The following is a 66,725-nucleotide window of genomic DNA, read 5'->3' as shown; positions in this document are numbered from 1 at the left end:
TCCCATAATTGTGAAAGCAATGTTTTCCCTGACCTAAAAAAAAGATTGGATAAGCAATCCACTCAAAGGATTGGTCCACCTCAAGCCATGAAACATGTCTGAGCATAAACTGGCAGGAGAAACATAAGAAACTTCCTTACTGAAACTGAACAAGAGTTAAAAAGGATTCCTTCCAGCTTGATTACCAAACGAAAAGCACACATGTAAAAAACACTGTAAGATAAAATCATGTAGCCTGACAAATTTGGTATTTTCAAATAAACTAAAATTTTTCATTACAAGAACCTCTGCAGCAGGCTTAAACAGTCTCTGCTGCCAACAACCTATTTTAAGCAAGAATAACTATTTTTTTCATCTTACACATGGAGGAAGCACTAACACTTACCTATGCGCAATCTGATGTACAAAATGCGTACTCAGTTTAAATACCATGTCTTTATGTGTGGGAACAATTTAGGTGGTGAGGTTTTGTTCCCTATGAATTTGTTCTCAGCCAAATTGAAGCTTGTGTCAATACATAAAACATGCATGTCAAAGATTTATTTGGACTCTGGCATGTCACACTGGAGGTAGACTCACTATGAACGTAAAATACCTAAAGGTAGAAGGGTATCTGCTTTTGACACTGGATTTATTTCCCTTAGTATTAAAAACAGCCTAAGACCCTTGGACATCACAGCAATACACAGAAGTTGTTTTCCAGAGATCACAGGACAAACAACAATATTATTTTCTCTCCTTTGATCACTGACCTAAAACTAATGTATTTTGGGGAAAAAAAAAAATAAAGCATATTGAGTAATTTAGTGATCAATTAAATATATTTTCAATAATCTTTTAGATTATTTGAGCAGTTAGCTTCTCCAAACTACTAGTTAGAAAGATTAATGTTGTAGACCACTTGAAAGCTGGCACTCTAATTCTTCTTACAGTATAAACACTCATTTCCTATCCTGTTAATATGTGATTGATGCTGAGCTACTCTAAATAAATCCTCTACCATATTATTCAATTAATATTTTCTACAGTTTAGAAATGGATGATTTAAACCGTGATGCTTCTTTTTCATGAATGCTTGCAATTCATGAAGCTATGGAAATATTTGTTTATTATTCCTTGAGACATAGTATCAACCTCTTTATATTTCTGAATGGCTGAATGCCACTAATGCAAGCATTACACTCCATGCAGGTGATTCAGTCATCACTCTGTATTTAATCATTAATGCATTAGAGCAGCAGGCTGTGCCCAGCACGTTCAGGTGAATGCATGTTGCTCAGAGAGGCTGCTGAATTACTGCAGCACTGCAAGCAGAGTGAGAACTGATGGGCACAGAAGTTGGAAGACACTTCTGGGATGTCCAGGGTAAGCTGCAGCAGATTGCCCATCCCCACTCTCCTCCAAGGGTGGAGACTCCACAACTGCACTGAGCAACCTGCTCCAATGTTAAATCATCCTCACACTGAAAAAAGTTTTTCTTACATTCAGATGGTGTTTTCTGTGTTTCAGTTTGTGCTGAGACAGTGAACAGGCACATCAGAAGTGAATGTACAAGGCACAGGCAAGGTGAAGACAGGCAGTACTTTAAAAAGAATATTCAAATACATACACGAAAAGTTGGTGTGTAAAAGAAAATTACGATCCCCTTCTCCACTAAAAGCCTCCCCTCAGATTTTAGAACATTTCTAGAAAACAAATTATGTTGACTTGATTGTCTTAAACACTTGTATGTAAGGACTCGTGCATTATAGCTGTTACATGTTAAGAACAGCAGCAGCTTGTTGCAACTGCTACGACAAAGTGACATCTTCATGAATAGGACCCCCAACAAAAAGCCAATGAAATTTCATTTTTAGGAACGTGGAAAAAATTCTCATTCACAACCACAGATATGGGATAAGATGATATTAAAACAATAGCATCTTAGTCAATAGTCACTGTATTTTTTCCTTGCAGATACACCATTTTTCTTCCTCACAAATATTCCTAGATTTGGGGGATATTTACATCTTCTTAGTACCAGAATGAACACTCCCTCTGTCTGTGTTAATATCTCAGGAAATCCAGATGTGTGGTGGGTATTTGCCAAGATCCTGGTTAACTTTCTTTTAATTTGAAAAATCTTTCATATGAACAAATTGAGTGATTTTACCATTACTTACTTCCAGTCTAGACCTGGTGCTTAATACAGACAAGCTAGAAATGTCATGACCCACTGGAAAAGGTATCTTTTATTTTTAAGGCAGATAACTTCTTTTGAAACTGATTTGCTTTTGGGAAAGCAAAGACAAAGTAATAATTTTGTTTTATAGAATGTTTCAGTGGACAGGTCTTAAACTATTTGTACTGTAGCTTGAGAAACAGTAAGTAGCTGCATATCCTGAAGAAGTACAAGATTAATAAAATAAGCACCAACCATTTCCATTCTGCAGAAATGGAGGAGTACTGATGGTATTTTTATGTTAGATGCTTACATATTACTTTACCTATAAAAACAAAGTGAGCATTATTTAACCTGTGACTGACAGGTAAAAGACCAAGTACTACTGCTTTTAAGCTGACTAAACCAGAGGAGGGTCCAGAAGTACTTGAGCAGCTCTGATGCCCTCAAAGCACCACCTTAACAGTAAAATTGTTAACACATGAGTCTGAGACTAGTATAAGCAGCATGATGCAACAACCCCAAAGAGCAGGTAAGAATTTCTCCAGGAACACAAGAACACTTCAGCACAGAAGGGAAAAGCCAGTTGTTGCAAAACTTTGTCTTCTTATTTCCCATTCTTCAAATATGTATTTTCTTTATTCTATACTTAATTTGGATCTCTCATTGTATTCCACAACAATTTGCTTGTTTAGCAAGAAGCTGTGAAACAACAGCTTTTGAATAAGAGAGCAATGTACATATATACATATAGAGTTTGTATTTGTAATTCCAGAAAAAATAAGTATTAGCAAGTTGTCTCTCTAAAATATTCAAAAAGGTTACAGAGCACAGATCAAGATCTACTCATGTATGTGATTATCCTTGTCTTTCACAACATGAATAAAATACACTAAAGAGATCATAAAGTAAGTAAGTAAGTAAATAGCATGAAGCAATGTTGATCATGACAGTATTCTCCATATCCCAAGGATGCAGGGTTCTGGCCCTCAGAACATAAGCATGGCTTGTGCTAACATCTATGTATTAGCAACTGCCAACTCAAGAGGCCAGCACAACTTTCAAGCTTGTCTATGGGTACCTCTACAGACCTAGATTAAAGATCCACTACCTTCACATGACCGACAAGTCAGGGTACATTCATAATAGAGAATTCAAATCAGATTCCTATGTTGAGGCCTCTACTGACTGGAAGAAGACACAGCTCCTGGCACAAAACTCCAGCTTCCTCCTCAACAGGTCAGTATTAATCAACATGCTGTTCCCTTGCAGTATTTATTGTTTGGGAGCTTGTGTAGCAGCAAAAAATCAAGAACAGGGAGTAAGAAGAAAGGAGAAATTGACCAAAGCACTTATTTTAAGCATGCAACACACTGTGTTTTGAACTTCCTATCCAGGCATTACCTAAGGCTCATGTTTTGACTTTTTCCTCAAGAGCATATTATTATAATTTTTTGCTAAATAACTCCACAGTGACGCACACTTCTGTTACATCTCAAGGTCACGTCCGGTTTAGACGGCGCAGCTGCAGCGGCTCACAGGAGCACTAACAGGTAGCAAAGGTCCCGTCACGCTTCCGAGGCTCCCCGCGAGGACACGGCACGCACCCGTGGGCACGGGCAGGGCAGCACGCCGCACCGAGCTCTCCCACACAGCGGGGCTCAACGCCAGCTGCGAGAATTATAAACATGACGTGTTTTTTTGGATCACGGAAGAACGTTAAGTCGTTTCAAAGAAAGAAAAGTTATTAAATCAAAGTAACGATGCGCCCCGGTACAGCCGGGGTTAGGGAGCCCACAGCGGAGCGCACCTGGCGGCCGCGCACGGCTGTGCTCGGTGCGAAGCCGTGCGGGGTGACCTGTCCCTGTCCTCCGGGGCCGGCCTCCGTACGGCACCGCCGCCCGCCCTCAGCCAACCACAGCCCCCTCCCCGCGGCGCCCCCGCCCCATCCCGAGGGGTCACCCCAGGGTCTGAGGCCGCGGCAGTTCGGCGCTGCCGCCGCCGCCGCCCTCACCCCGCGGCCCGGAGCGCGGCCCCGCGGCCCGCCCGCCCCCGCCCCTCACCGGCCAGCTGAGTCACGAAGGCCTCGGCCACCAGCGACATGTCGCGGAGGGAGGGCGGGCGGACCGAGGGCACGCACAGGAACTGGGCGCCGCGCCCCCGGCGGGCCAGCGACTGCATCCGGGGCCGGGGCGGGGCCCCGCGGCTGCACCGGGGCTGCCGGGCGCGGGCGCGGAGCGGTGCTGTGCGGGGCCGGGAATCTCCGAGCACCCCGGCCTGGGAGCGACAGTCCCCTCCGTTATCCCAGCCTGAGGGCAAACCCCCGGGAACTCCCAGCGCGGCACTGCCTGCTCGGCCTCTGCGCCCTTAGCTTGGGCACAGGGACACAAGGAAACAGAACGACGAAATGCCTCCCGAAGCGTCTGGGGCAATAGGTTAGAACTAAAGGGTACAGCTGCCTTTTTCTTCATCCCTAGTTGGGAGTCTTAATTCCAGAAGACAAACTCTGCTTTTTGGAATGTACACCTTGCCTTTAAGCAACCATTAATTTCTTGGTCTTATTTCTATCACATAAAGACTATTTAGGTGTTGGAAAATGCTATAAAATTACATACCCAGTATGTTGATTGCAGAGAAGATAAAGGATATGTGAATTACTTGTTCCATTATCCTGCAGTGCCTCTTATTCCTCATTTCTTTAGCCACACTTTAGTAAGAATATCTCATTTTATCAAGTATGACTGACTTTACCGTGAAGGACAGATAGCACAACATTTCAGTCCTGTAAAATCTTAAATATTTTACGTACAGAAGACGTGGGATGTATAAATGTATTAATGTTTGTAAAGTATGTGAAACTCCTCTGGTGACACTTACTACTGAATCATTCTTCATGTGAATACATTGAATATATTTTTCCCATAATAGTGGAAGCATGCTATTAGAGCAGTAGCAAAAGCAGAAGAGCCAGTGAATGCATTGGAACAATGGACTGAGGACTTAAAACAGTGATGTGGAAGAGAACTGAACTGATTATTTTTAAATGCTGATGAAAGCTCCATTTCTAATTACAGCTGTAAGTTGAATAGCATTGAAATTACAGAAACTCTGAGCAGTCTTGAGAAGCTGAGTGGCTTTGTATTAAGAGATTGCAAGAGTCTAAATTAAGCTGGTTTGTGCTCTTTGGGTCCTTTCATCACCAGCAGTACTTAGAAGGCTAAAAACACAAGCCATGGGGCAAAAGGCTGAGCTTAAACTAGGGATAAACTAGGTCAAATCCATATATTAGCACCCAATTAAAAAAGAATGTTTCTCTGTAGAGCTCAGTTTGATACAAAGAAGTCATCTGCAGAAATGGAGGTGGATGATGCAAACTAAATTAGGGAACAAAAATCAGGAAGTAATCTAGCAAGTATGAACAAATAAATATCAACAGAAATCTGCTGCCAGATCCAAACAGTTAGCCAAAACAGGAGGAAAACTGAGTGATGCTCAGACCATGCCTCCAACAAGTGGCAGAACACAGACGCTCAGGCTTCTGTCTCTGGGACAGGAGATTGGGGCAGTACTTTTGTCTCTGCATTCCCTGTCCTCCTCCCTGCTCCCACTAAAAGGACTGTTTCAGCAGAGTACCTTGTAGGAAATCCTCCAGGGAGATCTCCAGTGACAATAGATAGGAGCAATGAAACTGACTGCATCCCCACCTTCAATTTATTCAATACACCTCTCTCCTCCCTCAGCTTTTCGAGGAAATGCATCATTCTTGTAAGCCTGGCTTCCTGCAGGGTCTGCATGTGAATTGTTTCTTCAGATGGCCTCACCATTAACAAATTTCTTTCTGGTAATTCTTGCTCCATGCCATGGAAAGCTCCCTAGCTTCCATAGATTGTAAAGGCTTCACAGCAGATCTCAGGGTGCTGGTCCCTCTGATTTGAATGTAGAGAAGGATGCGCTTTCGGATAGGATTTCAAGGGAAACTGAAAGCAGAATTGCACTGTCCCCTGGGCTTTGCATTTCAGAAGGTCAGCCCTTGATGAGGGGTGCTTACACGGGCACACCAAAAAGGTGGAGCTCAGTTTTCTCATAGCCCATCTCTCCACATGGGCTGCCCTTACCATGTAAGGTGTTAATTCCTAGGGTTAAACTGTCCACGGGTGAAGCAGGGCTAGGACACATATACAAGCATTCCACTTTAAATAGAATGGAACTTGAATAGGATTAATATTCTGCCTAGGAAAAAGCAACTGTTCTTATTAGTTCCCATAATGTTATTTAGACAACTTTTAACATCTCTGGTTCTCTGTTAATATTTTACAAAACCTATGGCTAACAACAGTGCATACCTTTACCTGCATTACGAGTCCTTTGCAGATACAATTGTTAGGAATATTTTGCAAAAGGAATTGTGAGATGGCAATGAAAGACTTTTGGTCTTGTGCATTTTTTCAAGCTCTTTGCTTTGTAATGCTATTGCTGGCCATTCAAATTATAGTCTAGCTAGCCATATATATGACAGTAGATAAGATTAAACAAATCACCAGAAAATTAAGGCATTTAACTTAGTTTCTCCAAAACTGAGAACACTGCTAGGTGTCACACACAGTTCTCGAGTTTATGAAGCACATTATGGGCTAAGTCCAGTTTAAGGTGGATACAAGAGTATTGTATCACCCCAACACTGATAGCAAATATTCCTCTTCAGAGCACTGTTGAGGTGATAGAGGACACTGCAGAGTTGATCTGTGTTGCAGTATAACCTTTCTTCATCACAAGACAACAAGCTGGGGCCACATGCTGCTCGACAGACCTCATCAGAGCGCTTTCTCAGCACACAACTGGGGACATCTGCCCAAAACACTGCTCTGCATTTCTGTGGAGCAGGTCTCTAACAATTCAGGCCTTTCCAAGACACAGGAGGAGTGCTGACAGTCACAGATTCAATTAGCAACGGTTCTGTCAAGGAGAACTGTGCAGAAATTTTGTTTATGGGTGAAATGTCTGAAGGCTGCTTGTGTGGTACGGCTGGAGTTTTGAGGAAAGGCCAAGCAGTAAAGAGACATGGGGGGAAAAGCCAGCACTGAAATGCCTTCTCCTTGCCTGGCCCACAGCCAGGCTACCCCTCTGGTGTAACTTAGGGCATCCTGGGGGCTGCTCAGCATTATGCTGCCTGTCAGTGTCTTTAAAGAGCTATTATGGCTGCTGGAAATCTCTACAATAAAGGAAGACTTGAGTAAGTCCTTCCCTGCCAACACATCCAGTGCCAGGCAGCAGCAGGAGGGTGTTTCTAGCATGACTTCATGCCAGAGGTTCTCTGTACACTAAACAGTCTGGCAAAGTACACAGACCAACAGAAACAGATTAATCTGGACTAGTATGATCAAATGGATCTCATAAAGCATTTAGTGTACTTTTAAGGCAAGCGTTTGCCTATCAGCCGTTTCATGCAATCCACTGTTCAGTATGAGGAATGGTGCCAAAACTACTCAAGCATGAGCCAAGTTGCAAATTTTTCAGTTACACGCACGGTCCTCTGAGTTTACTAAGGAGATACCATTTTATATGGAACCTGAATTCAAAATTGAGGCCAAACTCACCTCTGTAGCTCCAATGCACTTCCTTGGGAAGTTGGCATGAATGTTTTGTGGTAGTGTCCATGATGGAGTAAGAAATAATGTTGGGTTTATGACAGTTCAGGTGTACCTTACAATAGATTTTCATTCTAATAAAATGAATTGCATGCCACTGACAGTATTCCCTTATTTTCATAATCAGGTAGGCTCAAAAGGCTCTAATTGTTGTGTAAACAAGATAAGATATGATTTCTAGGAACATCCATCTATAAAAATGCAATAGTCAGAGTATTAACATTAACCACTTTGCATGTAAGGAAGATCTGCATACTTAATTGACGAACAAAATAATGCTGATGCATTTCCAGCAACCTACATGAAGATAGAAAGTGTTTATTAGAGTTTTAAGAGATACAAGAATAGCATTTCTGAAAGAAAATAGGGAATCACAAACTGTATGAAAGCCATTAGATTAATCATTTTCATCTCCTTTTCTCAGCTCCTTTTCTGCCTTCTTTTATTCAGCAGGGTCAGATTTTCAGGGATGCCAGGTCTACTTTAGCACAGCTGTCATCCCTGCAGCTGCACTGAGTGGACATCAAAGCAGCTGTGCAGAAACCCAAACGTCACTATTTTATTCACTGGAGGTGTTACCAGCCCCCAGGCTCTTGCATATCCCTGTCATTCCCAGCAGCTGCTGAGGAAGCTTGCTCTGTGCTCTGAAATACCCAATATCTCGAAGTCAGACCTTGATCTTCCCAGCTTTACCTGAGCTTTCCCAGAAGAGCTCTGCAGGTGGGCAGGGAACAGCCTCTACAGCACATCCCAGTGCTCTCAGCCCAGGACAGCAGGCACCTCCATGGGGACAGGGACATCAGCTCACAAGTCAGAGTCCAAGTAAGGAGGAGCCATGGGTAGGCAAAGAGGACAATGACCTGGACTGAGCTTCAAATAGATCCACCGGGCCATTGGAGGGGAGGGTGTCCCAGGTGGGGCCCAGGACCATGACAGTGTCTCAGCTGCCCATGGAGCTTGTTTCTCCATGCAAGTGGTGGATTTAGAGCAGTAAGTTTCACATAGCTTATGCTTTATGGGATCAGGATGCTTTAAAACAAAATCTCAGGTCAGGGGGACCTGCAAGCAGGAGCTTCCAGAAGGGAGACAACAGCTTTGTCCTGGTTTCCCTGCCTGTGCTACTGCATAGGTCCACGCTGCCTTCCTCTACCCTTCCTGCCAAACTCTGCCTTTGGTTTCCTTGAACTCAACCTGTGTTAACAGGCTGGTTCCATACTTCTCTATCTTTTTTTAATCCCTAGTTGACCAGACACCAACAAGTCTTTTTTTTAAAGCATGGATCAGGACTGCATTGTCAAAACAGCATGAATGTCAAAGCAGCAATTATGACTCCAGCTTGCAGTAGCAATGCCTGTAAAGGTTCATCCTGATATTTGTGTAAATCATACTGTAGCAAAATCTAGATCCATCTTGTTAATGAAAATAATAATTGTTCACAGTTTGACTGTAGGCACTGGTTAGGCAAGTCTTCTCAAACTCTACAGATGTTATCTGGAAAATTAGGGAGCTGCAATTGAACTCAGTTTCTGGACAAGCATGAGGAGGAGGTTTATTAATTCATCAAAGTTCCTTGTGAGAGGGTCTAAATCCTTTTCTGGAGGCCAGTATAGAAGGAATTAACTTTTTTCTTCTTCTGTAGAAATGATCAAAACTGCCTAGCCTGCATGGAGGGAAGAGGCAGCTGTAATGAATTATTTATCTGCAACGCCCTGTAAGAGGGATGCGCCGTGATTAATTGTAGAGCTGGGCAGGAAATGGTTGCCTTGTCCCAAAAGATTTTTTGAGATTAAGGATGTGTTGCTGTTCCACACCAGGATAAAACCAAAATCCCTTTACAAGATCTTGGAAAGGGAGAGGGAGCAAGACCCACCTACAAAACCCCCTCGTCAGTCATATGCATAGAAGTCTTAGAACACCTGAGAATAAAGTTTGGTAGAGAGTTAATCAGATCCAAACCATCCCATTCAACCTCCACATCCCTGGGAAGTGCTTTAGGGAGACCAAAATGGAGGAGCAGGGACATGAGCCTTGTTGATCTTGCATGAATGCCATCACTGCTGAGCCAGGATGGGGCTTAGGTCTTGGCTTTTCATGCTGTTCATTTCACTTCAGCAAAAGAGTTGTGACCAGTTCTACCTGATTACTCAGTCCTTATAGAAGCAACCCATTGTTTATACTGACTTTTCCATTTTTAGAGCTAAATGCTGCAGAGCTGAATGATCTTTTATAAAATTTTTACCTCTGAATGGGAAACCTCCTCTTTTAAAAAGCTTACATGGAAGTGACTTTATTTTCTGAATCATTTCCCCCACGTGCCTCATAGATAAGAAGTTTTCTCTAGTGGGTTTTTTTTCCAACACCCCCAGTTTAGGCACTTAGCCTGACCATATCGAAGTGCCATGCTATATTTTTAAGGGAGGCTGAGAACTGATTTGATGGATACAACATACCAGAATCTTCAGAAGTTGAATCTATTCCATCTAAAATCATTGTCTTGTTCCATAAAAGGAACAAGGAAAGCTTTGCCATATCTTCATTACAGCCGTAGAAGTTCATACTTGACATAGTTTCTCCCCAGGGTACGACTGTGGTAAAGAAAAAAATTATGCTGACTGAAATAACTTGAATGTATATACATTAAAAACATATGGTCTTCTTGCTTGTAGGTATGAGTTGGTGAAGCTGGATACCTCTTGAGATTTGTGAGGGGATGTGGCAGATCAGATTGATCCTTTTCCTGGCACCAGGAGAAGGATGTGAGAAAAGCACCAGGTGTTTTCTTTGGTCTTTGTAGAGACAGAACAAGCAGAAATAAAAAGTAGTGCAGCCATGATTTCAGAACATTTTGCAAATAAGATACACTTTTAATCTTTTTGAACACTGGGACATGGAAAAGGAATGCCTGGTTGAGAAATACTTTGAGCCACATGAGCCATATTCAGTTTCCATAAGTGTGCAGAGAGCACAAGCTAGCTAAATTTCAGTTTAATCCAGCTAAATTCCAGCCTAGTCCAGCTAACAGCCATGTGTATGCAGGATGTTCCAAATCCATTACTTCCTCTCAATTCCCCGGAGGCTGGCAAAAGTTGCAAGAGTAATGTTGCTAGGATCTGAAACCTTCTTAGTCAGATGTTTAGAACTAAATGTGTTCAGTTAAATTATTGCTGGTACAGGAGACTTACACTGATGAGTCAGATGGCCAGTCTGTCTGAACTATCAGCAGAGTTGGATTCAAAGAGGACCAATGCAGAACAAGCCCTGAGACTGACAAATCCGGCAAATGTGTGCAATTAGTTACACTGCCTGTACGTCATGTGGCCACTGGTGAGGCTCAGGCTGCAGCTGATAAAGACTTTAGGACACAAATTGCAGGCTGGCAGGGACTGCAGATCTCGGTGTCCCTGTCTGGATGTGACTGATGCCAACATCTAGATATGCCATCGTACCATCGTTTTTTATTAAATACAATGGACTTCAAATTTAGGAAATTTTTCTTCAGAAAAACAGGCCAAAGCTGTGCTCTTCCAATTCTTGAAAGTATGGCCATCTGCCTCTGGAGTGGGTGAGCTCTATTGCAGGCCTTAGATCGTGGGTGATGGACACAACAACATCACAGATGACACTGACAACCTGCAGACAGGATGTAATGTTTTTATTCTTGTTTGGATTTATTTTTTTCTTTCACATTTATAATTACACCAGACTTGTCATAGCCATTTTCTTGTATAACTCTTGCTGCAACAATTCACGCATTTAAAGTCCCAAATCAGATTATCAAATCTATCTATTTGATTTGGTACTACATTTGAAAGGCAACCAGAAGCACCAGGTGGTCCATTTCTTAAGTGAGACGTGACATTAAGAGTGTTCATCCAGTCCTGTCCCATTTTTTTTAACTTTCTGCCTAGTCACATTGAAATGAAAGTCACAGTGCTCACAGTGCTCACAGTGCTGGTTACAATTACAAAATTTTACAAAATCTTGGACCTATTAGAAGATGTCACCCTGTTACATGCACGGTTTGAGGTCTAGTCTCTCTAGCATGAGAAAATGGGTTTGATAGCTCATTGGTGTCGTGTACCTACTACACTTTTACTTGGCTGGATTTCTAAAGGGAAAGATAGATTATTTTATTGATAGGCTTTTAACACTGTTTGATAATTATCATTGGATTTGATACACTTGGATGTTGAAGAAAATGTCACTCCACATAAATTGTGTAATTTATAAATCTATAAATGTCTACATATTAAAAATAATTATACCAATATCTATGCTTAAGATATGGATCTAATACTAGAGATTGCCAGGATTAGAAACTGTTTCCATTATCTGAACAGTAACTGTGCAAAATCAGATCTGAGTAGTCATTAAAAAATTTACTGATATTTTTATCTATTTTCAAATACCACTCTAAACTTTATAGTGTTTAATCTAGCTTACTTGTTAAAGGAACATAAAAAGAGGCATTAGGAATGTAGATTTAGTGTAGCACAGCCATTAAGATGAAGAGTAATGGCAGGAAAGCCTTAGCTCTCAGATTCTCCTGCTATACTAATGTCACCAAAATCATATTACTGGGTTTCAGGTGGTTTTCATTGGCTGCATGGGCAGAAGGAATGGTTCCTTTTGCCCCACAGAAGCAGGTCTCCTGATCCACTGAATTCACACCTGTGTGTAATTTTATGCACACCCACAGCAGCATGAATTGATGCATTGCAAAGGTCTTTGTTCTCTGTGTAAGGGCTCAAGCACCCAGGTTAGGTATGTCCCCCATGCTGGTCAGTGTAGGGGTATCACTCTAAGGTCAGGGCCACGGGCCAGACTGAATGAGTTAGACCTGTTAAACACTTTCATAAGACATAATATGCCATCCTGGTTAAAAATGCCACATTTTTCAAAATAAAATGAAAATTTTTTTTAAGTTACTATTTGCAACACTATGCTTGCTGATGAAGCATAGTAAAAGAGATCTGTTTTCCAGGTGGTAGGAAGTCTGCTAGGCTAGTAGAAAAGAAACTGACTGGATTTGTTCCTGTGTTTGTTTGTTTACTTAAACTGCTGGTTTTCAATCTGCTAATCACCAGTGGCTGTTGTCTTTTGAGGAAAAAAACCCACAAGAGTACCAAAATTGTTTATGAAAAGCTCTTTTGTGGACCAGTGGTCTAAAGTTTTTCAATATAAAGGAAGCCTTGTACAGTTTACAAAAAGGTGTCGGGACTGTATCTCCATCTGAGATTTTAACATTCTGTGCAAGAGTAAATTGGCTTTAACAGCCAAGGAAGATTTACATATTGTACAGCTGAGGGTTACTTTGTTCGCTTGGCTGATGATCAAGAACAGCAAAAGGCTTCCAGATAAAGCTAAACTACAGTAAGACACTGGCTCTGTGAAGTGTCTTTTCCCTATATAATTTCCAGAATTATCTGAGGCACATTTTAGAGATGTGGTTAAGTAGTCGTGGAATAACAGATATTGTTATGATAGGGAGGAGAATGATTTGTCATTTGGTTCACCTTTCTTTATCAAGGTGACTTTCCTTGGTCAAAGACTCCTTAGTTCACTGATACTAGGAAAAATCATGAAAAAACCATGGTTGAGATTGAGTGAATCACATAAACATACAGCTGTATATAGCCATATATTGCAAATAGAATAAAATGTGTGTCCCCTAAACTTCAGTCACCTCTTATTGATAAACTGGTAACAGCCATGTCTCATTTGGGGTTTCTCTCCATACCCACTTCTCTTCAGTCACCAGGGATTTGCAAGCATTCTTGGGGGTTCCTTGGAACTTAGGCTGACAGAGCAGTGCAGGACAAATCATAAGTATGATTCTTAGCTGTTAAAGACAAGTTCTTGGAACTCCAAAGAGGTGTTTGCATTTTGTAATTCCGACTACAAAGATTTTTCTTAGAAGAAGTAGTAGTCTGTTCTCCTCTGCTTGTAGTCTGTACCATTATTTGCATAAGCCACAGTTCCAGGTTGTACCATAAATAAAGGAGAGGGACACTTTTAAAAGGAGATTAAAATATAGGAACTGGGTTGCGTATTTTTGTTTTCTATCTTACTGTTGGCTACTTGCACGGTCAAAATAAATTTGGATATGCAGCTCATACCATAAAACAGAGTCGTTGGTTTGACCCTCAGCAAAGTGTTCCCTTTGCTGTAATTCCAAGCAGTAACATACTAAATCTGTTCCGCTTGGGAAGCCAGATACCCAAGCAAGCCTGGGTTCTTACCTAAGCTTGATTTTCAAAGAGGTGCAATTTTCTGTTATCAGTTACCTATCCAAAGAATATGAAATCTCTACCTTCACATATGCCACGTAGGAACAGTAATTTAACAACTTTTTTTCCTCTTGGAAGCCTTCCAAATCAATATTTTTGTTCTGTTTCAGGCAAAATGGAAACACATAAAAAATTACTTTGTTCATATCCCTTTGTAGCCTGTGGCCCTTTGAGCAACAGTCAGTAGGCAAAAATTAATATATGACTGAAAGAGAATGATCTTTCTGAGGTTTCTGATGGTGGCTGAGGAAAAATAAGGCCAGGAAATAGTAGTTTTATAATTTGCAATAAATTATATGGTGGTGGGTATCTACTGAGTCCAGTCTGGAATATTTTCTCCGATTGCAGTGAAAACTGCACCTTATGCTCTTACCTCTAGCTGCCAAATCTAAAACCTGTTTCCAACTGCTAGGCATCAAATTGAGCATGTGTGAGACACAACTCTTGGGATTAATGTTAAATGAGTGAATCTTAGACCTTATCTATCATTTATTTGTCTCATGTGTGCACCCATGGATATCACAGGCATTTTTATTTAATTATTCAAGAATTGGCACGTGACTTGCATTAGGTCCTTCCTCTGGATATCTTGCTGACAGAATAGTGCAAAGGAGCAATATCTAATCCTCATACAGCTAAAACTGTGTGTGAAGAGAAAGATCCTATTAAACTGGCCCTGTCACGTGAGCGGAAATTACACTTAATACTAAGTTCTGGTTCTTAAGACAGAATATAGTTATGTCCATACCACTAAATTGATTCAGACTGCCATAAAAGAGTCGTAAGGTTTCATCTTAATTTCAGAGTAAATCTCCGTGTATTCAGTCTGTGTCATTTTGATGGATACAGAATTATGCACTGCTACAAGGCCAGCACATATATTTATTTATTCAGGACAATATATGTCATGAAAACATTCATTGTAAAAGACTTAGTGTTCTCTAATGGTCTGATCCAGCATCACTGAAATCAATGAGAATCTTTCTTTCCATGTTGGTAGTGCAGGAGCATGCCAGCAGTATAGAAAGCATTCCTCTGACCTAAAGTGCCTGGCACAAATGTCAAAATTACTAGGAAAATAAAAGGCTGACAAACAAGCAATCCCATAGACATGTGACGAATTTGGAGGCAACTGAAAATACAGCTATTTTCTAAAGTTTGTATGTGAAACATATGTTCTGAGAAAGATGGGTTATTCTGGCTATATGTCTATGCTCACTTGTAGTATTAAGAAAAAAAAAAAACAAAGAGTAGGAGCAGAGGAGTTCACAAAATGCACCTTTAAGACAGCTGCAGAAAAGAGATGGTTAGTTTACTTGCCTTTAAAATTCAACTTGCTAAACAAAGTTGATTTATTCAAATTTTCATTAATTTTACCACATTTTGCTTTATTTTGCTTTAAATAGCACCCTCAAAAAAAAAAAAAAAGAAAAAGGTGGCAGAAGTACTATTTCTTGTTTTTAATGAATGATCAGCCTGCAGTATAAATGCTTATTTGGTGTCATTACTTTAATGAAGATCTGCAAACCACATATTTTGGTTGCAACTCGTTTCACATGAGTACTTCAACCCTGGGAATTTTTAGGGCTATCCCATGAAGTGAACCAGCCCAAGGGACATGAACCATAACACTATATACAGAACAAAAATGTGCCTGTGTGCATGCACAACCATGAGCCTCTAGCATTATTGTCCTTTGCCAGTATAGTCAGGATATGACATGTGACCAAACACTTCTGTCTTGGGAAGTCCCTTCCTTTGGATGTTCACTGGGGGGAACACCCATGTCCCTGCCAAGGAGGCTCCTGCCCCCATTTAGCTGTTGACCTGTTGCCACAACATCATCACAACTTGCCTGCCCAGCTTTTGGAAGTAGTTTCCCAGGGCTCCCACCAACCTCTGCTGAAGCTTCCATCAGCAGTGGCTTCCCAGTCCCTCAGCAGAAGTCTTCAGAAGAAAGCCTTAAGCAGAAGGGCACCTGAGGGAATGGAAAGTATTACAGAGAGTAACAATCTTCTGTGTTGCAGACTTTCTGACTTCAGACATCCATCTTCATCCTCTCTCTGTGCTCGTTTTACCCAGCAAGCATCCAACAAAGACAAACAGCTGTTGGTGTCTGGGGCTGGCTTCCAGACAGGGACCCAGTGCATTTCACAGGTCCCCTTGAGGTCTGTCTCCCCTGGACCCATAATTGGTTCTTCACCCCGAAGTCCAATACCCAGCAGAAATCCAGGGCAAAAAGAGACTTGTCCAAAATAAAAGACCTGTCCACAAATAAATAAAATCACCTTCACATAAATCCATATGTCATTCCTCTCCACATTGCTGTTATGCTTTCCCAGTCACAAATGGGAAAAAAGTCTAAATTCAGTTCCTTTCTCCACTTTGATACCGTTATTTTATTGATGGGAACATTGCCAATCTTTTTTATGCAAGTATCCAAGTAAAAGACCCAGGAATCCTCTTGGCCTTTTAGTCTTTGGTCAAACTCAATGATCTTTCTGAGCTTTAACAGGTCTTGAGATTTTGCATGTGGTGAGATTTGTTGCAAACTTATTTAATATGATGCAATTTTTTAGCCATAAGTACAATGAAGACTGAGAGAGCTAGATGAACTGAGAATCTGTCCCTAGATGCTGTAAGAGGCTTTATATTGTCTAGGGACATGTGAAGGGAGCTGGGAGGCAACAGAGTGGCTGCTGGCCAGTCTTGGGCCACCCAGAGCCTCTGCAAGGGAAATTCCAGCACCTCTGCAGTTTGAAAGGGAAGAGATGCTCCTCTTAAGACTTTATTTGTTTTTAAATTTTACCTCGTAGTTTTTTCTGTCAAAACCAGATTTTTGACTAAATCAGCCACATCAGGAAAAGGAATGGGAATGAATGAATGACAAATAAATACAAGCAAAAACCACCTCTTTTTTGCAGCAATCTTGCAAAGGGCAGGGCAGAAGACAAGGACACTTCTTTCAAAAGGGGATCTTGGACTCATGCCATGACCATCCCTGACCCTTCCCGTAAGAGGAAGTTTCCCTGCTCCGCTTTCTTTGGGTTTCTCCCCTTCTGCACCAACTCTCCTCGAGCCCATGGATCTGTCTTTTTAAATGCAAAACGAAGAAAAGGTCGGGAGCGTGTGGCAGCCCTTCCACGCACCCACCGCCCACTGAACCCAGGGGAGTTGGCAGAGCCGCTCACTGCCCTGCCCTGGGGGAGCAGCGCTCTCCCCTGGCTCCCAGCTGCGTCCGCCCGCTGCCTCGGCCCGGTCCGACACCGAGCAGAGGCGCTCCGGGCCGGCGATTTTCCCTGAATCCTCATAAATAAAACTGTACATAAAGTTGCAACAGAAAAAGCAGCGGAACTGCACCGCAGCAGTCCCGCATGAAAGGACACCCGGGTACCCCGCCGGCCGCAGCTTCCAGCCCAGCCCCGACGTCCCCGCGGGCCCCGCCGTGGGGGCGGCGGAGCCTCACTCGGGGCCGCCCGGGACACCCGCGGGCGCGGCGGCGGGGGCGGCGAGCGCCTCCCGTTCTCGCTTCTTCTGCTTCATGCGGCGGTTCTGGAACCAGACCTTCACCTGGGCGTCGCGGAGGCGCAGCGAGCGGGCCACCTCGAGGCGGCGGGCCCGCGACAGATACCGGCTGAAGTGAAACTCCTTCTCCAGCTCCGTGAGCTGCCGGGTGCTGAAGCTGGTGCGTGCGGGGCAGGCGGGAGGTTCCCCCCCGCACGGCGCCGCACCGCCTGCAACGCCGAAAAACACCGCGCTTCAGCAGGAGCAAGGGCAGGGGGAGGAAGGGGGGCGGGGGTCGAGGCAGGAGACGGGCAGAGGGGAGCCGGGATGAGAGCAGCCCCCACCCGCTCCCCGCCGCCGCACTCACTTCTCCCGGGCGGGCTCCGCTTCGCTCGCATCCACTCGAAGGTGCGGGGCGCCGCCGGGGCCGCCGCGGGAGTAGGGGAGCCGGGCGCGGGGGCGGCCCCGGGGCAGGGCGAGAGGTGCCGCAGCCCCCCGCCGCCCGCGCCGAGGCAGAGGCAGGGGCGGTCGGGGTCCGGCGGCGGCGGCGGGCGGCCGCTCCCGGGAAGGATGGACGTGGCGTAGCCCGGCGGTCCGGCTCCCCGGGACGGCCGGTAGCCGGCGCCCAGCGCCGCGGGGGGAGCGGCCGCGCACCCCAGCGCCTGCCGAGGGGGCGCGGCGCTGGCCGTGGTGCCCAGCGCCAGGAAGGCGTCGTCTCCTCGCTGGGGGTACGGGACCTGCGGGGCCCCGCGGCGCAGCCCCGGCGGAAAGGCGAGAGCAAAGTACCCCAGGTCCATGACCCACGGGGCAACACCGCGCCCCACCGGGGCAATATTGCCCTAATATAGGCCCTGGAGCGGGGCGGCACGTCCCGCCCCGCGGCCAATGGGAGCCCGGAGGGGGGAGGCCGCGCCGGGCGTCCCGGGCGCCGCCAGCTCCCCTGTACACGCCCGGCTGCCCAGGGCTGGCGCGGGGCTGCAGGTGGGCAGTCCCGCCGCGCCGTCCCGGGATTCCCCCGGAACAAGCCGTTCCCCCGGCACGCTTGGGACGTTTGCTGGGAGTCTGGAAGGTGAGTGAGCCGGCGCTTTCCCGCTATCCGGGCTCCCGCCCAGGTGCAGGTCTGCGCTCTCCCTCGCCCTGCTGCCGGCCAGGCTCCTGGAGGTTCCCATGGGAGCCCACGCGGGCACACCCAGGTGTCCACACCCGGAGGCTGGGGCGAGGGGCGGGATGCTACTGCACCTCATGGCACTTAATGGTCTCGTTCCATTAGATAAGTGCTCTGCAGCCTCTCAAAAGTGAATCCCCTCACCGTTAACGGGCTCACACCGTTAATGGACTTTTATTTTTCCCTTGGCTATTCGGCATTGTTTACTGAGGGTTTGCAGTTGGCGGAGAGCACCAAGTTGCTCTACCCAGCAAAATCCTCCCACTCTCTCTTGATTTTCTATCCCCCAGAATGGCAGGAAACAGCAACAAGGTGAAGGAGGTGAAATCTGGACTCCCGAAGTGATCATCTTTCCCTAAATGTCTCCAAGTGACACTTGACCATCCAGTCTGAGCCACGCTGATGTTTGATTTGGATAATGATGGGTTTCATCCAATGCCTCAGCTGATAACCACGTGTTAGTGCAGTTCAGAACAGCAAAAGGGTGTGCTGGGCAGAGCACACTTGGGCTTTGGTGACTTGGGACTGGACAGACAAGGAACACAAAGAAGGGGTACATCATGCTGCTTTGAATTAGACCTTCACCCTTCTAATTCTTAGTAGGTGGATGTGGAGTCAGCTGGGAAATTCAAGGGTTGTACTTTATTAGAAAACATATTTTATTTCTAAATAAAAGCATGAAATTTATATACCTTCATCCATCATCAAGTGCCTTCCACTCAACAGCTCAAGCAGCTCTACAAGCTCTTGGCCAAAGTGCCATTTGCTGTGGTCAGGAAGAGGCCACAAATTTTGCAAGGACCGAGCATGGTGCCAACCTCATGAAGGCAGCCAGAATCCCCAGAGAAGGAAAAATTCCACTGGTTCTCCTGCGGATTTCAGAGGGCTGGACTGGTGACAGAAAAAGGATATCATGGGGAGATGTAATCAGATCATTTCACTGACTCAGCATCACCTCTTTCCCATGGAGATTTGTGCACTGCAGCTCAGCTCCACCATTATACCCAGCTGATGAATTCAGAGCAGATCTATTTGGGTTTTTTCCTGTAGGAGCCCTGAGAGGACACATTGCTGGGACAGGCATACGCAAGTCCGCAAAGGTATGGGAGTGTTTCCCTTCATAAGGACTCTGATCAGCAACACGACCTCCTATCAGCCACAGTTTCTCCCCAGCTAAGACTGCCCATCTACTGTAAAACAACTGCTACAGAGCAAAGGCTGGCTATACAGATTATGTCTTCAAGATGCTTGAACTTCAAGTCTACAGACACAGCAGTCACTGAAAGCTCAGAGCCCTGAAGCTTGGTATTCTCCTGATACAGACTTGCTCACTGTGATGGGCTGTGCTGCCCTGATACCCTAATAATGGAGTATCACCTAAATTTCTATTTTCAGAGGATGCGGGTATAAATTAGAAGAACAGTTTAAATCAAATGCACTTTGTCAGGAAACATACATTTTGAAGAAGGGGTTAAATTCTGCATGATGCAAACTTGCTCAGCACTCCCATGGCAATCAAAGCGGTTTGGAAGATGTTATCTTCCGAAAATCAGAAGCCTGGGAACACCAGGTTTTCTCTTCAGCAGAGAATGGCAGTCCATGCAGGAGAGCATCTGTGCTCTTCAGTCTCCCCTGCTGTAAAAATTCCTGCCTGCAGAGAAGGAAAGAAAATTGGCTCCAAAGCAGGGCTGCTGCATTACTTGAGTCTTGTGTTTGCAGAATGCAACTGGTTTAATTACACCTAAGACTGTTTTAAATGCTAGAAGAGCTGTCTGTGTTCACACCAACATACGATCTTTCCATTTACCCAGCCAGATTTCTGTTACGAGTTTCGTGTTCATTACCCGTTTGTTTTGGCAGGACTGTTAAGGGGTTACAAATGCAGAAATCAGTAGCTAAATATAGGCAAAGCATCTCTTATTGATGCTCTGGCTTTTGAGAGAGGGCTTTTCCTACATGCAGGAATTTCACAGTGTTCAGACTTAAACAGTTAAGTTCCAGTGATAGAATAGACTGACTGCAGCTGGTTTTTTACAAGGAGTCTAATGGGAAAGACAAAGAACTCCTTGGAAGTTAAAAGGAGGAAGAAGAAAAGTGGCAAAAAGAAGAACGTGAAGAACATGATGCTGTCAAAGACAGTTTGAGAATGGCTGGGAGGTTTAGGGATGTCTGTGTGAGCAGTCAAGCGATGGCACAAGACAGGGGAGCTGCTGAGGCAAAAACCTCTGTGAGAACAATGAGTCCTTGTGTCACCATGTTTCTGGAAACATGTGGGCCTCTGCAAAGCCTGAGAAAGCCACTGTGGAACCAAGACATGATGTAGGAAAAATTCCAGCCAAAAAGCCCTGAGTCCCGTTGGTTGCAGACACCAGCAACTCACCTTAGGGCACCTGCTTGAGCAGCATGTGTGTTGAAGGCAATGGCAGCCCTGAGCCACAGACACTGCTTTGAGACTGGGACATGTGGTCTTTCTCCCTAGAACAAGAGTCCACGCTCTACCCTCTGTGCTTTTCACAATGACTAACATACAGGAGATGCAACAGATCCCTCCCCAGCCCCCAGACCTGGAAGTTCTGGTTCAAACATTACCTTGTCCTTGCCCTCTGCTTCTACAACACTGCCAGCTGGGGAAAGCTGGTTCTCAGTGGTGAGTGGGAATGTATATCCATGGTGTGGAGACAGCTAGGGTGTGGGTGGGCATCCTGAAGGGAGGTAAGCAAACACTGGGTATTTAAGCAGTGGCCCTGTTAGCACAAACAAACCACCAAAGGCTCCTGGGAGAAAGGCTATTAGAGGAGGAGGGGAAGCTCTTGGGAGTTTATTTTGTAAAATGTGAATAAAACCAGGGAATAACAGAGATTCCAGGGCAGAGATGGGGAATTGTTCTGACACAGCAGGGGAGCCAGCCTCAGCTCCCACACTAGCACAGCCCTTTCAGGCAGTCACAGCAATCCTCAGGAAGGTGTGTTTCCCTCTGCCATCAATATTTCCCTGCCACAAGTTCCCCTTTCCCAGATGACCCCTGAGGCAGGGACCTCTGTTCTCCCAGTATGTAGGATTACCTACAAAGACCCTCTATATGGACACAGAGAAGAGGAAAGTCTATCCCTCCTTCTGTAAAGATTTGCTCTGAAGAGTGATTCCACACTGGCCCCTTGCCATTTAAAGCCCTGTTTCCTGTCCCATGGCTGTGAATTTGGTGGGATGGAAATATTACATATATTGATAACCCAGAGGTGTCAAGGTAAGCCATGCTGCTGTGTGCAAAACAGAGGTGTCAACAAGTTTGCAGCCAAGATTTCTGTCTTGTCTAGCCCTTCTTGCTCCCAAAGATCCTAAAATGTGGCCCAGGTTTCTTGGAGGAAAGATTGAGGCTGTGTGGCTCACTCAGTATGGGGCTGCCTACCATTCCCAAAACTTCAGCTGTTGCAAGAAAAACTGCACATCAGCAAATAAAAGAATAAACCCTAGCATTCAAGTTCTATATTCATGTGTATTTTTACCCAGAAGATGTCCATCCTGTCTAGTACCAATTCCTTGCTGTTTTCACTCAGCTCTGTCCTTATTGTCATTGCAGCTGAGCCTTTCTGCAATTCATCCCAGAGAGTTTGGAAAGCTTTGAGACCCTGGGCTCCAGAAACACAGACAAAGACTCGCCTCTGCTCCTGAGCAGCATCTACAGAGGCCTGGGAATGTGCAGGCACAGATACCTCAATATGTCCCATTTTGTATCTCAGCCTTTGTGACCAAAGGGGTTCAGTCCTGCACTGTTAGTCCATGGCTCTCAGGCTCTGGGACTGCGTTCTGCTTCTGCTGGGTGGGGTTTCTGCTCGGGTCCCAGCTGGCTCAGGCCCAAGCAGAAGTAGGAGGAACCACTGTCGAGTAAAAAGTGCTCTTTGTGTGATTGATGACCCTTAATAGAGCCAGCCCTCTCACTCCCCCGGCAGCCCCACTCCAAGCAAGGACCACGGGGTACCCACTGCTGCTTCTCACATGGGAACAGAGACATTGCCTGTTCAGGGATTAACTTGCCATTCAATCCCTGGAAAGTGGCTGCAGCCAACAGAGCTCTGGTCCAGCTTATCTTGCACTTTTAAAAGCAGAGGTAACTTGTTCATCAATGTATAACATCACGTGGCAACCAGCCAGCCGCCACTGCCCTCATTGCCCTGGCAGCACCAGCCCCTTTGTGCTGCCTGTCCGGCTCCAGCTTTTGTTCCAGGCAGGTCTGCAGTGGAGTGCTGGACATCCGGGCCTGTCCACTGTGCAGCACACTACGCCTTCACCAGGCTGCCATTGGGCATGGCCACTGGGCACACCCAGCAGGCTGACATATAGGAGGATGGCATCACAACCTTCAGCTCCTTTCCTCCCTCCTCAGCCAACAGCTGTCAGCAAAGCACCCTTCCAGTGGTAGACCAGCACCCCCATCCCCTTTACCCTGTTTTTTTCCCCCTGGCCAAAGTCCTTTTAGTGCCTGGACGTCCCTGCAGGCTGTTTCAAAGGGCTTCCCATGGGGCTGGAGGAGTGCAGAGACCCCAGCGGTGGATCCTGCCTTCAGACTTTTTGCCACAGAGCCAAAATGATCCAGGTGGCCCTCAAGAAAGTCAGGGGACTTCTAGTTGAAGCTGGTGGGCTCCCTATTTCTTAGACAGCCTCTTCCCTGCATGCCCTTGCCTCCTGCCATCTGCAGCCATCTGCCTCCTCTTCATCTTTGGACATGGCTGTCTGCAGTCCCAGATGACCCTGGTGTGGTCTCATGGTGGAAGCCATGCAGGGTGCCCCTGAGTCCCTCCCTGGCCTGCCCAGGGTCCAGGGCTGGGAGCCTGCAGTGTCTGCCCAGGAAGTACTTGCTAATGGAGCAGGAGGCATTTGGCTTTGTTTTTCCAGCCCAACACAAGTGGCACCTAAAAAACTGTGGCATCCCTGGAAGCTCCTGGCTGTGCCTGTCTAGGTTTCCCTGCCCTGGTGCTGCTAACCAAGCCATAGACAGTGGGACATTGATGGGCCCCCCTCAAAAAGAAACAGGATGCAAAGGGATAGCATAGCCCTGCACTGACTGCATGGAGATAACACAAAGCCTCAGCTCCTTTTTGCACCAGGGAAACTGCTGGAACACCATTAAAGGGTGGGTTACTGTAAACCCACCAAACCAACAAGTGGAGATTCAAACCCCACTGATCTGAAGAATTTGCATGGCCTCACCGAGGTTTGATGCACCCCTGACGCCTCTCAACCAGTCAGCAGCTCCCTATCCCAAGCAGTGCAGCATCACTGCCAGCATTTAGAGGCCCTGGCTCACTGACCATTTTATGGGTCTGGAGCAGATGGAGGGCGCAGGGAAGGAGAGGAAGGGGTGCTATGCTTCCTATTTGTAAAGAAAGGCAAGGCTAAGATCAGCCCCAGGCCTGGCCTTGGCTGACTAGTTGTGTTTTAAGTAGGTGACTGGAGTTCATCACATCAGATGCTGCTGCAAAGGAGCTGAGTTCCTATTGAGTGTGAAAGGGGGTTGTTTATAACTTATGGGTTTTAAATGATGGGCCAAGAAAAAGTCTGGCTTGTGCCAAAGTGTATCTCTCCTCTAGATTGCTGATGCTTGTACAAACATTGTAAAAATGCCAGCGATCTTGCTAAAGTTACATTGTTTCTAATAATTAGGCTATCATCATGGACTTCTATCACATTACAAACAAGACGCCTCTGCCAGAGTCATGGAGAAGAAAGTGAATTTATTTACAGGAAGATTCTCCCTCACGCATGCTCCTCCTCCCCCACTGGAAACCATGTCTGCAGACCCCATCTTTCTGCAATATGAAAGCAATTCAGGGCAGTGGGCCTCAGTAACACTGTGTTTGTGGTCAGGGTTCCTCTGAACTCCCTTCCTTCCCCACATCTCTAAACAGCCTTTTCTTTCTTAACAGATTTAGTGAAGGACTAATAGTGTAAGTCGGAGTAGATGCTGTTTGACTAACAGCCTACAGAGCACAAAGCAAAAGGGAAAAGGGTGCTGGGTGTCCTGCAGAAATGGTGATGCCTTGCTGTTTCACAAATAGAAGCAGATGACGTGAAATATATTGTGTTTCAAGAACACGCAAAAAAACCGACATGGACAATTTCATTTGTGGGCACATTGATTCCAGAAAGTTTTGGAGAGACAAAGATGTGTATATATTTATGGAATATTACAGAAGTATAAATCACAAGTGGTGTCTAGCATTACTTTTTGTGTTGTTTGTATGTTTTGTTTACTCCTGGGTGGCTATTCTAAGAAACAATTTGTGTGATAACTTCCATAGAATACAATTTTAGGGCTTAAAAGGGTTAAAATATATCTCCAAACAAAGCAGTTTATTCTGTTCTGTTTTGTTTACAGATCTGTAACACATATATCCAAATTTGCTTGATTAAAAGTGAAATTTACCAAAAGATACACTTTTCACTGTAGCACAGCATTGTTGAAATCTCACAGAGGGGAAAATAAAACCCTAAGTAATATTTTGAATTGTTAGTGTTCAGCTGAACATAAATACCAAATGGTGAGGAAAAAAGTAGGGATAGCAAAGAAAAGAAGAATAAATAAAAGAAAACTTGTCTGTGTTGACCAGGATTGGAGGTGGTAGAATATTTCTCACAATAGGAATGCCATGTCTGTCATTAGAGGATGGAGTAGGAGCTGCAGTGCTTGTCAAACTGGAAAGTGATGCGTCAGACACTTTGGTGGGGAATTCAGAAGTTTGGATTAATATTTAACTCGACACTTTTAGAAAGAGATAAGAATAGTCTTCTCAGAGCGATATGTACTGTCAGGAAGAGACTTTAATCACAGCGTTTACAAAAGAAGTATCTCTGTAAATCCAGCGAGGAATTCAATACAGCCGTGTAACTAGAGAGGAGGAAACACAAGAGTTCAGAGCATCGTTCCCTTTCTTTTTCCTAGCGTTTTCTCTTCTTTTTACTTTTTCTTCCCCGTGTTAACTGTCCTGCTTGTGGCAGGAAGAGGTGGCGGTACCCCCCTGCCGCGGTCAGGCGGGTGGGACTGTCCTTGCCGGGCACCGAGGGAGCGCGGCGGCACCGCCCGGCCACTGCCCGCACCCCGTCTCAGCGTCTCCCTTCGGCTGTGTGTATCTGATTGTCAATTTTCTTTCAAAGTTTACATTTATGAAAAAAAAAACAAAACAAGAGGAAAAGCTCGGGCTTCCAAAGATGTCTAAAAATTGATTTATGGTTAGTATAAAGACAACAGTATAAAAATAACAAAGGAGGCGGCAGCTGCTGCGCGGATTGCTATGGAGACCCTAATGAAATTAGCACTATCAGAGGGTTTCTAATTTCTTTTGCCTTCTAAGCTTCTAATTTATTTTTTTTTTTGGTTACCAAGTTTTTAATTTAAAAAAAAAAAAAAAAAAAAAAGAGAGGAAAAAGGAAAGAAAAATAAAATAGCCCACCAAAATAATAATAATATGCACGATAGATACCCAGCCAATAAATAAATGTTAACCTCACCGAGGTTTTTGTATGCAGGATTTGATCTGAAACAAGATGGCCAAGAGCCCCGCTTTGTAGATTGCCTCCTCAAAGCGGCTGCGCTTCCAACTAAAGGTGGCTTCACCCGGCCGAGCCAGCTGCCAGCCAAGCCACCGAGGCGCTTGAGTGGGGCCAGCCGATTAGAAATAAATACTTTAAAAATAGTTTCAATATTTTTTTAAGTGTAACGGCTCTTTGTGTGATGCCACAGTTTGATTTACTCTATTAATGATTTACGACTTGCTGTCTTAATTAATCCTTACATAAACTACAAACACCAGCCACTGTTACAACTGTTCAAGACTACTCTCTCAACTAGCTCAGACCGATTATACTAAATAGGTGAAATGTAAGTCACCATGGACCTGAATCCCTCTCCCGAAGTATTGGTGAAGAAACTCTACAAATACCCACATAAATACATTAAGACGAGGATAAATAATCAGTGATACAAAAAATGTCTCGCTTAAAATAATAAATACATATCATTTAGTCCAATGCGATCCTTACGTTACGGAAGAACTCATAAATTAACTTCTCTGAAATAAGCTTACGCGCGGGCGAGTTTCGACGGCTCACGACTGGTCTAAAACACCTCAGCATGACGCGCTGCTAACACTACAGCATCTCTAAGACTTACCTTCAAGTACATCATTACCAGCTTATCAGTCCCTCGGTTGGCAGTATATTGCACTGTCATGCTTAAAACAGCTCTAAGAGAAAGGCTCCTGCTCACGGACCTACTCGGGGCTGCGGAAGCAAGAAGGGAGCTGCTAGGGGAGACAAATCCACTAATACTGTTGGCACTCGAGAGCACAGTAACACTGTCCCGTCAGAAAAGTGAGGTAATGGAGAGGGGAGCGGGGCCCGCCGGCCGCCGCCCCGCTACAGATGCGTGAGCTTGGGCGCCTCCTGCATCCGTCCCTGAGAGGTGTGGTGAGATGAAAGGTCCGTGTAGGTAGGGTGGGGGTCGCAAGGTCCGTGGTGGTGGCCGCCGGGGATCTGGGCGGCGCAGCTGTAGTCCACGCTGGCGGAGGAGGGGTGCTGCAGGTGCCCCAGGTTGAACATGGGGCCTGAGGCCGGCATCGAGTCCACGAAGTTGCCCCCCCACGTAGACGGGGCTGCCCTGCAGGCTGGGGTTGGCGAAGCCGCCGCCGCCGCTCTGCATGGGGTGGGGGTCGTACTCCGCGCCCGCGTAGCGCTTCTGCTGCGGCAGGCAGCTGCTCAGCGGCGCCGTGTAGGCGGCCAGCCCGTACATGCTCTGCTGGGACTTGGCGAAGGAGGTGGGCGAGGGCGCGTCGTAGCTGAGGCTGTTGACGCCGGGGAGCTGGCTGGAGTAGCCGACGTGGTTTGGGCCACTTAGAGGGGGGCTTCGATCCGGGGACTGTCCGACGGGGGAGTGCATGATGCCTTTGGCTTTCTGGTCCTTTTTGTACTTCATCCGGCGGTTCTGGAACCAGATCTTGATCTGCCGCTCGGTCAGGTTGAGCAGGTTGGCCATCTCCACGCGGCGCGGCCGGCACAGGTAGCGGTTGAAGTGAAACTCCTTCTCCAGCTCCACCAGCTGCGCGCTGGTGTAGGCTGTGCGCACCCTCTTGGAGGCCGGCCCGGGGGGGCTCTTGTCCTCGCAGCTCTCTCCTGCAGGGAAGAGGCACAAAGAGACATTGGCCTCCCCCGAAAGACACCTCCCCCACTTTCTCCCGGGGTCCCTCGGAAAACTGCTATCCCCTCTCGCTCTGTCGGCGCCCGGGGAGGGGGCGCAGAGGGCCTGGAGGTGGCCTCCCACTCCTCCCTGCCCGACATACACACCCTCCCGCAGCTGCCTCCCCCCAGAGACCACCAGCGGCCGCCCGTCCAGGAGTCCCCGGACCCCGCCCCCAGCCTGTCCCACCTGCAGCGCCCGGCAGGGCTGGGATCCCCCGCGGGGTGGGGAGGGAAGGGGGCGATGGCAGCTGGAGGAGTTGGGGACAAGGCGCGGAGCCAGGGGGCTCAGGCCGAGGGGTTCAGCCCGAGGGGTTCAGCCCGGCTCCCCGGGCGACCAGTGGGTCGGGGCGCGGGTGTTGGGCTACCTGGGGGGGCGCAGGTGCTTTTCTGCTTGGAGTTCTGCCGGGACTCTTTCATCCAAGGAAATATCTGCTTGCTGATGGTGGCGCTGGCCGAGCCCGAGGAGTTGGGGCCCCCCTTGGCTTTTTTCGGAGGGGGCACACTGGGAGGGGGGTTGGGCGGGGAGGAAGGCGGCAGGGCCGGGGGCTGATGCTCGCCGATCCCCGGGGGCTGACTGCCCCCCGGGGCCGCCCCCGCCCGGCCGCATGCAGCTCCCGCTCAGCTCGCTGCCCTTGTGGGCCGGAGCGCGGCCGGGCGCCGAGCCCTGGACGGAGCAGGCGGAGCCGGGGTACTCGCCGTCCAAGCCGGCCTGGCCGTAGGGCTGGTGGGCCGCGCCGTAGGGGTAGGCGTCGGCCTTGCTGTAGGTGTAGCCCCCGAAGAGCCCCGCGTTGTCGTAGTAGGCGGCTTTCTGCATCCTCTGCTCTGTGATCGCCGAGGCCCGCGGCCCCCGCTCAAATAACATTGACCGCCGCCCCGCGCCTCACGTCGTCGGCCCGGGCCACTCGCAGCCACCTGGGGAGGGAAACAGCAGGGACACAAAAGACACTTTTAGCAGGGGAAACTGGCGGGTAGCGGCCGGCACGGGCCGGTCCCGGCACCCCCCGCACCCCGGCACCCTCGGCCTCCCAACCCGGGGAGGGCTGGGAGACATCAAGGAAGGAGCAGGGGACCCAAAGAAGGACCAAGGGACAAAAGGGGAGGAGCAGGGTCGCCAGGCAGGAGTCAGGGTAAACTGGGCCACACCAGGGAGAGAGCAGAGTACACCAGGGAAAGACCGGGGCACCGCAGGGAAAGAGTCATCCGAGAACGATGGTGCAGGGGGGAACTGGAACACATTGGCGGGACTTCATAGAGGCCACCTTTTGAAGCATTTTAGGGCATGCTTTATTTGCTTTGTGTTGCCTTTGGACCGTTCCCGCTCGAGTTTGGCTGGATCGGACCGCACAGTTGTGGGCAAGGGCTCTCAGTGAGCAACTGAGCTGGCTGGTGTCCCTAAAGACCCACCGGCCCATTTCGGCCGAGTGCACCCGCGCCCCCCGCTCGGCACGCGTGCGCACGGCTGTGCACGGTTGACATGATGGATGGAGCCCGGGCTGCGGCCGGGCAGAGGCAGAAAAATCCCGTCCCCTTTGTAAACCCGCCCTTCTTCTTTCCCCGGATTCCTCCAGAGTTAAAGTATAACCGGCGCCATTCACTCCCTTCACTTTGCACTATAAAGGAAGTCGCAGGTCAGCTCCTCTATTTTAATTCTGTGATGAATTAAATTCCCTCACACAACGTTTCTCGTCCCTTTTATTTGTACGCAGTAGAAAGAACCTGAGATATTTGAGATAATTTTTAGAGGGTTCTTTTCTTTTTTCAGCCTGCAAACTTATGGCTCTCCCCTCCCCGCCCCCCGGCTCCCACATGAGGCTGCTCCCACCGAAAATGCACGGTCGGTCCCCTTAGGGCAGATGTTTTGAGGCAGAGTGCTGTTACCTTTCTCCATGCTGCTCCCAAAACTTCTCTGCGCTTAGTACAAGATGGAAACTGTTCTGCAATTTTGGTGCGGATTTTTAATATTCCGTGCTCTTATTTTTTCTTGTGGGATAGGGGTTTCCTCTGACAGTTTTGGTAATTTTGTAAATTAGCTCATACTTCACCTGACAATCTAAGTCTGTAACTCAACATATCTTAAGACTTCCTTGTATTTCTGCAGGATTTAAGCCTACTAACATACCAGAGAAAAGTAGCTAGAAATCTTTCAAAGGTGTCCGACGATTACGGTTCTCCAGCCTATACTTAAGCAATACTAGGAGAGTACTCCTCTTTATCTCGCAAGTACCGTTGGTCCTGTCAAGTACCGTTGATCTGTTCTCTGCAATTAACCGGGAAACACATCTCTCTAAGACAAAATAACCTCAGCGAGCTGCGATCCACGGCCGCTCTCGGCGGTTTATCCCGTGTCACAAACCGCCGGGGTCTTTTTCTTTCCTAAACAAAAGCTCGAGATGATCTGTGAAGCTGACGGAAACGGGAACTGTTTTCCTCTACTGGAAAATTTTAGTTTAAAAAGTCTATAGAAATGGACGGTGGCGATAAAGATGAGTTCTACTACTATGTGATTATCTTGACTAGTCTTGGAAGTAGTTTTGGCCAAAAACTTTGTTGTTGTTTTCCCACTTCTATCATCTACATTTTCGGGACCGGTCTGGACTGAGGACTTTTGTTAGCACAGCACTGCCTTAAGCGTAGGCTTTTATAAGCCTTGTGAAATATAGTTCCCAAAAGAATACACAGAATCTTAAGAAAGAATATTGCTGTTAAGCTGTTAAAAGCCTTATTTCTTTTCTGAAATACCAACTGCTTGTGAACTCTGCTTGAACCTAAAAAGGAGGCTATGGGCCATAAATCACATGGACAATGCTCAACTGTTGGTGGCTCATCTTTAGATCTTAAAAAGAGAGAGAGGGACAGAAAGAGGGAGAGGGAGACCTATCCAGGGTTTGATTTTCCACGAGCGAAAGGCCTGGGGTGATGTTTTTATAGGTAACACCAAAGCGGGGGCTCAACACTTGGTGGTTTGGCCAGAAATAGCCTCCAGGGGAAAAAAAAAAAAGTGACATCCAAATGGTGAGGCCGAGCCGTGGGAGGTGGGCTCGGAGGCACCGAGGGTAGGAAAACGCAAAGTATCCATGTCTGTGCTTCAGATTTCCCTTCCTCCTCTCCAGAAAGGTTAACCTCATCTGAACTGTTAGGCGTTGCACATGATAATGGGGCTTTTTGTCCTGCCACTGGTTCCAGTGTCTTTAGGGGATGCCGACCCTCTCACAGCTCTGCCTGGAGAGCAGCTGAGAGCCCAAGCGTCCACCCGCGCGTGTGCGTGGAACCCGGCTGGCCCAGGCTGACTCCGGCCCGGCACTGCCAGCCGCTTTCCTACCGACACTTTCATATTAAGCAGTTCTCTACTAAAACTTCCACTACACTTAATTCTGCTTCGGATCAATATCTAATATGATACCGAATAAATAAGAGGCGGTGAGAGCGGCCAGCGAAGCGGTTATTAAAGCAGCCGGAGCTCTCAGGGTGCGTATCAATGCACCTGTCATTGCGGTTGTAACAAAATTTATGACTGCTAGCGCCGTGGCAGTAAACGCTCCGGCCAGGAATGAAAAGGAAAACACTTCCCAAGCCCCGGCACTTTCAGAAGTGCAAAGCAGCCGGCGCGTAGGAGGGAGCCCGGCAAAAGAATCCCCTGCTCGGCACGTTTCCCGGCCGCCGGCCCGGGGCAGCCCTGTATATAAGGAAAGCGCTGGAGCCGCCGCCGGAGCCGGCCGCAAGCAGGGCAACTGGGCAGCCGCCGCTGGGGCTGCGCCTGAGCCGGGGGATGTCTCGTCTTTGAGGGCACTGAGAGCACTGGGGAGCACGAAGGGGCCCCGCGAGACACAGAGCGGTGGCCGCCGTGGGGCCTATTAAACCAGCTGCGGAACCCCCACAGGGAGCCACCCGCTCCCCGCCGCTGGGCCCAGGCCTCGGCTGCTCCCCAGCCGGGCTCGGCTTCCGCGGAGCAGGGGCTGCTTTCAGCGGGGCTTTCTGCGGGCCGCTCTTTATCTGACGTGTGCGGCGGCGTGCCCCGGGTGCCGCCGCCGGCGGGCTCGACCGAGCGGCTCTCCCCGCTCGGCGGGCCGGGGCCAGGGCCAGGGCCAGGGCTGGGGCCGGGACCGGGACCGGGCTGTGCTCCCTGCGACTGGTCTGTCGCGATAGGGAAAGCGAGAGATGGATGGAAAAGGAAATTTAGAGAACTCACCAAACTTACGTTTTTTCTTGATTTTTGACTTTAACTGTGTGAGTAGGATCTTCAGGTTCCTTTGGATAATCCGTGGGCACGGACCTGCAACAGAAGTGATAACTCTCAGTGGAAACTGCTTTGTTTTGGACTTTCTTCCTTAGGACTTTGTTAATAAATGCACATCTCGTCCGCAGCCCTTCACCGTGTCTTTCCGTCCGCGTCAGATCTTTTACCAGACAAAGGGCAGATGTTTCTCTTCATTTATTAATAGCGCCTTGAGAGAGGCGGGGAGCAAAAAACTGTGCAAAATATTCCGGTTGCGGGTCGGACCCGGGCAGGGCGGCCTGCGGCAGCCGCTCCGACGGGCCCCGCGCACCGGCCGCGGAACCGCGCCTGTCTCCCCGAGCCCCCAGTCCAGGCCGGGCCGGGGCGAGGGGAGGCAGCGCACGGGGGTACGGGAGCGCCTTTCGGGGGAGCTGCGGGCACCTTCGACGGTCACAAGCGCGTCTCCCGCCGCCCGCACCCACGGCCCGCGAAGAGTTCAGCGGAAACGAAGCTAGCGCGGGTCTCTCTCCATTTCTCCCCCCAGATACCGAGTAAGACAGAGAGAAAGATAAGCGAAGAAGCCCCAGCATTGAAAATGCGCTGCAAACATTTGCGTCTCGAAATGAGTATTTTGCCTTTGTCTGTGCAATGTGTCGATTCAGGACTTTAAGAACTTTAGAGTGCCAAAAAATCCCCCACAAAGAAGCCCAGGTCATTATAAAGACGATATCTAGCCACCATAAGCCTTTGAAATGACCTTTGGCTCGTATAGCAATAACTCACCACTTAATGAACAACCAACGGAAGCGCCTCCGATAGCTCACAACACAACAGACCTTACAACTTTCCACCAAGTCTTCTCTCTCCCTAACCAAACTCAGTAGGATGCTACATTCCCCTTCCAAATCACCTTAATTTATGCTGGCAAACTGAAGTTAGGGAAGTGGAGCTTCATGATTACACATGATGCTCGCTCAGGTTCCTGGCCCAGGCCTGTCCCGGTAACGTCTTATATAATGTATTCACGTGGGCGTATGTCAACTTTAAGTGCTTTATTTTTTTAAAGAGAATTCATTAGAAATAGTACTTTACACGGTGTATGAAGGCAACCTAAGGTGGGTTGCACCTTAGCCCCTGAGCGGAGAGATCATAATATTGCAGACCAAGTCATTGTTAGCCGCTGTTGATTAACACGGTAAGTTTTCATTTTGTGCCTAATTAATTATCGACTTCTCATCCCTTTCCGAAGCAGCTTCTCAGCCTCACAAGCAATAGCATTCTAGCTCTAGACATGCTTTATTTAGCCAGAGCTTGGCCAAATACCAAGACTTCCACGGCCACAGGAATAACCCCCAAAGTTCGTACTGCGGAGAGAGGAGTCTGGGCACGCTGGGGTTGTGCTCGGCTCCCAGCGCTCGGCGAAGACGTTGCCGGAGCTGAACCCAGGGAAATCTTTGGACTTATTCAGGCGTGGGACCAATATAGGTATTATTGAAATTTTAGGTGAAGTTATAAGTGAGTGCTTCCATCGAGCCAAATGAAATGCTGCTTGCAGTAATTGGATTCAGCTGACTAACTTGGCAGGCCAGCAGCTTGGAGGCATACAGCTAAGAAAAATGTTCAGTGCTTTTAACTTCTGATCGAGCAGAGCAACATGCAACATAAAATAAAAATAAATAAATAAACACCCTAACTATCTCCTTTTCCCCTGCTCTCCCACCCTGTTCCTTCGGGGCACTCCGACCCCCGCCGAGGACTTGCCCGGGTGACTCGGGGCGGGCAGGGTCCGTTCCAGCCTTACACACGCTCCTGCTCGACAGCACAACGCCGGGCTTTACGCAGGGGCTTTACAACAGACATAACCGAGAGTTCACCCGGGCTCCAGGCAAGCCACCAGTCAGTAGAAACAGGCATTCCTGGGAGAGTCGGGCTAGTTACAACAGCCCAAGCGGGAGCTGAGCTGTAAGTGTACGCGGGGAGGCTGTGTGGTCGCTTCCAGACCCCCAGTCCGCCCAGAGAGGCACCGGTCCCCCCCAGGCATCTTCCCACCGTCTTATTGATCAAACCACACAAATGCAGGGCAAGAAACTTCTCGGTAGATAAATATCAAGCCGTGCTTCAACTAGCATGTGTAACTCGAAGGCATGAGCACACCGGTAATAGCAGTACTAAAACAACTGCGGAAGGAAAACAACAGCCACTAAGGAGCACGAATGCACGGCCAGGGAAAAAGGTTCGGGAAGACACTTGGCACGAATATTTAAGAGACCCTATGCAGGGGCTACGTTACCGATGAGCCTATTTTAAACCGCCCTTTACAAATCAACGCGGCTACCCCCTGCCCGGCTAACCGCAGCAACGCATTAACGTGATGCTCAATCTCACTTTGGCAATGGGAGCATCTAGCAAAGTTCTCTCCCTCGTTTGTTTGCTTATTTGTAATTCCCTTCCTGAAACCACCGAAAATTGAGGAAAGGATAGGGTTAAACGTATTCCCCTAGCTTTTGGAAATGAGTTCACTTTTTATTTAAAGAACATAGTAAAAAGAAGATACAGCTTAAAACGTTCAAGTAGGTGGAGACCACTCCATACGTTTGCCTCTACGGGCAGAGATTGCAAACAAATTCCAGACCATCTCTGAGCAAAGGAGATAATACAGCCCCTGCGGTTAAACGTCCCATTTTGTCATGCAGTTGCTTACCTGTGTATCAATTTATCATAAACCTGGGTTCCTCACTTTTCAGGATCTGCGCTTGCAGTTCTTAGAATATATCCTTCACCCTTTGTCTGCAGACAATACTCTCCTAAACCTGATCTTGCGGTTTTACAAATATTTCCATACACCAGAATTCCCGATAGAACGAAAACAGGCTCAGGCTCAACTACCAATAAAAGAGAGCGAGTGGAAATCGGAATTTGTTGGGCTTTAAAAAAAAAAATCAACACACAACCCTTTAGCCATCAGCCTCCTGGAACCAACGACAGCAATTGGCCAGCTCCTGTTTTGTTTTGGTTTTAAATCGTGCGGCCATTGATGAATTTTGGGGGCGAGCAGGAGAAATCCCTTTATAATCAGAAATATAGGCACTGCCTTAAAATACAGGCATATTTGCCCACGTGATCGCAGAGCAGCGCGCCGGGGCCGAGGCTGGCGCGCTCCCCGCGCCCCCGCGCAGCGGGGCTGCCGCGCCGGGCCCCGTGGGGCGGGCGGCCCCCGCGCCCCTGCGCGCCCGACCGCGCTGTCCCAGCCCGCTCTCTTCCCGCGCCGCTCCGCCGCCGCGGCCCCCGCACTTACGCGCCCCGTGGGGCTGGCGGAGCAGAGGAAAAAGGTGAATTCCGCGGGATGATCCCAGCGCGCAGAAATTCCCAGCGGAGACAGAAGAGGTATTTGGAACCGGCTGCGGCCGGGAGCATGTGCCGGGGGCAGCTCCGCAGCAACGCTGCTCTGGCGGACAGGCGCTGGGGCCCACTGGCTTGCGCGACTTTTTGCTTTCTCCTTCTCTGGACCGGGAAGATGCGGGGCAGCGGGGATTACCCCTGTCTGGAGGCTGAACAAACGCTGGGAAAAAAACCCTCATGACATTTGTGCGTGTGTGTGTCTGCCCTGAGCCTGCCTCCCTGCTCTGTGTGTATGAAGAGACATGGAGCAAACCCTGTGTATATCTGTCATGTGTGCCCACAAAGCTCCCCAACAATACCAGTTAGGCAAAAGGAAACAAATATATATGTTAGCTTCTCTGTTTGATTTTTTTTTGTAACATATCTGTAGCTATAAATACACCACACCTAATCTAACATCTGCTATGATTTCATTACCATCCAAAGCATGGGGATGTGACAGTAACGTATTACCTTACAATACTAACCGTAAGTGCATTGTAACATTTATCTAAATTACATTGCTTTTCCTGACTTTGCAAACCAGTTATAAAAAGATTGGAGTCCAGTGATGGAAACGTAAGTTCAATGTAAATTATTGTGTACGGCTTCGGATTTATAATCCTATATTTCTTCGAAATGATGCACTTAAATCTCGCCTCAAGTAAGAGGTAATGGTTCTTTATATCCTTTTCAGTCAGCCATATATTTTGGTGTCTGGGTAGTTTTGCCGAGCCCCCCGCGCTCGCGTGTCTGTGTGTACATACAGCAACCCCTACACGCACAGCGTGTTCTGCATACTTGTGTACATGCACACAAAGCCGAACATAATTCTGGCCGCTGTTTAGGCGTTTTGGATGACGGAGAGGTCTTTAGCTTCCTACACAAAAGTGCGAGGGGAAAAGCTGGACACGAGCAAAGAACACGAAGAGGATTCAGAAGAAAATGCCTTTTTGGAGGGCAGTTCAGAACCCCCGGAGAAAGCCTCACAGCCCTTCGGTGTCTTTTCAGAGTCTAGTGCTTTAAAAAAAAAAACCAAAAAACAAACAAACAACAAAAAAAACCAAACAAAAAAAACCCCAAGCCACACAAACAAACAAACACAACAACAACAAAACCACCAGAAAACCAAGCAAATTTAACGTGAAAATGGAGGACGGCTGAAAGAAAGGAGCACCTTCACCACCACTGCCAGAATTAAGATATTTTAAAGGGGACTGAAAAAGTATTAAGGAAATGTTAATCCTTTGGCTGGTGGGACTCCAGCTTTGCGCGAATTTGTCTCCAGTAAAGGATCTAAGACTTCTTCAATCGGAGCATATGTTCATACAGCAATAAAACAGAAAGATTTACAGTCTCCGCCCGCCCCCCAGCAGCCTCGCACCCTTTCAGGAATTACTTATGATGATTTATAACAACAACTCCGGCAATTGTCAAACTGATAAAATAGCCCGGGCTATATGCGAGAATAAACGCTCTTATGAAAGGGTTGCGATTTATGTTCAGGTCCATTTTACTGCGTGTCTTGGTGGAGTTTAGTTTCTTTCCCGGCCCAATAAGATAATATAAAACTTCATTGATAAAAATGTAGGAGTTCTTGTGAAGTAGCAAATCTGTTCCTTAGTCACTACCACAGCACATAAACATTTGTCATCTTTGAATAATTGAATTAATGTGTTATTGTTTGAATGTATAATTCATAACGTAGGAAACTTTGTCTCTGCCCTGCCAACGAAACGGAAGCAATAAAAAGCTACAATCTAGGGTTTTTAGAAATGACTCCAGCAAGGGATAATAAAGAATATCCTGTTTGCAGAAGGTATTTCCATCTGACTGGGATTTCACAGAGAAATCTCAGTCTCGTCCGTATTCTATGGAGTTTATAGAGAGTGGCTTTGTATAAAAACACAAACGCTATTTTTTCCCTAGTCCGGGCTATTGATCGGGGACTTGCAAGCCGGCATGCCCACTCCGGGGGCTGGATGCGGCCGGACTCCCCCGCAGCCCCGCGCCGGGCGGCGCTGCTCGGGCGGCCGGGGCAGGAGCGGGCAGGGCGGCCGGGGCAGCGGGGCCGGAGCCGGCCTTTGTGCGGGCGGCGGGGGAAATGCGCGCCTGGCGCTGGCTCCGGGCCCGCTGTCAAAGACGCACGGCAAAATTTACGACCCCGCTTGAGAAAAGCTGAGGGCCTTTCCCCGCCGCTGGGACCGGGCAGCGGCTGCCCTGACAGCCGCATTGTTTCCTCCGCTTCGCTCCGCGCCTCCCCGCGCAGGCAGCCACGGCCGGAGCCGCCACTCCGGGAGGCGGTCTGGCGATCAGCCTCCCTGCTCCGCGGCGCTCCGCGGCGCTCCGCGCTCATCCTCTTTCCCCCGCTCCCTGGGAAGCAAAGGTCATCGCTTGCGCCCGGTCCGGTTCCCGGCCGCTGCCGCGCTGGAAATCAGGAAGCAGCGTGCCCTATTTGTCAAGTGTTTGACAGCTGAGTTCATTAAGGCTTAAATAAGGAGGAATAAAAGTAAAAAATATTTACGTACCGGGCGTCTCTTTTTCAGCAGCTACCAAAGAGCTAGGTGTGCAGGGAGAGCGACTGCACCCTTTGTATATTATATTCTTGGGATCTCTTCAGTTTTCAAGTCTGATAGAGTCCTTTGCTTGGCAGATTAATGACGACTCCGTGTTTCTTAAGGGACGTGCTGAATTAATTATTTCGCAAATCACGTGGTCAGGACTTGTAGAAATCTATTCTTATCATCTTCCTTGCACTTTGAAATTCTGCCTGTTATGACTGTTCCTAGCAAGATTATTTTGGTCTCTAGGCTTGGGGGGAAATGAGGGGGAAAAAAAAAAAAAAGGAAAAAAAGAATCAGGGAAAAGGGCTAACAAACATGGCCGTTGGAAGCGGTGTGGCTCTGCACCGAGAGGTCCCTATTTACTGTACTGTACAGTAAGTGGGGTTTGCTATTGACTCTGCCTTTCCTCTTCATTCTTACCTTAACGACTAGTGGTGATATAATATACAGAACTGTATTGATGTATCGAGAGTAACAGGAGGAGCCATTAAACAGCAGAGAGAGAAAGTATAATCACAAGATATGCCTCAATATTTAAACTTAGCGAGTGTGTGCTTAGAAAGGCAACCTCAGGCTCCCCTCGGCGCACTTGGGCAGTAAGGGCACATGCTTTCTGCTGCGCATCCTGCTCCCTGCCCGGGCTGAGCCAGAGACTGTATTTTTGAACTCGTGCCTTGACCACGCTCCAGGAGAGGACAAGCCCTCACTGACAAGTACTTATGACAAAAATAGTGCAATCGACTTCTCCTGGCTAGTTGTATGTGTTATTGTCTGACGTGCTTACGCTGGGAAGAAAAAAAAAAAATGCTTGCCATAGGTGCATGGGAAAGTTTAAAGTCTCCAAGTTGTGTTTTCTTGTAGTCTTTCTTTTGTATCCACTGTCAAAGTGAGGGTTACTGCTCAGGAAAAGCTACTCTCTGCATTGCAATTTCAAATTTCCATTTCTTTATTTAATTGATTCTTTCCAGGACTCACCTAAAAGACACACATCTGTGCGGGCATCGAGGTGACTTCAGGTGTGGCTCCTTGCCTCCTACCACACATGCAGAAATCCAGGAGTCATTCTAGAAGGGCTTGTTAAATGCAAAGCAGCAGCAAATGGATGACAGGCACTTTTAACTGTAGCCCAAAAGTAAATATAGACTCCAGCTTGGCCTAGAGTCACACCATTATGGCTGAGGCAAACAGCAAACCTGTTCAAAGGGACATTTGGAAGGATGCTATGCAAAGTCACTCGTCTTTTAACACTGTAATGATGGGAGGGACCAGAATTTTCACAGAAGAGAGACCCACCTTGTAAGAACTGCTTGCTGAAGGTACAAACCAGAATCTATTTTGCTACACCTTTTATTATTTCAAAACTATGTGGAGGGCTTACATCAAAACTACAGGCGACAGTTAGTATAAATAACGCTTTAATCAATGGCAGCAAAACATCAGCAAAGTCTATTAAAAGCATCACACTTTAACAGAGATGAGAGCAGTGCTGGACAATGCGACCGTTTAACAAAGGCTCCAATGCACAACGTTCACCCGTGATAAACAAAATTAATCAGCTTCCCTTCATACACCAAATAACTCTGGAGGAGGATTAAAACCATTAAAAAATAAACCTCGGGTTCTTTTTGCACGGGAGATAACGACCAGTGGGTGCTCCTGGTCATTATTACAGACATTCCTGACCATTCAGAGCATTGGCACTGGGAGCTATTTCTGTTTGGTACTCTCTACCTTCACTTCACGTATTCTCCGATCTTACAGTGCAATTACACCTATGTAAACCTACAGGGCTCCAGCCTCGCTCAAATGGGACTTGCAAACAGGGTTGTAAGAGCTGTGCCTGCTGAAGCCAACACTCTTCCTGGAGTTATTAACATTTCAAAAGACAATGAGACAAATTCTGCTAGCAGCTACACGCCTGTTTGACTTCAGTGGGCGGGGGAAGGAAATTTGGGAGCAGAAGTTGGTCCTTTAACTTCGGGAGCCATCTCGGTTGATTAGAAGCACAAAGCAAGGATTTACTTATCCAAGGCCAGTATTTTCCAGAGCTGTACCACAGATGCCAGAGTTGGTAGCTCTCTCCCGAATAGCACTTTTGCCCTGCTCCCAGCCAACTTATCAGGCTTTAAGAAAACAGCGGGGTTCCAGGAGGAGGATTTTCAAGAAGAGTAGTTAGAGGAGTTTTACTTCCTCACACCCTTTTTTCTTCTTTATTTCAATAGATAAGTATGAAGAGCAAAAAGATGGCTTTGAGCAGCTCTAGAGAGGAAAGGCCACTACTGCAGGAACGTGGTGTAACAAAACTTGAAAACTTGTCTCAGGAATTCCCTCCTCAAGCGCTGCTGCTAGCTGCTCTCCATGCTAGAGAAAGGGAAGGGTAGTTTGGGTCCAAAAGGTTAAGGGTTTAGAGGTCACTCTTCCCGGCTGAAATACAACTAATCGAATAGAAAATTTGTCCTCTGGGTGAACCTGTTCCTGCAATTTAGCCGAACTTCAGTAAAATACCTTTTCAGCTTCTCAACGTGAAGGCGTCAGAAAAAAGACGTCTTTACTATGTATGAACTCGGTGCTTTTTGTCATAGAAACAATGATGCGAATAATGCGGGAATATCCATCTTTAATATCACGACGTGGAGATATTCAAGTATTGCCATGTGCAAGTCTGAGAACTGGGCTAACCCTAAGGAAGAACAAAGAGTTTTCTCCAGGCTCTAAAACAAAAGACCAAGTCTTAAAGACACTTTGCGGACTTCAAGGGATGAGAAAAGGACAGAAATTAACTGCTGGCCACAGTTAACGTTGCCGAATACACTCTTGTTGAAAAGCTCGCCTTTTATTTTAGAATTAATTCAACCCTATTTTGGCCAGTGTTTTCGTGAGCGAGCCCAGAAAGCTGTGAGTTCTCAGTGGGAAGCATCCAGCCTGGAGAAGGGCACGTTAACTTACCCCCTGCTCTTTCCACCTCCCTTCAGTGTTTGCTATGAGTTTCCTTCTTTGCCACTTTTCTCTTTAATAAAAGGATCACCTCGTTACAATTTTGACTATGTGGTCCCTCTCCTAGGCTGCCCTGAGGGTACAGGAGATAAGGGCTGAGCTTTAAAACCGCCTGAGCGGAGGTGTAAGTGGCTCAGGGAGCTGGTTTGGTTTGGTTTCGTAGTTACAGAGCACTAAAACTTTGGCAACCAGCAGTCAGGGACAAATTCGTGGGTATTAGATCACCTCTGCTCCCATCCAAGGCTTTCGTGTTTCTTGAAAACAACTTGCTGAGATTTCCAACCATTGCAGTCATGTGTCATGGTTTGCTTAAAATCAATCACTGTTCTTAAAAAAAACCAAAAAAACCCAAACAAACACAAAACAACACAAAAAAATCCACCCAACCTTAAAAAACCCACCCAAACCTAAAAACTAAACAAACCAAAGCCACAAAAACTCAAAATAAACCCAAAACAAAACAAAGCAGCAACCCACATAGACTATCTCTCTCTCTCCCTAGCAGAAAAGAATTTTTAAATTTGCTTGAAAGAATGTGTTCAGCTTTCAGCTTTGAATGGCTCAATTTATATCACATTATTTTTTCAGTCTGGGCTGCTGTTTGTTTTTGTGGGGTTGTTTTTTGTGGTCTCCCCTCTCTTTTTTCTTTTTTTTTTTCTTTCCATTTTAAAATGAGGTATCGATGGTTTAAAGCACAGCTCTGAGCAGAGCAGACTTTGGAAACAGATTTCAAGCCTGTTAGCTCAGGATGGCACACGGTAAGGAGCAGGGACGCTTTTCCTATTCACAAAGAAGGAAATTTAGAAGAAAACGGGGTGGGGGACAAGAAAGTTGTGTACGTTCAAGACAAGTAAACATTACATATGTGTTCATGAGACTGGGAAGGAAAAATACTGTATTTCAGCTCCCCTTCCTCGTTTTTGGTTTGACTATTTTTCTTTTTGTCTTCTTCTATGTAACAAATAAATAAATACATTAACATTACCAGAACACAAAATAACCCGTTTTCACTTAATTTCTATGCACACCTTCTGTGACGTTATGGAAATGAGCAAGTATTTTCATTACACCGAGAAAGGTAAAGCAGTACAAAAAAAAAAAGTTCACAATTACTAGTCTTTATGTTCAAATAAAAGACTATGCTATGAATTTCCTGTCCTCAACTTGCCCAAAATACATCCTCCCGAAATTGCATGGGATAAAAAGACAATTAAAAGTATAAATCCCATAATAAAGCATCCAATCTTCACTTTAGAATTCAAAACTGAAACACAGGACAGTTTCATTTTCAATGATTTATTATTTTTTAAGGACAGAAGGTCTCATTTAATATTTTCCCAATTCCCACTGCCTGCATGATGGTTTGTTTGGTTGGTTTTCCCTCTCTCTTTCTTTCCCCTTTTTTTGTTTTCCTTTTTTAGGTTGTGCTAGCAGAGGCAAATAAAATAAAGTCCAAAGTAGCGTCATTTTGTCTCCTTTGTACAACAGTACCTTAAAGAAAGATGACAGTTTCTCGTGTCCTTAGCTGCTACATGCAGGTTCTGCTTGGGCAGTGTCAGTTATGTACAGTACTGGTCAGAAGCGAAGGATGAAATGGAAAATTTCACCTCTTCTACAAAGTTGTCAAGTCAGTCTGATGGTCCTTGGAACCAGTTTGTAAATGGGGGTTTGAACCAGAGGAAGAAGACCTGCCCTTCGTGTTGGGCAGTTTGTGATCTTTTTTCCACTTCATTCTTCTGTTCTGAAACCAGATCTTGATCTGGCGCTCAGAGAGACACAAAGTGTGGGCTATCTCGATACGGCGGCGCCTGGTCAGGTACCTGTTAAAATGAAATTCTTTTTCCAGTTCTAGGACTTGCTGTCTGGTGTAAGCTGTGCGGGAGCGTTTAGGTTCCCCTCCGTTGTAATTGGGATTCACTGGGAAAAAAATACGGAGAACTTTTACAAAGCTAATCTTGACTTGCCGGTCCGACTTTACAAAAGAAAACCTTATGAGCTGCGAGCATGTGGCCGAGCTGGATTCATCCCAGTTGCTTACAATGGCCGGGCTGCTTTCCCCCTCGTTTGAGGCAGGCACTACGGGCACACGCAGCTAGGTAGGGTGGGAGCCTCTAGAAGGCTCCTAAAATGGAGTTTTATCTTGCACGGCAAAGCCCCGCATGGCCAACGGCCTATTTCCTCAGCAATAAAAATTTATGGCGAGTGTAATTGGCCACCTCGGTTTAAAAAGCTCGTCCACGAGCCTGGCGGGGGCTCGGGAGAGCGCCGCTGAGGACGATCGGAAGCAGGGTAGAAGAGCAAAGTAAGAAGAGGATCCTTACCCGAGTTAACATGGACTTTCTTCATCCAGGGATAAACTACTGCTGGCTGCTTAACTGCGGAGCCGTTTGGGGGTTTGAGGGCCGGCTGCTGGCTGCAGGCTCGCGAGTTGGACATTGGAGGCGGTGGACAATGCTCTGCTGGGCCGGGGAAGTGGCTCGCCGGGCCGGATTGCTCCTGTCCGTGACCCCGCGGCTGCCCGGCAGAGCCCTGGGCATTGCTACAGCTAAAGGGCTGCTCGCTGTAGTTTGACCGTGGGTAGAGTCCCTGGTGCTGGAAATCAGAGCCCTGCGAGGCACTGTAGTACTCGGCCCCTTGCTCGCCTAAGTAGCTATTCTGCAAATATTCCTCACAAGGAGGAAATTTGGGATCCACATACTTAGAGTTCACCATATACGAACTCATGGCCATTAATTTCTGAAGGTAGAAAATACTAATTTTTCTCGTGTTGTCTTTTTTTCCCCTGCCATAGAGCCCTCCTACTTGCTGTCAACTGAATAAAGTTAGGCGGGCATGTGACCGGCCCGGCCAATGGGGAGCCGGGCGCCCACCGCCGCATTTCCCCGCATTTCCAGCGATTCCACTCAATAACATCCCTCTAACCGAGTGACCCCCCTCTCCGGCGGGCCGCACCCGCAAACCAGGTACCGGAGGTGTAGGGGTACCCCGGGGCGGCGGCCGCTGCCCTGCCCACAGCCTTTTGTCTGAGCCGGCTTCCCCCATCCCCGGGGGATGCTGCCCTGCCGTCTGATCTACTAGCCAGGATCGCCACCGGGGCTTGGTACCTCACTTTAAATAAAATAAGAAAAAGAATCGAAAGGAATATACAGAGAGATGAGCTGAAGCGGGGTTAAAAGGGAAGAAACAGATAAGCAGGCGAGAGAAAGAAAAGCCATCAAGGAAGAGGGTAATATGATGTACAATAGATCTGTCCTGTCTTTGTCTAGCAGAGGTCATCCAAAAGTTACCAGAATTTAGTTCTGCTGAATAAAATTAGGCAATCAGTAACTTCTCATTCACTTTCAAGCCTCAATATATACGTGTGCATACGTATGCATGCACAGATGCAAACGCCAACGTATATTTATAAACCTACACATGTATGTATGTAAAATCATGCAGATGGCAAGAAGGAGTTCACTTTTAACCGCTAAAGTTCAATCAATTGAACTGGAGACGTCATTTAATTAGGTTAAAAATATCACGGGTTTAATGCGATAAATTCCGTCTTCATTCATCAATATCATTCCTGGAGCACAAGTAAATACATTCCAGTGAGGCGAATGCTGCTTTTGCTGCTGTCGTAAATATTTTGATGCGATCTGGACCCTTGACAGGGAAATTTTGCTAACGTCTGGCATATCTAGCTAATTTATGAGTATCTTTTAAAATACTCATTCACTGATTGGTAGATAATACCTTTTTTTTTTTTTCCCCCCAGAAAATTTGTAACTTCTGGTGAGTTTAACTGTTTAAATTCACAGATTGTCACTGAGAGTTAGGTTTGAACGACAACTGAAGTTTTAAGAAACGTCCTAAAACCCAGCGAATAGGAGCGAGGCAGCAAAACTTTTATAATTTCTGAGTGTTCAGCACGCACATGCCTCTTGATTCCGCCAGTATTTTAACTTCTAACCATTTGCAGAAAGGTGAAGTTTTTGCATCGACCATATATTCCCCTAGAATCGAATCTGTGACTATATGAATATCACACAAATTCGGTTCTACAGGGTATATATAGACAACGTAATAACATTCTGTTTTCATCTACAATATAGCAGGTCTTTGCAATTCTCTTAGTCTCTTACTGTCTTCTGAGGAATGCAAACTATTCTGCTGGGACTCAATTCTGAAATACAGATTTGCAGGAAGGTGGGATTTCGGAAAAGATTCACGCTTGTTATTATTGCTGCAATAGAGCTATAAGACCCTCCATCAATTCATAGCGACGAATTTCGCCTACCAAATTCTCAGAAAGACCTGCCGCTTTCTTTAAACTCTCTGCCATTTACGTTCTCGCTATGGAAAATGGACGTGGTCGATCAAATTGCGCTATTTAGAATAATAATGCTTAAAGTAATTTAGGAAGGAGTCTTTAAATATTTAGGCTAACACGAATCTGAAAAGATTCTCCATAATTAGAAATCCCCCCAAAATAAAAAAAGAATTTTAAAAAAATCGAAACAGAAGTAAAACAGCCGACAACAGAAACAGCGGTTGGTGAAAAAGATGAGGTTAAAAGCTGGAGTTAGTTGCTCTCGGGAAAAAGAGAGTTTCCAAATTTACCTTCATCCTATTATGCTGGTCTAGCTATTATCCCCGCGATCTGCCTGCGAGCCTCAGCCTCGCACCCTCCCAGGTTTTCCCCGCCGTAGCGTTTATGGTGAAGGGCAGGGCGAGAGGTCAGCCGAAATCATTTACAAACATATCACAAAGTTTCATTATTTTTACTTTGTCGACAGCGGCACACAGGAGTACAAAAGTTCATGAATTGTGTCTGACCCAGCTCCTCACTGCTGTCCTGCGGTCAACCTCTTCTCCTTCCACTATTTAAAACAGGCACCATAAGGACAAATAATGGTGCGGGTGTGATACATCCAACCACTGCGGAGGGCAGATTTGGGGGTGTTGCGCTTATCCGAGCGATGTGTACCGGGTAGTTTGGCTGGCTCCAACTCCCAACTGCCTGAGATGAGAGATGCTATTTTGAAACGTCTGTTTTCTTACCACTGCGGTGGTGCCTTCTTCACAGCAAGTGCAACTGGAAACGACTTTATGTCCTTAATCTCCCCCCGGATTCTTCAAATCTCCACCCAGCTATTTTCAGCATCTCTCCCCGCTTTCTCATCCTTTCTCTGAGGGGAGGGGGGATACCCCCCCCCCGCCCTCGTGGGGGTTATTTAACCACCCGGCTGAACTGGGAGGGTAACTCTCCTCCGCCCCCCAAAGAGAGCTATGGTTTGGGGCAGCCCCCGGGAGCGGACAAGCCCTCCGAGGGCTGCCCAGGGAGCAGCGATGGAGCTGGGGAAGCAGCAGCTCCCCGTTCTGCTTAATACTACACATTTTCATATTTGTTAGACGCTGTGACCTGCGTTTCACCTTATTGCACGACTTGCTCAGACAGGTCAAAGCCAAAGAGTTATTGATGAACAAAAGCGTTATATATTCACCTCCTGTTCAACTGCCCATACAAAATACTTTTGATCTATCAGCCTTTTTGTATTCTGGTTCATAATCAGTATGCTAAATGTACGTTGGCAGAAAACAAGTAATCCATACATTTAGGGCCGGCCCTGGAATAAAATGCCAAGGGCGTCCATGTAGTGCAGGACTGAGCTATGGGGGGAGGAAAGTTACCTATGGAACACAGTTAAAACTGCAGCGCTGGAGGCGATTCTTTAGTTCGTATTTATAGGACTCGAAAACCAATATTGCAACGCAAGACAAAAAGATCAGGGGAAGCTTGGCACATCTAGTGAAATAGATTATTTATCAGGAAGCAGGGAGAGGAAGCGGGGAAACGCAAACAAACACACACGCAAACACTCCTCTCCTTTACATGCTCCCGGTCAGAGCGGGGCTGGCAGGAGCGGGAAGGGCAATGTACAACCTAATGCATCTCCAAATGTCGCAGGCTTTCCTTCCCTCTTTGAGAGACAAGCCAGTCTCTGCCTGGAGGACCAGGACCAATGCACTTAGCTCCTCACTGGAGCCAGAAAGGTTCAACAGCATTTCCTGGTGCACACTGATCTTCTGCCCTCCCCTCAGTCCCCCCTGCCGCAGCTCAGGCAGGACCATCTGGGATGCGAAAACCCCTACACTAAAAGATTGCCCTTCTAAGCTCTGATACCCATTCCATTCCGTGCCTTCACAGCGTTTAAATCCACTTTAGAGTCTCCCTTGCCCCCAGACCTCTAGCACCAGCGGATCAGCTCTACCGCCCGCAGAACCCGGCTGTAGCTGGGCTGCCCCGGCTGGCCAGCGCTGCCCGCCCCCAGCTCCTGCCGCCTCGTTCACCCAGCCACCAGTCTGTGCCAGACGAGGGGAACATCAGAAAGCAGGCACAGCTCTACTTGGGATCCCGTCCGAAGAAAAGAGTGGGAGTAGCCAAGGTTATGAGGTGCTGGGATACAACGTGATCCGTCCGGATTCTGCACGGGGAGGCGCTGTACAGTCCCGCCGAGTTAAAATGGAAACGCTGCTAGTTGCATTGGAGTGCTTAAGCGCAGGACGACACCTGTACAGCCCTGTAATAAACCCCCAGGAGACCGCACCTCTGCTTTTAATGCTAGCCAGGATTATGACATGGTACCACAAACGGACTCCACAAGAGCCTTCACATGCTGACATAGTCCTTTTCTTTCTCTTGGGGGGGGCACGCACGGGGGCCCGGGGGGCGGGAAGCAATATTCACCAGGAATCATTGTTTTTATTTTTTTTTTTTTTTTCAATCTGAAGGGAAGAACCAGGATTTTCAAACAACGCAAACTCTACAAGAAATAAAAGGTTACTTACTGTGGATGTTCTTCCATGCTGCCGAACCTGTTGCAATAAAAACGTTTGTTACTGTTGTATTCCACATACGGGTGATATTTCTGGAGAACAGTTACAAACCACGTTTGATAGATGAAGGCAGAAAGGAGCTGGTGGTAAATCCTGCAAGCAGCGGAGTGGTGGGATGGAAGCCCCTTCCAAATGAGGACCACGTTGCATTCAGGCAGTTTTTTATGAACACACGCTTTGCCTGTGCCTGGGGTGTGATCTTTCACTTTTAATATTCATAGTCTAAATTTTATACCGGATAATTTCTAAAGAGATGAAGAGCCAGACCTCCTTCTTTTACTGGTGGAAAAGAAGAATAACAAAGGCCTTTTTTTGTTGTTGTTGTTCTGTGGGAATCCAGTCACATTCAGATCACCTTTGCTAAACCATCACCCACAAAATACGCCATGCAGCATTATATCCGTGCTGAGCACAGAAAGACCTACAATTTTATTAGAATAAATATCTGATTACTCTAAGATACATCTCTTTTAAGATCACCTAATCAACCTATCAGTGACCACGACACATGCGTCTTTGTTTGCATTATAGAAGGGTAGATTTGACTTGAACTTTCCTTTAAATATGTCATTAAATATATTCAAAGGTCACGTAAGGGAAACAAATCCACACGCTTAGTCTAATACTCCTGAAATGCGTCGTATATTTAAAAATAAATAATATTGGGGGGGGGGTTCTTTTCTGTATGTGATTTTTCAGCTCCTCTATTGCTTTTCTACAATATCTTGGACAGTTATTGTATTAAACACAGAGCAATTGCCTCGGTATCAATAGTTCACTGCACTGAGCTTCCCAAGACCTTTCTTGTTAATTTTTTTTTTTTTTTTTTAAGTTCTGCCCGCTCTAGATAACACTAGCCTGCAAGAAGAGTGGATTAATATCAACATTTTGGCACTAAGCACTCCCTTACCGAGCCTTTCCTTTTTATCTTCTTCTTTTTTTATTAAAAGAAATTTTTTTACTATTATTATTTTTTTAATTGCTTATCTGCATCTAAGAAATCCCATTAAATTCAGAAATCTCAGACAGAGACCAGCCGGCCCATCCCGGCGCAGCCGCAGCCACCTGAGCTGTACCTGCTCATTCCCCAGCAGAGCTGTTCCGCGTTGCCGGGCGGCGCAGCGCTGCCACCCCGCTCCCGCGGAGGTGCTCGGGTCCCGAGAGCCCGGGCGCGGCGGCGGCGGAGGGGAGGCTGGTAGCGGACTTACTGTGCGCTCCCCCCGCGGCCTGGGGGACCCGGGAGCAGAGGTGCCTGTACGGTCGCATTCCGCCGACGGTTCCCTGCTAACACTTTCCCGATTACTGCTTCCAGGAACGAAAGCATCTGCACTTGTATGCTCTTAAACTAATTTATGGTGGGAATTATATTTTGGCTTGTCAACTCTCAAGCCATAAAACAAAGTTTATTGGAATCACGTGCTTCTAAATAGCCACTCAGGACTTATCTCTGTGGAACCATAAATAACCTTCAGCTTTAAACTTTTATTCGCTGAATAAAGGTTCTCTGAATCTGTCCTATAAAATGGGACCGGGTCGAAATAGCGGGGATGGGTGGAAGTTCAGCTGCATGGCGTTATGCCGGCCTTTTTGAGAAGCGTGTTTTAGGGAAAGCTACAAAGGGGACTTATCACTCCCAAAGTGCTCTTGGGAAAGGACCCGGGGGTGTTTTGCTGTGAGTACCCGTTCGAACCTTTCTTTATAGCTCTTAGGGTACAGGGAAGCCCATCGTGAGGAGGAAAGGGGAAAAAAGTCTCAACAAAACAAAACAACAAAAAACACAACAGCAACAACAAAAAAACAACTGAAAGATGGAACCTTTTCTCCTTTTCCTGGATGTTTATGGCATTTTGGCGAGGCTCCCCTGCAAAACGGTTTTGAGTCATTCTTTTAAAAACTTGGGAGAGCTGTGCCAGGGGCTGCAGGTTCGCCGGGCGCACGAGGGACCTTTGTAAGTGACCAAACTGCTGCAAACAGCGAGGGCACAGGGCTTCGGAAAGGGAGAAAGTGTGAAGCCTGCCACAATGGGATCTTTGAGGACTGGAAGTTTAAGGACGGTTATAAAACAATAAAAGAGCCCTGGTGTGAAGGGAGCAGGGTGTGAGTTAGCAAATGAGAATTTCAAGGAGCCCGAGCACAGGAAGTCAAATGTCTCTGGCAGTCACACAGCATGAGGAAACCCGGGCATCAGTTCCCAATCTATCATGGCTAAGATGAGAACGTCGGAGCGGCTAGCACCTCTGGTGCATCCCAGGAAGGGTTTGTACCTTCGCCAGAGGGCGGGGAGCTGTGTCATCCCCGCCGGGGACCGGCCGCGTGCAGAGGGGACCCGGCCACTCGCCCGGCCCTCGGGTGAGAGTGCGCCTCCGCCCGGGGGCTCAGCTCTGAAAAACGAGCCAAATGCAATAATTCCTTGCTGGGTGGTGGCACCAACTGGGTGGTGCCTGTTTAACACCAGAGTCTGCTCCTACTCGGCCATTTCCTAACGAATCTGGCTACACAAGTGTGAAGTCACCCAAAAGGGGCAGCTCGGCTCTTGCTGTGTTCTTTAGATGGCTCCAGTCACAGCTGAACAATTCGCTTTCCTTCAGAAAACAAGAGGCATCCCGAGGTCCTTCCCTGCTCCTTCTTTATGATCCAGAGTGGCTTTGCATTCCACTATTTTTCTTGCTCTTTGTCAAGGCCTTAATCACACAGCATCGCCTTCATGCTTTTTTAGTGGCCAAAGTTGTGGAATAGCTTTTTCCGCCTCCCCTGCCCAGGACAGCTGGCAAGGACAGTGCATAAGACAACATTTCAGACACAGTGCACAGTCTGAGAAGCTGTAACAGATCCAGGGGATCCAGTCAGCCACCCCAGAGAGAGGACTGGGCTGCCTTGCATGGGGCTGACTTCAGGGTCTCTTTCAGAGCATGGTCTGTGCTCCCAGTCCTGGGCAGGCAGAAGGAAAAGCTCCCTGGAGCTCCCTGAGCCTTACTCAGGCACCTGGGCCTGGCCACGGTGGGCCCTAGATCAGGCTTTGTGGTAGTCTCAAGTCACCCTTCTCCCCAGGCACATCACCCTCACTGGCCTCTGGAGGAAGGGCTTCAGCAGCAAGCAGCTGCAGGGAGCCAAAGCGGCCATCCCTGGGAAGGTGCAAGAAAAGGCTATGTACTGGGACATGAGGGGTAGGGTGAAATGAGAAAGTGCAATAAAATGTGGGGAAAATAGTTTGGGATGAGAACTACGATGCAGAGTCAAGTGCGTTTGCCCCAAGCCTGGCACTGAGTGCTGGGTATGGCAAAGGTCAGGTCCCAGGCAGCAGGGCCCCTGGGTGGGCTCCACGCCCTGTGCCAGTACAGGAGACATCACATCCCTCCCTGAGTGTCTGTGACTGCTTTGGCTCTCTTGGCCTGTCTTGTGGGCAAGAGAAAGCTGTGCTTTGGAGATGAGAGACTGCCCGGCGTGTGCAGGAGGAGAGGAGCCATGGTGAGGCAGGTGGCATGGCGGCCAACCTGCAGAAGTGTCAGCCCCTGGCAAATGGAGTGGCCAGGCTGGGCATGTGCTTCAGGCACACGTATCCAGGACACTGGGGCTGTGATAGGTGAGGCTATGAGATAGTGAGGAATTGATGATTGAGATACAGCTCCCTCTCATTTAGGGACAAGATGAAACTCTCAGTAACTGAGTAATTCTAGCCATGAGATTTTTGAAGAGGGAATTAGAACGATTTTCACATTTCCTATTCTAAAATGCAGATGTGAAAGTTGACTTTGAAGCTCTGGCCAGTTCATTCTCTAGGCTTTCATGCAAGTTTTCATATTTAGGGCTCACGATCTGGAGACAGATAAGAGCTGTAATGAAACAACACAGTAACAATTGGTTTCTCGCTGGTAATTGTGATAAAAAGGTTGGGGGAATTGAATCACATGTGTATGCCACCATCACTCTCAATGCTACTTGACAGACATGATGACCAGCATCTTACCCTGAGGACCACACTGCCAGAAAATTACAGGCTCCATCTCTGACTTTGAAGACCTACTAAGCACCTTGATAGCGTCCAACGCATTTTGCCCCTCTGCTTTTATCATATCCCCGACTTTTCAACAGTCACCTCGTCGCCCATGCCCTCGCCGAGCAGGATGTGGGCATGCAAAGGCCCCTGCCCACAGCACCCCACGCCCGCAGGCAGATCCGGTGGCAGCAGAGGCCCGGAGCGGGCAGGGCGGCGTCGAGCCGCGCCTCAACATCAAACGGGGGCAGCGGCGGCGACACCTTAGGTCCGCGGGGGAAGAGGGCGAGGAGTGCGGGGCAGGGAGGGGAGGCCGGGGGCCGTGGGAGCGTCTCGCCGGGGTAGGCACGGCCCGTGAGGGTGGGTGCCGCCAGGGTCGTGTCCGGGCACGGTTTGGGAAGGTGAAGCCTGCAGGCAACAGGTGAAGCAGAGGCAGGGAACTCTGCTGGGCCCCGGCTTGCAGGAGGCAAGGGTGGATGTGCGGGGGCCGGGGGCTCTGCCCGCGGGAAGGGAGCCGGCGGGAAGGAGGGTGCTCTGGCACCCGCATCAAAGGGACAGGGAGGGAAGAGGCGGGTGCCCGACTTCAAAGGGCGGGCTGGTGACCGGGAGGGCAGCGGGGCACACGAGGGGAGCCCCGCGGCACTGCGGGTTAGGCAGGGAGAGCGCCAGGGCGCGCACCGGGGCGCGCCAGGGTCTGCGGGCCGGGTGAGACGGGAGGCCGCGGAGCTGGAGGGAGTGGGGCAACTGGGTCGAGGCTGGAGACGCCCGAGGAGGGCGGTGGAGCCCTGCCCATGCCCCCCGCCCGCCGGTGGGCCTCTTCCGTGGGCCGGCGGGCAGGGGGGGAAGCTGCCGGCGGGGCGGTGGGCCCCTCGCCCCGCGGAGGGGAGAGTGGCCAGGCTTGTCCTACAGCGCCTTCTCCTGGAAGAGGCCGTGGAGACATGAGGGCTGGTGGCGGCGGCCGGGCCCTGTCGCGCCCCCGGCGGTCGCTCCACGGCCCGGCCCGGCGGCCCTGAGGGCGGGAGCCGCGGGCAGGTGACCGCGTCCCGGCCCGTCGGGGCGTGCGCCCCACACGCGGACGGAGGCGGCGGAGCCGGGCCACGACGGCGGGGCCGGCCGGGCGGCTGAGGTGACCCCCGCCGCCCTGCACTCGCGCAGGCTCCAGCTCGGATGGCTCCCGGCGTGGGGCGCTGGGCATTGCGGGCTGCCTCCCCTTCTCGCCGCCCCCTCCCCCGCGGGTGATGGGAGGCGAGTGCTGAGTTTGAGCAGAGCCTGCTGCCGATGAATGCACTTTATTGCCTCTTGTCTCTCGCAGAGACCCTTCCTCCGCGCCCCGCCCGGCCTCCGCGACCTGCTGCAATGTTTATTGCGCCTCATCTTTTCCTTTCGCTTCCTGTTTTTTCCTCTACTGCTCCATCCAGCAGCATTGAGTGCCGCACTGCAGTAGAGCAGTAAATACCTTTAACAGCTGCCTGCCAACCGAGGGGTGAAATACCGTCTTTGTTCGGATTTTTTTTTCTGTCCCAAGCTCTCATAAAACATCCCGTGGAAATTATATTTGTTTGAGGAACGAGAAAATAAATCGACGGGATTTTCAGTTCTTAAGAACGCAAAACCAACGTGTATATCTTTGCCTAATCTTACTGGGTTTCCCGGGTCCGCAGTTTACATCGCCTCCCCTCCTTGCACCAAAGCCCTGCCAGACTTGGGGAACACAGGCTGCACTTCTCTTCCAGGCAACCTGCAGCAGCTAAGCGGGAGCCCAATGTGACTTCCCAAATGGCAGCCAGTGCCAGCGGTACCCCGGCACTGCCAGGGAGACAAGGCTGCCGCTTCCTGCCAGCTGCTTTGTGATGGTGTTTTTATACTGCTCGTGCGTCAGTAAAGAGTGGACTGGGAATCGGCTCTTTCCTTCCAACACAAAAAAAAAAAAAAAAAGGAGATGAGTCATAAATTCTGTCGAGCACATCGGGAAACGAAGCAAGTGCGAGAAATGTGACTGTGAATCCTGTGCTCCGAAAATTTCAGCACACCGACACATCTATACTCATACCACGTTTTATAGGTGTATAAATAGATATAAAATACAGTCCTCATATGTGCCATGTATATATAAACAGGTACATATAAATATATATGTATGTGCCATATATATAAACGCGTGTTTATTTGCTATTAATACTTACAATTCCATAGGTATGTTTAAGAGCATAAACAGACCTATGTGTACTTGAATATTAATAAAAAAGAATAAATAAATAAATAAATAAATACATCAGAGAAAAAAAAAGAATAAGAACAAAAGCAAGCAAGGAAGGAAGCCCTTTAGAAAAAAGCCGAACTCCCACACAAACCAGTGGAATCATAAATGCATATGTGTACCCGTATGTGTCAGCAGACGGACCCGCAGACACACACATGCACATTAGAATTCGTTAGAACATCCTGCTTTTGTTTTCTTCTTTTTCCCCAGGCTGCAAATAATTTCAAAACAGCTCAAGGACGAGATTTTCCAAAGTTTTTGGAGAGATTTATAGTCAAGTAGCTATAATTACTGTGTCACCTAGGAGGGATTCTGAGAGCGAAACCTAACACAGCACATATTTTCCATGTTACTCTTGAAGACTGTTGCTATGTTGAAAACGAATCGTCCCAAATAATCCCCAAGACCTGCAGGAGCGCAGGGCGGCCAGCTAGTGCAAACAGGCAAAGCGTGGGGGACAGGGATCTTACAGCTTACTGTAGTGGGGCTCGGGCTTAGCAGGCTGGGGGGGTGCTCGGGGGTGGATTAAAGAACAACTCCTTCTATGCCTTCAAAATATGTACCCGGGGCATGACTCGCACCTTTCCACCCTCACTGTGTATGGTTTAGTCAGGCGTTTTGCTTCACCGTTAATTAACTGGCTGCTTTTGGGGTAAATGGCGAGTCAGTAAATTCCTGCAGTGCGACAGCACGGTGCACTGCGACCACCGACCGTCGATGTGAACGCTAAATACCAAACGACGGATTTTCTACTGTGCACTAACAGCTTGAAAATGAAGATGAAATGAGTAAAGCATATATACGTTCACAAATGCGTACTTACAATGAATATGTGTTCTACAGAGAGAAATAGATGTGTAAATACATATATATATATGTATATAGGCAATGTGAATATGGATGTATATACATATATAGGTAACGTAGGTAGAGTTTATATAACTCTTCTATCTCCTCGACATATTTCAAAATAAACTCGGGGATTTGTTGCTGGTTTTATTTTCGAGAACTCATCCCCCATTTAGCCCGCGATGATTTCCACGTGGGTAAGGAGCCGTACCGCGGGCGTGCGCTCCTGGCCGTGGCTCGGCGCAGCCGCCCCCGCGCTGCCCGGCTGCCGAGCCCGGCCCGTGTGCTGCCCACCGGGCAGCTCGGAGCCTCAGCCCTGGCTCCGCGCTGCAGCGGGACAAGGATGTGAGAAAACGTCCCGGCGGGGCAGGCGGGGGCTCCCGAGGCTGGCCCCGGGCACAGCCCCCGGCTCGACCGGCTCGGCGGAGCCGCCCCGCGCCCTCCGCCCCCGCGGGAGCACTGACCCCGATTCTCCTGCGAAAACACCTGTTAAGCTTTAAAGTTACGCGACCGCCCTTCCGCCATGGGGAAAACAAACCAGAGCATCGCCACAGCACGCTTCAGGCTGGCAGGGGGAAAAGTATCCCAAAACCAGAGGGCCTTATATTGGAAGAAACCCCACCGGCAGGAGAGGCGCTGCCTGCGCGCACTGCACCCCAGGCTTCCGCCCCTCACCGCGGAACACCGAGACATCGTGGCCCGCGGCACATATTCGGTGAGAGCCCGCGCGCAACAGCAGCTCTCACTCTGCGGTATGCCCACAACCACTATTAATAATAGTAACAGCACCGATAATTACCATAGCAATAACAACAGCAACAGTCATAGTGGTAAAAATAGTAATAGCAATAATAAAAGGAAGAATAAGGGGTTTCGAGGGACAGGTGACGAACAGGGGCAGGAGGACAGGGGAGCTGGTGCCGTGCCGCATATCGCGGAGTACCGGCGACCAGCCCGAGGGGAACTGAGTGCTTACCAGTTCGCGGAATTGCCCGCCAGCGGAGAAGCCCGGGAGGGTCGCTGTAATCCATTTTGCACCCTCGTAGCAATCCGTGGAGGAGATAGCGGCAGCGGGGGTATCGGGCGGTGGGAGAAGAGCGAGGGGCTGCAGGCGGCGCGGCGGCGGCGCGGGTCTCCGCGCATCCCTCCGTGGGCGCGGGAGAGGAGGCGGCGCGGGGCCCGGGAAGTGTCAGTGCGGCGGCGACGGGACCGGCCGCGGGTTTGGGGGAGCGGGGCACAAACATGCGGGCGACTGCCATACACCTCAGCCTAGACAAAGGTTAGGAAAAGAGGGGCTGAGGCTCTCTGAAGGCAGAATGCAGGGGGAAATTCGCCAGGGAAATCAGGAAAAGGCCATGAAAGCGCTCGCTGCCTGCACATGACCAGCCGCAGCCAATGACGAGCCCAAATAGGTCATAAAAAGGTCTATTACCAAGTTGTAAATTTTCTTCAAACAAAAAGGAATTTACTGCAATTCCTTGCGGATTTTGCACATACTGCTTCCCAGCGCCATGTTTCTTTCGCCTGCGCGCTGCTCTTTTACTGAGGCTTCGGTCCCGCCTGCCCTCGGCCTGCGCGCCACGGGCGCGGTGGCGGAGCCCCGCGAGCACGGCCGGGACGCGGGAGATCCGCGTGGGCCGCGGAGAGAGGGGCAAGCGGTCGAGGAGCCGCATACAGAGAGGCAGGGCACTGTGCCGAAGGATCCGTTTCTTGCCAAACGAAAGAGGGCTTAACCCACATCCCCACCCTCTTCTCCCACCCCTCCCCACCGCTCTGCCGGGCACTAAAAGAAATCACATCTGCTTTAGCGCCCACTACTGAAGCGGAAGCCGTCGCCGACATAAAAATAGTCCGAGCCTCTTCCCCACCCCGCAGTGTGCGGTTCCCGCAGGTTGCGCCGGGCACCGTCACCGCGCCCAGTGCAGGCTGCCTCCGCCCCCGATAAAACCTTCCCGGTGCACCAACAGGGAAAATCCGATTCCTAGAAAGTATTCTAAAAAATTTTAAATGGGCCTGTGTCCACAAGGAATACTCGGCTCAGAGACGGAGTACTGTGGATGTTTCTTGCTCAAGTTTTGTTTCAGGGAATAGCCAGAGCCCTCAATCCTTGACCTCCGTGCTGATTGTAACTGCTAACAAAAGTAAACGCGCCTAAAGATGTAGGATCGATGTTGGATCTTTTTAGCACGCTGCTTCAGGCAGTTGCACACCTTTGAATATTGCCTCGGAGGAGGCAATGGCAACTTTCTTGGTGTCTCTGCAGCACTCACGGCCGCGCTGAGCTGCTCCTCAAGGGAACGGAGAAATTCCGCGGAAACCAAAAGCGCGGTACATCCCTCTGCGGCCGTCTCAGGCGGCCTCTCGCTGCCGCTCTCGCCGCAACCCTCGCAGCTACGGCTTTTCCTTGCCAGAAGTCCGATGCCTCCGGTTTTACAGGGGCCTCGGTGGCCGCATGGGTCAATTTCTGACTCGGTTTTCTTTTTTCTTAGCAAGTTTCCAAGTAAGACCGAGGGAGAGATTCAGATGCCAGGCTGCGGTACTAAATACCTTAACAACTACAGCGACGTTTTGTTTTTCTTAATGAGTAAGACAGGGGCGATACCAGTTACCACTAGGCCTTCACCAATCATGTGCGCTCAGGGAAGTCAGTTTTTGCCTGCGTGGCTGCGTTCCCAGTCGGTCCTAGGAGAGCAACGCTAACGGAAACTTCTTCAGGAATATTTTAATTTTATTCTCTTTGTCTGGTAATTAAAAACAACTACCGCAGCAGCGCAGCAGCTCTTTTCCGGACAAATACTAGCCTAAGGAGTGCTCCGCTGGTGTGTGAAGGTCTTCGACGTGCCTTCGCCTCGCGGGCAGCCCGGGATGGCAGCGGGCGGCACCAGCACGGCTTTCCCCGCAGCAAGGCCCGCCAGAACCGTGTTGAGTCCAGCCTCCGCCGCTAGCGCAGCAAAGGCAAGAGGCTTTTCCTGCCCGGAGACCAAATACGCCGGTGCCACTAGCACGAGTATTGTTTTGGAAAGCGAGGGGGTTTTGCGCGTCGGGCCACTGGCTTGCTTTAAACGCGCAGCCACCAGCCCCACATCCTCCCTTGACACTAGGGATACCCGTGTATTTATGCAAATCCGTGCAGCAAAAACGTTTACTTCACCGCTTTGTTGCAGCTTCCCCTCGTTTACAACCTTTAGCCAACTAGGCGATTAAAATAAAACCAAGAACAATAGCTCCGCTTGCTCGTGCCTCCCTCCAGAGCTGGCGCTTTGCAGCCGTAGAAACGTGCCTGCCTCGGTAGTGGGGAGCGGGGAAGAGGAAGGGAAGCAAAATGAGCCAAACCCGCCCTACAAGGCCCATCCCCGTGGATGGCGGTTCTCGCCGTGCTGGGTGTATTCCCGGGAGCGAAGCGGTGGATGCGAGAGAAGGGCCCAGCGGCGGGCTGACAGAGCAGCGGCCGGCACCTCCTCGAAAACCTGGCTGTGATTTTCCGAGCAAGGCCTCGGCTCAGCCCCGGCCTCGTCGGGATCGCGCTCGTTTCTGGGCAGATAATAGATTTATATGTCGTGTTTGTCGCAGTTTCTGGCGCGTCCATTCGATTTCCTTCACGGAGCCATTACTCGGGGGAGCGTCAGCCGGCAGGGAAAAAATGACGTAGAAATCTTGGTGGGGATTTATACCTCATGCCTCGACCCTCTGCCTGCTACTCCTAAAAAGGACTGCTCTCGGCCGTCCTGTTTGATACCACGCTCTGCAGGACCCCACCGCGGAGCGGGAGCAAGAGTAGGGAGGGGAGATGGAGGAAAAAATTAAACTGTTGTGCTAATCAGAGCGGACCTTTCCTCCCGTGGTTCCGGGAACCGTGAGGCAGATTCTGTCTTCACCAGCTGCAGCCTCCGCTGGGAAACACATCATATGATAATATTTAGTGGTCGAAACATCCTTCTCTCGGTCTATGCATGGTTTGGGACTCCTAGGAATTACAGCCCTCGAGAAACCCCACGCAGGGTCGCGAAAGCTTTGCATTTCTCTGCCTGTCAGCCATCCTCGGGGGAGGCTGGGCCCGTTTTGGCCGTGGTTTGCGTGGCGGGGCTGGAGGCCCTGCACCGGTTGGAGCAGCCCTTGGGGATGGCGTGGGGCCGGAATGCTCTCCGGGCTCGTCTCCCTCCAAGCCGGGCTGGCAGCAAATGGCTCCCCAGGGTAAAGGGCCGTGTTTGCCGGCAGTGGTCCCCTGCACGGCCGCCCCTCAGCCCGGGGTAGGGGGCAGGAAAAGGCGAAAGCAAGGCCGAGGCGCAAAAGTCGGGAACTCCCCGGGCCGGCCCGTAGGCTGGGCTCAGCTCGCAGGTGGGGCCGCAGTCCCCGCTGGCCGCTGCTTGGACCACAGCCCCACAGCACTCGTGGCAGGGAGCAAAAGCAGGTTTTGTACACAATGTGCCATTCCCAGACCCCTCAGAAACACCCAGCATCGGAGGAGAGACGGGGGTAAGGATCAGGGGAGAGTTAGCCCAGACCAGTGGAAAGTCTGAAGGTTCTTGAGGAGTGGATTACAAAAGAGATATCGGGAAGCCGATACATTTTATAATTGAATAAATTCGGTTTATTTTAATCAAATATTATAAAAGAAGGTTAAATATATTTCTAAGATATTTTCTTCAAGATTATTAAATTTATTTAATTTATTCACCACAAGATAAGAACAAGAATTAAAATAGTACAAGTGCACTTGTCTTGATTAATAAAGCGTTGTTAAATGTCTTGCTTATTGATATCTATTATTAGGAAGTTTATGTCGTTTCCCACAATCACCGTCTTTTAAGATTGCAAATATATATATATTTATATATCATTAGAAATTTATTGCTACAAACTCTGTATCAAATTTGAAAAAAATAAGTAGATGAAATGTTAAATCTAGAGATCATTCTGGATACGCTTATAAACAAAATAAAAGCACAAACAAGTGAAGCACCCGAAGCAGGGAAATGTCAAACGGAGGGACATGGGGTCACTCGTCCCAGGACAAGATCACGTACAGGGGTAGATGAGCCAAGATCTCGGGCTTTAGCCCTGGTTATTTTTGATTGACTTTCACGAAGACTTTTGGGGCAAAAATTAATTCGTCTGGCCTTCAGCTCTGTCTTCTTCCAGATCATGTGCTTCCTTTTTGGCCTCCCCTTCCTTTCCCTCCTGTCTGGAAGCGGGGAATTTGTCCTTGTTGTTCTCTTTTTTCCATTTCATCCTCCTGTTCTGAAACCAGATCTTTACCTGCCTCTCGGTGAGTCCTAGTGCGTGGGACACCTCGATCCTTCTCTTCCTGGTCAGATAGGGGTTAAATAGGAATTCCTTTTCCAGCTCTAGAGTCTGGAATCGGCTGTATGTTTGTCTTCCTCTCCTCCTACCCGGCGCTGCTGTTGAAAACAAAAACATAGGGATTTGGAGATTGGTGTGGCCGTTCAAAACAAGGCACAGCCAGGCAGCGAGGACTCCGGTCCCTCTGGAATCCCTCGAGAGAAGCCCCACAGAACCGCAGGGAGAGAAAGCAGAGGGCAGAGAGGAGTCTAGAGCTTTACACGAGTGAGAGAAACACAGCGATAGTAAATGCACGAAGCGCCTCACTTGTCTCTCAGCATAGGATGTTACGGGGTCACTTTATCATCTTGTATACCACCCCCTCCCGACCCTGCACCCTTCCCGTTCAGGCAGCGGCGACGGGAGACAGGCGAGCGTGTCAGCTGCACCTCAGAGTCCGAGACGCGTCTCAAAGGCTACTCTTGGGTTGGCAGCTGCCTGCTGCAGAGGTTTCTGTTTGCTTACTGCATCCCTTTATTATCGCAAGCCACCGCGGTGATAGGAATCGCGGTGAGAGAGGTAGGGAGTGGGGGAGACAGAGGCAGGGAGCGAGAGTCAGCGAGAAAGAAGCAGGAGGAGGAAAAGAAAGTTTCAAACTCAGACGTGAGATGGAAGCAAATTTTTGACTGCGTCCAACCTTGTGGTCTCATCCAGGGAAACATTTGAGCAGGAGACGAGCTCTGATTTAAGTGGTCTGGTTCCTCGCCAATATTAGCACTGGACGATTTACAGTCAGGATATTGTACCAGCTCGGCCTCTTGCTGTGTCGTAAAAATCTGCTGTCTCTGTAAGTTATCGTATCCGTAAAATTTAGCGGGCTCCCCGTGACAGGTAACCCCGCTGCAGGGGGCAGGAGGCGGAGGCGCGGCGGGGGGAGGAGGAGGTGGCTGGTAGGCGGCCGTGGGGCTCCCCCCGGCCGGGTGGTAAAAGTCCGCGGCCGCGCCGCCGCCGCCCCCCGCCCCGCCGGGCGCGGGGTGCGGGAAGCCGGCGGCGGCCGCGCCGTTCCCGTAGAGCAGAGCGGCGGCGGCGGCGGCGGCGGCGTGTCGGCCGCTCACCTCGGGTGCGAAGTGACAGTCGTAGTACGGGGAATTGATGGCCTCCCCCGCCGCCGCCGCCGCGGCCGCCGCCACCTTGTACTTGGAGTACAGCGGGTTGACAAAGTAGGAGCTCATCGGGGAGGGGGCAGCGGCGGGCGGGGGCACGGGGCGCTGCTCACGCCGCCGCCGCCGCCGTCGCCGCCGCCGCCGGTGCTTCTACGCCGCGCTCATGCCGCCGCCGCCGTCGCTGGCCCGTGCGCTCCCCGCTCCTGCTCTCTGTGTATGTGGTGACCAGGACTGGATTATAATCGCTCCCAAAATGACCTGCCTCACTGCTTTTACTATTTCCTATTAGGCACACAGCAGCCCGCGCACGCACGCACACACACACACACACGCTCATGAGCTCAGGGGGGACTTTTGGCTTCAGTTTACATGTGCCGCTCCTCGGGCAAGAAAAAAACCCGGCCCAGCCCTGCCCAGATCCACCCCGTCCTCGGCACCCCCGCTCCCCCCCTCCGGTGTGCGCTCGCCAGGAGTTGCTGAAACCCCCGCCGTGCAGGGGCGAGGCGGCCGCGCAGATCCCGCGCGATAACCGCGGGCGCGCTGCCCGGGGCGACACCGCCCGGCTCACCCAGGCTTCACTGCCCAGAGCGCGGCCTGCATCGCCGGCCGGCAAGGGCAGAGCCCCTCAGAGGGAGCCGATGCCCATCGCAGGGACTCCAGGGTGTAGGCGAGAGCAGTGGGGTGCCCGTAGGGCGGCAGTGTTCAGCGGCCGGGCCCCCTTGCCAACGGGCCCTTCGGGTCATTTCCTTCCAGGCGAGCCGATCGCTGGGAAATGAGATGCACATTTACCCTTGACGCCGTGCACGCATGGCTGAGGCTCCAGGTTAATTGATATTTAATGGAAATCATGCCTATGAATATACTTTCCATCATTTCACCCTTGGTGGACGTCATTACCGAGGCAAAGAGAGGGAGGGGGAAAAAAATAAAAATGTGTGGGTGAACGGTTAGCACCGCTCAGGGACTCGGTCCGAAATAAGTGAGCCCTGTTCTCCGGGAGGAAGAAAGGAAGAAAAGCACTGCCCGGCAGGCTCGGCGCTGCCCCCGCTCGGGCCGGCCACCCCCGCTGGCCCCCATGCCCCGAGAAGCGTCGTCTCCAGTCCTCTCTTTCCCGCTTCGTCCTGGAGTGGGAATCAGCTTTTCGGCGAGAAACCCTCAGGAGTTCGAGTCCGCCCTATTTTGGAGAGAGACGAAAAATGTAGGTGAAATATAATATGGGCCCAGCCAGAGCCACGTGTGATCGTCTGATGTGAACTGACAAAAAAATAGTTGTGGTTACATAAAAGGCATCTCAGACTCCTTCCCCATCACACCCCACTCTTCGACCACCCCGACGCCTCCATGCCGATTAACTCGCTTTGTCTCGCTGACCAGCCCGGCTGCCCCGCATGTGAGCACCCCGACGGGCCCCGTACCAGCAATGACACCCTCCTCCGGGCAGGGGCCCCGCTTCCCGTGGCGCACGCCTTTAGGAACTCGCGGAGGCTTAGGGACCCCTATGCAGCCGAGGGAAAGGCGGGGGAGGCGGGAAAGGCTCGGGCACACACACATGGACAGACAGCAGCAAAAGCCCTTCGCCAGAGGCCAGCAGGAAGGCAGGAGGCCGGGCCTGGCAGGGGGCGAGCGGCAGCACAGAGACACTGCCTCACCCGGCCGAGGGGCACAGAGGGGCAGTGGCTGCTTCCCACATCCGTGCCAGACACCCCCGCCCCTCCTCCTGTGCATCCCGCCTGGGCGCTCATTCCACGGGCCAGCGCCGTCCCCCGCGTGGGGCCGCGGTGCCAGCGGCGGAACCGCGGGTGCCCCCGGCCGCGGGCGCGCAGAGCGGGGCGCGGCGGCCGCGCAAGGGTGGAGCGCGGGCGCTCTCTGGCGGTGCGCTGTGGCAGCGGCAGGCAGCGCCCCCCGCTCCGCGCTGCCCGCGCTGCCCGCGGCCCTTCGGCCCCGCCGCCGGCCGCTGGCTCTCCAGAAACTCAAACTGCGGAATAGCGGCGGGGCCAGTGTTGACCTATACACCCGTTGCTTTCTGGTTTGGGGTCGGGTTTCTTCCTTTTTTATTTTCTTCTTTTTTTTTTTTTTTTTCTCCTCCCCCTCCCCCCCGTTAAGTTTACAGTGCCATTTTCTTAGCACATTTCGGTGACCCTCTTTTATTTTTTTGCCAGAGCTATAATTAACTGCATACAAAGAATGCGCCTCGTTTACACATGGCAGCCAGGAAAGACGCCTGAGCTTTGAAGACGACTGCTATCGCGTTTTCGATCATGTTTCCCCACATATTACACCACGAAATCTCCATGTGTGGTAGTTTCAGAGTTACACATTTTTGTATTGAAGATGTTATTTTGTTTGCCCGTGCTTTTATGTATTTATAGATTGATTTATATAAATGAAAGTAAAGATGAATCTTTGTTCACCCCCTCCTTCATAATAATGCCTGTGAATTATTCGGTATAATGCGTGTGCACGAGACTGTGCATATGTGCAAACATATATTAACACAACCAACGGGCAGGAGTTAAATTAATCTGTTTGACACTAAGAGTAATTTCCATAGATGAACTGCATTCCATCGATTGAGGTGTTTGGTTTTCTTTCTGCCATTTTGAAATAAATGCACGCAATATTAAAAACAGGTAAACAAAAGGGAAACAATTAACAAGGTAAAATGTGTCAATCTGCCTGCTATAAAATACTAAAAAGATGGTGAGGGCTTGGTGAAGATTTCTTAACAGAGCCTCTACTGGAATCAACATAATGCAGTTTTGTGTACAAGAATACTGTTTATGGGTTGTTATAGATCACCCCCCTCTATAGGTATTTGCGAAAATATTGAGGCTGGCATCCTAGGATTCACTGCAGTAGAATATCCAATAAAATACATTTCAACAAATAAGTGGACTTTGTAAAATCTCTGTTTCATGACCTTCAGGTCCTTTTTGAGTCTGTTGCCTTGGCCCAACGCTGACATATTGAAATTTATAGTCCAAGGTTTTAAGACCTAGTTTGTCTGCATTTTTTTGCCTTTTTCCCCCCTAACAAACACAAACATCAAAATAAGGTGCTTTCAAAGAAAAGTGCCATAGCATATCGTAAACTCATTAGGTCCAGACGTCTAGCCATCTCAATGGTTTTATTATACCACGGTTCTTCCTGTTTTAAAAGAATTATAGGTATCTTCTCGACAATGGATGGGAAGCAATGCAACACCTTTTCCTGGCAGTGCATGCTTTTGCCTTCTTTTCTTCTTCTTCTTCTTTTTTTTTTTTTTTTTTTTTTAAACAGAGGTAAAAAACATTAAACACCAGGTCTCTCAGCTCTCCCCTTAATCTCGAATTAACCGAACTGCTCGTAAATATTTACGGGTCCTTCAGTTTAATGGTTGCTCTTTAAACAAAGCATTTTTTACAATGAACTTCATCTCAATTATCTTGATAAAGTCATGTGTGTTTATAAATGCAGAAGGCATGAGGAGAGTTGCTAAATGAGCTCTCGCCAACAAAGCCGAACGTTTGGCAGCAGCCGTGTCCCCCCACAGAGCTTCCAGCCTCACCGTTAAAGAAAGCAGAGGTTAGAAGCGACCCACCAGGAAAAATAAAAATAGGATTAAAAAACATGTTTAACCTAATGGGCATCACTGTGTTTCCTTGGCTCCTGAGGACCGGTGTGGAAATACTTCCTAAATGATCCCAAGGGATCGCTGATGTTTGAAAGAGAGCTAGTACCTGAGGCCCAGGCACGGTACGGAGGTACGTACAGACGGCGAGGCGGGCGCACAGACCCGGCCTCTCCGCACTGACCTCTGCCAGCAAACGTCGCTCAGGCGAGGCAGGGGAAGGTGCCAGAGGTGCTGCTGGCCGGCAGCTCGGCCGGCCTTTCCCGCCTCCCCGGCACGGACGCGCTCGGCCCGCGGGGGCTCCGCGGGAGCTGCGCGGGGCTGCGCGGCGGGGCCGGCTGCGCAGGGGACATCGCGAGAGGCGCACAGATTTCTCCTCTCACCGCAGCGCTGTCGTTCGGTCACGGCAGACTTTATTGTGTAATAACTGACAACAATTACAACAGGTCCGCAGTTCGAGACACGGAGCGGTTAATTAGTACAACAGTCACCGGGGGGCAGGGACGGCAGCTCGCCGGGGGACCGGGAGACGTTAGGCCTATGGCGAGCGGCTCCAAGGATGAGACAACCTCCTAACAGTGCACTAAAGGGAGGGGGGAAGTAGCTCGTGGCCTCTCTGTGGCATCTATTGCGAAGGATACAGACCTAGAAAGCAGAAGTTTGGGGAAAGATTTCCTCTTAGTAGATCGTGGACAGCACAGCAACCCCCATTGATTTAAGCGACTGTAATTTAATATATATTTTATTATCGTAATTATAATTAATTTCCTTACCTTTATTTTGGCAAAATAACTATCTAGTCTACATCACTTTTAAGAAACATGTCAAACATTTAACATCAGATAGAGTTCCCAAAGCTAACGTGCACTCACAATATTGTCATCTAAATGGTCTGGGAAGGAGGAGGGGAGTATCAAGAGACTCTGAAAAACACGTTGTCGAGCAAGACAAAATTTTCCGAAATACCTGACATAGACCACGTTTCACTTCTATTAAAAAAAAAAAAAAATTGTTTAAAGTCCCTGGGGTGGAGCGGCGTGGGAGGAGGAGGAATGTATGGGGGGCTAAGGGTGCAGAGGAATACTAAAACCAAACTAAAAAAAAAAAAAAAAAAATCAACAACCAAACAAAAAAAAAGCCAAACAACCAAAAAAACCCAATCAGCCACAACCCAAAACCAAAACAACCCCCAACAACAAAAAACCCACACTCCCCCGAAAAAAAACCAAACGCAAAACTAAATCAATAGTCCCCAACTGCGTTTCTACCCCAGGGTTAGTCTCCTTTATTGCCTTTCTCCTTGTTCATCTTTTTCATTTTCATTCTTCTGTTCTGAAACCAGATTTTGACCTGTCTCTCTGTGAGGTTTAAAATCCTAGCTACTTCGTAACGGCGGTCTCGGGTGAGGTACATGTTAAACAGAAATTCCTTTTCCAGTTCCAGAGTTTGATACTTTGTGTAGGGACAACGCTTTTTCCTCGTTGAACGAGCGTGGATCCAGTTTGCTGCAGGGTTATCTGGAAGAAGGGAGGTATACAGGGAAGCGGG

At 48.8% G+C, this 66,725-nt stretch overlaps 4 protein-coding genes and 1 long non-coding RNA gene across 7 annotated transcripts; all 5 read right to left on the bottom strand.

Annotated features, from left to right (window-relative positions):
* Positions 1-622: 622 nt before the first annotated feature.
* On the bottom strand, positions 623-4,523 carry LOC121673538. The gene is made up of 2 exons (XR_006019228.1): positions 4,225-4,523; positions 623-3,832 (listed from the first exon to the last, which is right to left on the bottom strand). It is a non-coding gene; the product is annotated as an uncharacterized LOC121673538 (long non-coding RNA).
* A 6,914-nt stretch (positions 4,524-11,437) lies between these two features.
* On the bottom strand, positions 11,438-18,608 carry LOC121673536 (homeobox protein Hox-D1-like). The gene is made up of 2 exons (XM_042046900.1): positions 17,968-18,608; positions 11,438-17,830 (listed from the first exon to the last, which is right to left on the bottom strand). The coding sequence occupies exons 1-2, from the start codon at positions 18,395-18,397 to the stop codon at positions 17,559-17,561; spliced, it is 702 nt and encodes a 233-aa protein (XP_041902834.1). The 5' UTR covers positions 18,398-18,608; the 3' UTR covers positions 11,438-17,558.
* Positions 18,609-26,182: 7,574 nt separating this feature from the next.
* On the bottom strand, positions 26,183-33,110 carry LOC121673534 (homeobox protein Hox-D3-like). The gene is given in 6 exon segments (XM_042046896.1): positions 26,183-27,396; positions 27,398-27,927; positions 28,359-28,575; positions 28,577-28,905; positions 32,180-32,263; positions 32,990-33,110. Coding segments are annotated over 4 exon segments (1,248 nt in total). The 5' UTR covers positions 28,856-28,905; positions 32,180-32,263; positions 32,990-33,110; the 3' UTR covers positions 26,183-27,174.
* A 9,309-nt stretch (positions 33,111-42,419) lies between these two features.
* LOC121673535 (homeobox protein Hox-D4) lies at positions 42,420-56,877 on the bottom strand. Of its 2 annotated transcripts, none has more exons than XM_042046898.1 (4): positions 56,101-56,877; positions 47,977-48,003; positions 43,464-46,147; positions 42,420-43,059 (listed from the first exon to the last, which is right to left on the bottom strand). In XM_042046898.1, the coding sequence occupies exons 3-4, from the start codon at positions 43,870-43,872 to the stop codon at positions 42,755-42,757; spliced, it is 714 nt and encodes a 237-aa protein (XP_041902832.1). In that variant the 5' UTR covers positions 43,873-46,147; positions 47,977-48,003; positions 56,101-56,877; the 3' UTR covers positions 42,420-42,754. The 2 variants fall into 2 exon arrangements, with proteins under 2 accessions (XP_041902832.1, XP_041902833.1); XM_042046899.1 differs by lacking the exon at positions 56,101-56,877 and adding an exon at positions 49,233-52,976.
* Positions 56,878-59,687: 2,810 nt separating this feature from the next.
* Positions 59,688-62,673, bottom strand: LOC121673537 (homeobox protein Hox-D8). Of its 2 annotated transcripts, XM_042046902.1 has the most exons (3): positions 61,520-62,655; positions 61,102-61,249; positions 59,688-60,523 (listed from the first exon to the last, which is right to left on the bottom strand). In XM_042046902.1, exons 1-3 carry the CDS (start codon positions 61,634-61,636, stop codon positions 60,228-60,230), a joined length of 561 nt encoding a protein of 186 aa, XP_041902836.1. In that variant the 5' UTR covers positions 61,637-62,655; the 3' UTR covers positions 59,688-60,227. The 2 variants fall into 2 exon arrangements, with proteins under 2 accessions (XP_041902836.1, XP_041902835.1); XM_042046901.1 differs by having other exon boundaries at positions 61,102-62,673.
* Positions 62,674-66,725: the final 4,052 nt, after the last annotated feature.

The sequence above is a fragment of the Corvus kubaryi genome, unplaced genomic scaffold, assembly GCF_017639235.1.
Source record: "Corvus kubaryi isolate FWS band 111438036 unplaced genomic scaffold, C.kubaryi_AGA036_p1.0 65482, whole genome shotgun sequence".
NCBI lineage: Eukaryota > Metazoa > Chordata > Aves > Passeriformes > Corvidae > Corvus > Corvus kubaryi.
Note: the sequence above shows the minus strand (reverse complement) of the source record. Positions and strands in the feature narration are given on the sequence as shown.

Coding starts and splice junctions, on each gene's coding strand:
- LOC121673536 (XM_042046900.1), bottom strand. CDS start 18,397: ATGGACCTGGGGTACTTTGCTCTCGCCTTTCCGCCGGGGCTGCGCCGC. Junction 17,831..17,967: donor GCGGAGCCCGCCCGGGAGAA/GTGAGTGCGGCG, acceptor TCGGCGTTGCAG/GCGGTGCGGCGCCGTGCGGG.
- LOC121673537 (XM_042046901.1), bottom strand. CDS start 61,636: ATGAGCTCCTACTTTGTCAACCCGCTGTACTCCAAGTACAAGGTGGCG. Junction 60,524..61,101: donor TCCCTGGATGAGACCACAAG/GTTGGACGCAGT, acceptor TGTTTTCAACAG/CAGCGCCGGGTAGGAGGAGA.
- LOC121673535 (XM_042046898.1), bottom strand. CDS start 43,872: ATGGCCATGAGTTCGTATATGGTGAACTCTAAGTATGTGGATCCCAAA. Junction 43,060..43,463: donor GAAAGTCCATGTTAACTCGG/GTAAGGATCCTC, acceptor TTTTTTTCCCAG/TGAATCCCAATTACAACGGA.